Here is a 71,844-nt window from a genome sequence, read left to right on the forward strand (position 1 = left end):
AAGTGCTCCCTTGCCTTTTTGTAGTATCCTTTCTTGAAGCAGTACCCCTGTTTATCAAAGAAACGTACGTGCCCCCATAGGCGGCGGAAGCGGGGGGGACGTGTCCCCCCCTAAATTTGAGGAGGGGGGGACGGTCCCCCCCTAAATTTGTAGTTGATGACCTTTTTTTTTTTTTTTTTTGCTTGTCAATTTATTTACCTACGCGTCTCCCCTAAAATTTTTAGGTTGAGAACCTTTTTTTTTTTTTTTTGCTTGTCAAATTTTTTTCTTGGGTTGTCCCCTCCTAAAATTTTTGGCTTCCGCCGCCAATGCGTGCCCCTCACAAACATGTAAAGTGCCCCCGCGAACGTGTTATAGAATTGTGCACCTTTCACCTGTGAAGGAACTGTTTTATGTGTTAACGAGTGCCCCTTTGCCTTTATAGTGAATGTCTGTTCTTCATATCAGATAAGTTGTCCTGATGCTCGATGAGCGCCCGGTTTATTTATTTAGCGCTGTTCTGCTTCCTTCTGCAAGTGAATAATGAATAAAAAGACTTGTAAAAATACTTATACCTGCCTCAAAGGTCAAGTTGACCCCAGAAAAAATGTTGATTTTAATCAATAGAGAAAATCAAACAAGCACATTGCTGAAAATTTCATCAAAATCGGATGTAAAAGAAGAAAGTTATGACATTTTAAAGTTTCGCTTATTTTTCACAAAACAGTTATATGCACAACTCAGTGACATGAAAATGAGAGAGTCGATGATATCCATTACTCACTATTTCTTTTGTTATTTATTGTTTGAATTATACAATATTTCAATTTTTAAGGACCAATTTAACTGAACCATAGGATGTTATCAATTTGAATATACCACATGTTAAACTTTGTCTCACAGGATAATGAGAAAATTAGAATAATTCATATTTCATATAATAAAGTACAAAAGAAATAGTGAGTAAGTGATGTCATCAGTCCCTCATTTACATACCGACCAGGATGTGCATATAACTGTTTTGTAAAATTATGCGAAACTTTGAAATGTCATTCTTATTTTACATTCTATTTTGATGAAATTTTCGGTGTTATTCTTCTAGGATTTTTCTCTTATTAATCAAATCAACTTTTTGCTGGGGTGGACTTGTCCTTTAAGTTTCATGATTCATGTGAGTGGTGGGGTACCGGTAGATAAGTTTTTTTTTTTTTTAATTTGTTTTAAGATCACGGCCGAACCCATGGGAGGGGGGGGGGGGCGGCGGTCCAAAGTGGCGGCCCCTCCGAAATTTCGCGAGCTCGTCAGTGTTAAGGCCCTCTACGTTCGTCAGCGGGAAATCAACATGGCTCCTTACAGGTGTTAAAGTCGAATCAAGAACGATTTGTATGATCAATCCTTGCTAATCTTGTCGATTATAGAGGTAGATATAAACAATCTTCTGAAAATATTTAGATACAATGTCGATGAATATGAAAAATAAATTTTTGTTTCAATATTGTGGATGATAAAGTGTTTTGAACGATGTTTTGAAAGGCGAATGTAGCGCAAACGTCTATGTTTTGTATTGATGGCGTGCATATGTTGTAGGCTTTTCATTTTGGAGCTACCCCCGGCCGGGCCGAGCGGCGGTGGAGTTCGGGTACGGTGCGCTGCTTGGACAATGATACTTAACGGTACATTACCATATAGATCTGGTCTATACTGACCTGTCATGCCTGTAGTCTGTACTAAGCTTGTAACCAATTTTGCAATCGGCAACCGATTCCATTTCGATTTCAACAATCGGCGATCACTTGCCGATCTTCGATCATGCCCCTTGAAGGAAAAAATCGAAAATAAAAAATCGGCGTAGATCTAGTTACACTTACAGTGCGCGATCGTTCAGAACATATTTCAAGATTGTTTTTGAGGTGCTAGCTATCAGTAGAGGCGCTGGTCAGAAAATTGGAATCGCCCCAGTTTACAGGGACTGTCTCAGTTTATAAGGATTTCTTCACACAAGAAATCTAGGAATGTTCATTCACCTGTCAAGTGCCGACACCAATCAAGTGTGCTAGTCAATGTAAACATATCAGGTTTCATAACAAGATTATTGGAAGATGGTAAGTCATGAAAAGTAGACGGTGAACTGGGGGGTATTGAGGTCACTGAATCTATTTTTAGCACTCTCAGTTTCCGTAATTGCTGCTTTGTCCCATAGGGGGAAGTGTAAAAAAAACGTCCCAAGGCAATAAACAAGGACAGTCTCCATTTATCAAGACATGATTTGTCTTGGTTTATGAGGATAACTTGTTTTCTGGGACAATCCCAATTTTTGGACCAGCGCCTCTACTGGCTATTTAGAGGTCACATTTAATATTCAGGGAGAAAGACGCGGTATTATCTCTGACGATAGCGGACTCCGCCGTGAACTTTTAAAAGTCGTACTATTTACAGCACAACGAACAATTGTGTACAACGGATAGCGGAGCGTGAACGTAGCGGTCGTGTACAGTTTTGCTTATTACATGACGTCATCCAGCCCCTGCCGAGAACCAATTTATGAATGAAAATATAGTAAGCATGCGCAGTGCAAGCCTTTTATTTCCCCACACAGAATTCCACCAAAACAAGTGTGCAATTCTCTATCACCTCGTACCAAAATCGACCTAGAATTTCACTTTCCCGTATTTTATATGAATTATGAAAGGTATTCTCGGAGGATCTATTTTCTCACCGATACTGCACAGGTAAGCAAATTTCGATTACTTCTTGCTTTTCCGTCAAAATCTTACGAATTAGCGTCTATATGCCATCGTGTTCGTTGGAATTTGTAGAGTCTATCGCAACGTGCACAAAGTCAATTGGCTTCCGGGTTTCGGAGCGTCGCCTGAATATGCATGAAATTGCAGAGTTTCGATAATTTTCGATCGATACCGGAGCGATCCGATCACGAACCAAAACTATTTACGGCGTACACAACGTGACCGGATATCGTTATCGCTATCGATACTTCCGCACGCAGTCCGAAGGAATTATTTTTGTGACCACGTGGTCGTGGTCATGACGTGATCTGCGCGATTGACCAATCAGCGGTCTTCGAATCGCTGTGCGGAGACGATCTATCCGTTGAACACAGTCTATGGACAATTGTTCGTTGTGTACAGAGCTCATTGCGTTACTCTCTTACATCGTTTAGGATGATATAAATCTTCTCATCAACCTCGTGGTGATAGCGGACCCCTCCGTGAACTTTGAAAGGTCGTATTACCGAAGGAGCTCACTGCGCTACTCTCTTACCCTCTTTATGATGCTAGACATCTTCTCTTCAACCTCGTGGTGATAGCGGACCCCGCCGTGAACTTTTAAAGATCGTGATAATGACGGAGCTCATTGCGCTACTCTCTTAACATTGTTTATGATCATATAAATCTTCTCTTTAACCTTGTGATAGCGGACCCCGCCGTGAACTTTTAAAAGTCGTACTATCGACGGAGCTCATTGCGTTACTCTCTTACATCGTTTAGGATGATATACATTCTATTTTCAACCTCGTGGTGATAGCGGACCCCGCTGTGAACTTTTAAAGATCGTAATGACGGAGCTCATTGAGCTACTCTCTTACATTGTGTATGATCATATAAATCTTCTCTTTAACCTCGTGATAGCGGACCCCGCCGTGAACTTTTAAAAGTCGTACTATCGACGGAGCTCATTGCGTTACTCTCTTACATCGTTTAGGATGATATACATTCTATTTTCAACCTCGTGGTGATAGCGGACCCTGCCGTGAACTTTTAAAGATCGTGATAATGACGGAGCTCATTGCGTTACTCTCTTACATCGTTTAGGATGATATACATTCTATTTTCAACCTCGTGGTGATAGCGGACGCCGCCGTGAACTTTGAAAAGTCGTATTACCGACGGAGCTCACTGCGCTACTCTCTTACCCTCTTTATGATGCTAGACATCTTCTCTTCAACCTCGTGGTGATAGCGGACCCCGCCGTGAACTTTTAAAAGTCGTACTATCGACGCCATCGACGGAGCTCATTGCGTTACTCTCTTACATCGTTTATGACGATATACATCTTCTCAACCTCAATGATATATTTGTCTTTGCAACTTTTCTTTTATATTTCTTCTTAGATATCAAAACATTTTAATAACATATTTCAAATCATCGTGCGTGCTTGCGTCTTCTACTACATTTTAATTGCACTTGCGACTTTAAGATGATGCGTCGTACGAGATCAAGAGATCATTCAAATAATTCTAAATCGCTATCACCTAAAAATACTTAAAAAAGATGTCCCGCCGATCGTTCATTAACCTGTGATCTATGAGAAATATTTTCATTTATTTTCCTTTGCGCCTTTGCTCGGAAGATGCGTCTTTCGTTTATCTTTCTAATAACAATCACTCTGTTTATTTTAATAACACCTCAAAACCCCTTTAAAACATGTTCCAAACGATCGCGCATGTTGGCGACTTCCATTCCAATGCATTCGTCTTTTTGACTTTGTCAGGAAGATGCGCGCGACCGCGAACAAAATTTTGATGTATTCCTTTGTTTTTAAACATCGCCGATTCGATTTTCGATTCGATTTCGATTTTAGAAGCTTAACTGCCGATCCGATTTTCGATCTTATTTTTGATCCGATTTACAACATTAGTCTGTACTAGACTGATCTTGAGGTTGAGCTGTAAGTAACGCAAAAAAGTAGGTGGCTGGCAGCCGTCTGCTTCAACGATCTTGTTTCCTATTATTGTTCTTCGCCAACGGCAACGTTACACTTACAGGACGCATAGCCTGGGGTGTTTTGGGGACTGAAAGTCATATACTGTACGTATGAAGTCACTCCCCACTATCCCCACTAACGCCTGGTACTCTTACCTATATTTCCCCACGACATACGGGTACAAAACCAGAAACTTTCGCCCCCGAGAATTCTACTTTCCCTCTAAAAGATCTAGCCCTAAAACATGTACATGGGGTCCAACTTCATTTCCAACATTTCTGCGACATTGATTTCATTTTTAAAGAAGAATTCATTAAAAAAACAAGAGATTTGTTATGAAAAGATGGGAAGAACTTACGGCCGTGTTTACGTCGCCATCTTGATTTCTTTGTCTTTCGCTTGGCGACAGCACGCTAATCGCTCGATTCGCGTGCTGTCGCCAAGCGGAAGACGAAGAAATGACAGCCTCAGAATGCAGCCTTTGTCATAAAAATTCCTGAATCGTGTGCAGAGTGATCGAGTGCGAAGACATGGGGTACCATTTTTTTTTATCAATATGAAAATGACTGGCCAAGGTTTTTTCCAAGAAAATCATATATTTCTTTCAAAATTTTTAATGAGATATTTGGCACACTAACTCATGATGTTAGGAACATTATCAACTGAAAGGTTTTGTGAAATAAGAAGAAATTCATATCTTAACTCAAATTGTTATGTGCGCAGACTTGGGAACCACCATCATACATGATTTAGGGCTAGATCTTTTAGAAGGAAAGTAGAAATCTCGGGGGCGAAAGTTTCAGGTTTTGGCAGCCTACACGCATGTAAATATATAGGAATACTTGGCTTCATTCAGAGTAACCTTACGTCAGTAAATGATTTTTACTCTCTAGAAGCCGCCTGGCTAGGTGAGTGGAGCCAACGGAGACCAGAGTTCAGCAAAACAACTAATGAAACACAGTTCGCAGCTTTTGGTCTGGGTTTATCGCTACTTAAAATTGCAATGCATTATGGGATCGAAAAGGGGGCAAGCTAGCTGAGCTCACACTGCTGTCAAGTCTCTGCCCCCTTTTCAACCCCATCATGTCTTGCAGTTGATATTTGCTGATTCGCGAGAAACCCTGTGTGTAAGCCGAAAAGTCTAGACTCTACATGTAGCTCTAACAAAGCTAGTTATAGTTTTCTGTCACTAGTGGGGGGGATATGTTCTGCTGAGCCCGAGTCTGAGATGAGTCTGTGAGACTTCGTCTGGCTCTGCCATGGTTCAGGCCTTAATCAGGGTGACCAGATTTCACAAAATGAAATTGAGTAATTGCGTCTGTGGCTCTGCGCGGTAGGGGTTTGTATGCTGCCATTCAGACTCAGCAATATTCCTCTGAAATCATCAACACAATCTAGACATGCACACTACACATTCACTAACTCACTCCCACACTACATCATCCAGAGTGTTGGGTAGTAATTTTGACACTCTGATGGTATGTTTTTTTTTTTTTAATCTGATCACATCACATTGTATAGTTGTGACAAAGTGAAACAAATTGTGCCATGCAGAAATTGAATTTTCCCCTAGTAAAGCCATGGGGAAATGGCAATCTCAACACACAAAAATAAGGGTTTGCAATGTATCTCTTAATCTTTATTTCTAATGATCCTCTAAACTTGTCCTTAGCATCAAAGAGTTTTCCTTTTTCCAAACTGTACATCTTAAATGAGTTGAAAATCAATTCAGATCACATTTTAAAAATTTGCCCTCAACATTGTGCCATTCTTTCCACAAAATCAGCCCGTTTTATGCCAACGCTTTTCAGTGTGGCTTTCAGACACCCAAAATTTGTGTCTGTGATGCAGTATGGCAGGATGGAATAATCCTAGAGCCAATTCCTCATCTGTGATTGTAGATCTATTTCTGTGTGGTCAGTAGGAGCGCATGGCCAAAGTGGGAGACAATCTCCCATATTGAAGACTTGCTTTGCAAAAGTACATAAGAAACAACACCAACAAGAACATAAACTTTCCACACAAAATTCAGTTGGTCTGAACCCAGTTCATAAAATTTATGAGAATCAAAGCTTGACCAGGAAGGGTCAGTTAACCTGGAGCAGCTAAAACTGATAATTATGGACAGGCAAAAATTCAATGTTTGACGTATTTCTGTTTTTTAAAGAGTGTTCTCATTTATGGAAATATCTTAGCAATTTGTTCGCATTTTTTGCAGTTAAAGTTGACTGCTATGTAGCTGTCATGAATCTGTTTCCTGCTTTCAGTTAGAGTTGTATATAGTTATGAAGACTTGCTCAGAGAGTGAGTGACTTTTAATCAATCCATCTAATTCCCAGCAGATATACATCTCCTTTGTGGGCTGAGGACAGACCTGAACCATGTTTCTCTATGCACTAACTCTTCAGCGAGCCACAGGCATCGTCCAGTGCATACATGGAAACTTTGCTGGCACCAAGCAACAAGAGTTGGTGGTCGGACGGGGTAAACTCCTGGAGTTGATCAAGATAGATCCCAACACTGGCAAGCTCTACACTGTACTAAGTCATGAGATATTTGGGATCATCAGGACATTAATGCCTTTCAGGCTAACAGGAGGAAGTAAAGGTCAGTCTAGCTGTGGTTCAATCAGCAATGTTTGCAAGGACGGCCATACCACTGGTTGCTAATATATGCCATGTGAAGCACCTTTTTTTGTAAATATATCATCAATCTAAATTTCAGAAACTATTCTAGGCCATAAATGATATTTTAAGGCAACGCCACTTTTTGAAAGGGTACAATTTTATATTTCATCATATATTGAGAAAATTGTAAAAGGTACAAAATATCCAAGGCCTTGGATTAATTTAATCCTGGTTATTCAGTCACGTAAATTTCATTTATAAATGATTGAATATTCTATGAATTATTTTAGAATCAAATTAAATCTGTTAATATATTATGAACTGTGCTTCTTATGTAATCTCATGATAATTTTCTATGTGAGTTGTGGTTCTTGCAACAAATGTGGCAGGGAATAATTTTGCTTTACAAATTTGAATAGCATTTTTGGTTTACAAGAAAAGCTCTCAACCAAGTAATGTACAGTCCTATGTAAAAATATGCTATACAAAAGACTTAATCATAGCTCAGTCTTTCAAAAATGTGGAGTAAATCGCGTGCGATACCAGGAATATCATTCCCTGTGTAGTGTGTAACAGTACCAAATTTTCAGCCAAGGTCCATTGATAACTTTTGTTTCCTTACATACAAATTATGTTATCGATGGCATGACAGTAAGGTCAATCCCAAAACTAGATTTGTTAAAGTTTGATGTCATGAATGGTATCTGTTTAGGCCCACTTGTGTCAATAATGCAAGCGTGTAATCAGGCCTCTACAAAATTTTTTTTCGTCACTTGCCCTGTTGGGCAAGTGATGAAAAAATTTGCTTGCCCGATAGAAAAAACTGCTTGCCCAATTTTTTAAATAATACCTGTTCACTTATTAATGAATTATTAGTAACATTGTTTAATATTGTATGATTTTTAAGTATTTTTTTTCACTATGCTTAGAATCTTGGGTGTGTGTGTGTGTGCGCGTGTGTTTGTGTGGGTGTGACTGTGAGTTGAACTTTGATATAAATGAATTCAATATCTAATTTCTACTTCGCCTATTCCAGTACAATAACCTGTACTCGGCCATGTAATAAAGGCCCACATACCCTAACTTTTCCTGAAGTTCTTTGAAAACGCAGACTTCTACGAAAATTGCATTTCTCTATGGGGGAGTCTAAATTTGGTGAGAATGTATTCATTAATAACTTAAATATACATGACAATGAAGAAATCATCAAACTTTATTGGAAGTTTTGAATAATATACCCGAAATGTAAACTCTGTCTGAAACAGAAAATCACCATCATTGTGGCCTTTACTGAGCGAATTGTCCCCCAGAGCTCTGGCAGAGAGACAGAGCTCAGACTGGCTAGCTAGTATGCGCACGTGTGTGAGCCTCCCGCCGGCCTTGTAAAATAGATGGAGCTTTGTTTGATGATTTATTGTCTGATATTTACCTCATCCCCTCAAAAAGGGAAACAAATTAATTTTAAGTTATAATTAACAAATACGGCAAGTTATTTTGGATGTTAATAGGCCGTTTTGAAAAGCAAAGCCGAATGACATGACAACTCACCAATGCGAAGTTACTAGACTCTGTGATTTATTTCCTGTGTAGTTCTAATTATTTTATCACAGAATTGTGATATCGGAAGGTGGAAAATGTGCATTAGAAATTGCACATGGTGGTAGTCATAATGGACCCCTATACTACATTCAACTGTTTCCCGGCCATTGCGTTGATTTTTTTCATACCTGGTACCACACCGTACCATGTATGGAAATACGTGGTACAGAAAAAATAACGCAATTTCGGAATTTGAAACGGCGCTACTCCTATTTTTTAAGGCTTATTCATGATTTTGAGTGTGGATTTTGGATGATTTGTGGAAAAACGAGGTACGGTACAGAATAAAAAGACGCAACAACCACTTGCCCGATCGGGCAATTGACTTTGAGAGGTGCTTGCCCGCACGTCATTTTCACTTGCCCCGGGCAATCGGGCAAGCGGGTTTGTCGCGCCCTGCTTTAATGTTATCCTATAGTTCATTATTATATATTTAACTGTTAATGTTGAACCTTTTTTTTTTTTTTTTTAGAAAATAACACAGTATGTGTAACGATTTTGGAGATGTTTAGTCAATATTTGTCCTCTGCAACTTTGGTTTTAATTGATTAAGAAGCACTGGCTGTCATTTCAAGAAGTTTGCCAGCCCAGACAATTTGTTATTCTTTGACAGTTATCGTAGTCAGGGTCAGAAGCTACTGATTTTCAGTACCAAGGATTTCACTTCCTTAGAGCTGAAAATTTAGTCAGTGCTGACAACTTTCATTTAGGCCTGTAAGTGTCTGTCTGTTACTATGCAAACTGTCAGAAAAGGATAACTATTCAGTGTTGTCAACTTTCATTTAAACGTGAATAGAATTCAATGGAATGCCGATTATCTCAAACTTCAGTAAGTTGGTATCCATACTGCTGATTGATGCACCTTTCTACTTTGTCTCATTTTAACATTCTTCCATTTGTATGTTCTTATTTGACCAGATTTCATAGTTGTTGGATCAGACTCTGGACGTATCATCATCCTTGAATACAATGCTGCTAAAAACTGCCTTGAACGGGTATGGTATAGGTTACATACTGTAGGATACTTTCAGATGGGGAGATCAAAGGGATATGTATTGCAGGCCTCTACAAAAAATTTTTTCGTCACTTGCCCTGTTGGGCAAGTGATGAAAAAATTTGCTTGCCCAATAGAAAAAACTGCTTGCCCAATTTTTCAAATAATTTTTTCATTATGACGGCACTACTCTTATTTTTATTAAGGTATACAAAATAACAATTGAGAATCATGTCCAGTATAAAAGAACACACATTGAAAAGGATATTTTCAGCAACGTAGGCCTGAGTCTTTACGTTTATTTTGGAGGAAAAAAAAATCGATATTTGGGTATTTAAGGTTTTAAAAAACCCTTCAACAAAAGTTGCTAAAGTTTCATATTTTGCATCTTTAAATCCATGAAATGGCTACCTGCGTAACATATTTCCTTAGAATTGCTTTCATTTACCGTAGTTGGAAACTATAAAGAAAGCCAGTGAAAAATGTTCAGCTCTTTATTGACTCGGAAAAAATTATTTTATCATCAAAAGTGGAGTGGCTAAAATTTCACATTTTGCATCTTTAAATCCATGAAATGGTCATTTATTTTCCATATTTCCTTGATTAAAAAAAAAAAATTAGTTGGAAACCATCAAGTCTTTTCTTCATCATTTTATGATGTTCCATTCGGTCAATAATTTTTATCTACATGTTTTCACATGCTTCTTTTTTTTCTATTTTGAGGAATACCTGTTCACTTATTAATGAATTATTTAGTAACATTGTTTAATATTGTATGATTTTTAAGTAATTTTTTTCACTATGCTTAGAATCTTGGGTGTGTGTGTGTGTGAGGGTGTGTTTGTGCGGGTGTGAGTTGAACTTTGATATAAATGAATTCAATATCTAATTTCTACTTCGCCTATTCCAGTACAATAACCTGTACTCGGCCATGTAATAAAGGCCCACATACCCTAACTTTTCCTGAAGTTCTTTGAAAACGCAGACTTCTACGAAAATTGCATTTCTCTATGGGGGAGTCTAAATTTGGTGAGAATGTATTCATTAATAACTTAAATATACATGACAGTGAAGAAATCATCAAACTTTATTGGAAGTTTTGAATAATATACCCGAAATGTAAACTCTGTCTGAAACAGAAAATCACCATCATTGAGGCCTTTACTGAGCGAATTGTCCCCCAGAGCTCTGGCAGAGAGACAGAGCTCAGACTGGCTAGCTAGTATGCGCACGTGTGTGAGCCTCCCGCCGGCCTTGTAAAATAGATGGAGCTTTGTTTGATGATTTATTGTCTGATATTTACCTCATCCCCTCAAAAAGGGAAACAAATGAATTTTAAGTCATAATCAACAAATACGGCAAGTTATTTTGGATGTTAATAGGCCGTTTTGAAAAGCAAAGCCGAATGACATGACAACTCACCAATGCGAGACTCTGATTTATTTCCTGTGTAATTCTAATTATTTTATCACAGAATTGTGATATCGGAAGGGGGAAAATGTGCATTAGAAATTGCACATGGTGGTAGTCATAATGGACCCCTATACTACATTCAACTGTTTCCCGGCCATTGCGTTGATTTTTTTCATACCTGGTACCATGTATGGAAATACGTGGTACAGAAAAAATAACGCAATTTCGGAATTTGAAACTGCGCTACTCGCTATTTTTTAAGGTTTATTAATGATTTTGAGTGTGGATTTTGGATGATTTATGGGAAAAACAAGGTACGGTACAGAAAAAAAGACGCAACAACAACCACTTGCCCGATCGGGCAATTGACTTTGAGAGGTGCTTGCCCGCACGTCATTTTCACTTGCCCCGGGCAAGCGGGTTTGTCGCGCCCTGTGTATTGATGAAATTTGTATTTGAAATTATCAATAATGTGATATTTATCCAATGAGTTGAATCCAGGCCCACATAAGGTGGGTTTAACTGGTGTGAAATTATTTGATATCACCTTTGTCACATTCACAGATGCTTGCTGTGAATGTGACAAAAGTGATATCAAATAATTTCACACCAGTTGAATTATTTGATACCACTTTTGTCATATTCAGAGATGCTTGCTGAATTTTATTTTGATAAAAAGTAGATACATGTAGGTATGGTATCTAATATAGTTCAAGAAAGACTGATTTCATCAACTTTATTTGCTGACTTATTTATTTTGCTCATTTGATATAAATTCAATGGCTCAAAAGTTTGCATACACTGACACCGATCATATTTGGTAATGCTACTTGTAGTTTTTATGTACCAAATACATTAAAAGTGAGAAAGTAATATTCCATTGTTTTTTGTGCAGATGCTCATTTTGACCATGTGGTGGCTATTATTTGAGATTAAGAAATAGCCCTCACTAGTTAACAGCCACTTTGTAATCCTTTCAATTGTCATCTTTCCTTCAAGGTCCATCAAGAGACATTTGGTAAAAGTGGGTGTCGGCGTATTGTACCCGGTCAGTTCCTGGCTGTAGACCCGAAGGGGCGTGCCGTCATGGTGGGTGCGTTGGAGAAGCAGAAGCTAGTATACATCCTGAACAGAGATGCACAGGCTAGGCTGACTATCTCATCCCCTTTGGAAGCCCACAAATCGAATACCTTCTCATTCCACATTGTTGGGGTTGATGTTGGCTTTGAGAACCCCATGTTTGCCTGCTTGGAGATTGACTATGAAGTGAGTAGTAGCTGGGGCGTGTTTCACTAAGAGCTAATTATGACTTAGAGTCACACTTAAATGTCCAGTTGCGTGCCATATTAAAGACATCACCGCACTGGTCAAATCATGACTTTAGGTCACGTTTTACTCTTTGTGAAACACCCCGGGTTTGTTTACATGTGAATAAATGGGCTTAATATTTACAGTAGATTTTTACTTTTTTTTATATGGTTTGCCATAGACTCAAGTTACGCTTCGTTGTGCAATTTATTGTATCTATTATGTTACAGGCCGCTGTAATGACGTTGGGTTATTTTAAAGTTGATCTTAAAAAAACCGGTGTTGGTGTTACATTGTACAGCAATAATGACACTAGCCAAGATACTGAATCTAAAGTGCCTCGTAGATTTATGTGACTTAGGTGTGGGAATATTTATTTCATGATTGATGAGATGCTTTTGTGATCCTATAATGAATGCTGGGGGGGGGATTTTGGGAGCCTGATTCATGATCGCTAACACTGGCACTGATGTACTAGAAATGACATATTTCCATTCTTTTATGATCCTCACCTTCAGTAAAAAATAAGATGAAATACTTGTTTTCAAATCCTGCTAATGAAATTCGTGAATAGTGCAATCAGTGAATAAGTCTTAAGGTTTCGAACCTCAAGGTTCTGGATTCTAATCTTACCGATATCTAAATCAGAATAATCAGCTAATTGCAGTTGGTAACTGAATGTCTTTGTTTTCATTGGAGTGCAGAAATGATGTGCTTATGCTTCCGTGTTTCACCTGATCATTGAATTGATTATACAACTTAGCATACTGATCTGCACTCTTTGTTCGAACAAAAGTCTCTTTTTGGAGAATTTTTGACTGTGCATGAAGTCATGTGCATGATGATTCATCTGTAAACCAATTTGGCATATGACATTATAATTTGTATTTCCTTTCTTTTTTTTCCATCCCCCTCTGTTATTTGTTTTTATATACACTGGCTGTACATAATTGTAATTTCTTTAAATGATTTTTGGCTGCACTAATATCTGGTGATAATGTGAATAAATATATTTATATTTTGTAACAGGATGCTGATAGTGATCCTACAGGGGAAGCGGCCCTGGCAACCCAACAACTACTTACCTATTATGAACTGGACCTGGGGCTCAACCATGTGGTTAGAAAATACAGTGAACCATTAGAGGAATATGGAAACTTACTTATTGCAGGTAAATGTGTGATATAAAGAGGAGGGGGTGGACTTTAAGAGACTCATGTGCAGTAGGTATAAAATAACACTGTAGCTGTAAAACAATCTTGGATTGAATAAATATGACACGATAAAGTAGGTAACATAGTCTATGTCATAAACACTGGTTCATGTTGAATTAAGGAGTATAGAGTGCAGAAATGATGTGCTTATGCTTCCGTGTTTCACCTGATCATTGAATTGATTATACAACTTAGCATACTGATCTGCACGTCCATTAGTTGCCTTGTCTTGAAGAGTATATCTATTTGATGAAGTAATTTCCATGTTGATTTCATTACTGTTATTTGTATTTGTTTTTGGATTCAGATCTTACATTTTATTGGGAAGACCTTTGTATGGGGGATGAAAAGCCTATCCCTCCCCCATTACATTTTTCATACAGTCAAAGAAAATTAGGTTTTCCTTTTATTAGAATCAAACTAAATGTTAACAAACAGTTCCTGTCTGATCAAATTTTTTATGCTTTTGGGTTAGTTGTCCATCCATCTCACTTTTCTTGCAATGACTTAAAACCAATTGAGGGATCAATTTCCAATTTGGCATATATGTGAGTGAAGATGGTCTGATTTGATTTAGGGATCGCAAATTCAAGGTAAGTTTAACTAAAAGGTAAAAAAAAATCTCAACATTCACCAAAATATCATATGATAACCAAATAACCATAAGAGGTATAATCCAATCAACTTTGTTCATGTATGCATATGGGAGTGATAATTATCTGATTAGGCTTTGGGGTCACAAGTTCAAAGGTTGCAGAGGTCATCATTTGAAAAGTTCAAAGTTCTTGGTATATAATATATTTCTGATCTTGCAATTGGTGAGGCACAAATTTCAACTGCATGCAATGAAAATTCCATTGAGATCATAAGTGAAGTTTCCCGAAGTTCAAATGAGATTTATTATGGTCTGTCAACTTTTTTTTCTACAGTACCCGGAGGGAGTGATGGTCCTAGTGGTGTATTGATCTGTTCTGAGAACTACATCACTTACAAGAACTTGGGAGATCAACCAGATATCAGGATGCCGATTCCACGCAGAAGGGTAAGAAAGATGAACAAGCATTTGAAACTGTTGTGATACGTGCAATCTTGCAATCTTTCTTTGAAGTTTTTTTTTGGGGGGGGCATAGGTAAGTTCTCAGAATTTCATAATGATGATAAAAAGGGAAAAATGAATACCATTTGCTCAATGATAAGCAAATACACATTTTCCTTATAATGAAATAAATACAGCTACCGTAATCTTTATTTCTTTATGCCTCTGTCAACAGTGGTCACCAAAAACGTAAGGTTTAGGGGACCATTCTTTTAATAATTTGAAAATTGTTCGAACAATTAACTTTAAATTCTTTCTATGATCAAAGGTCATGTAGATCATTGTATGTATGATAAGGCTTTGCAGTGAAATTTTATCAGCAAGGGATACAAGATTCTTTATATTTCTGTGATTTGATCACGATGGTGGGATCCTCACAATTTATCACAGGAATAATTGCTCTCAATATCATTTTTGCTTTGGAGAATATCATAATCCTTTCGATGAATTTCAAATCGACAAGTTTACAAAAACCCAATGATTTCTTGCCTCAATTCTTACTCGGAAAGTTGCTTCAATTTTCATATATCCGGGCCATACTTTTGTACACACTCGGCTTATAATATTTATTCTCCCTTGGCCTTGGTGACTGCCTGCATTCAGAGGCAGTCATTACTGTAGACAGGCATACATTTTGGAACTTGTTCTTAGTTCATTATGTTTATGCAGAAATGATGTGCTTATGCTTCCGTGTTTCACCTGATCATTGAATTGATTATACAACCTAGCATACTGATCTGTACCTTCTGTAACTTATTTGTGGTACTTATTCCTTGTTATTCATTCCTAATAGTTTTCACCTTTATTTCCATTTACTCTTGATGTAGAATGACTTGGATGATCCTGAAAGGGGTATGATATTTGTTTGCAGTGCGACCCACAAAACAAAGGTAAGAACTGTTAATGTTAAGAACCAGGCCAATACTGCATTTACTACAGTAGGGCTAATTACATATTCATGTGGCCATACATTGGGCCATGTTGAACTGATTCCTTCTAAATTTGGGTTGTAGGTGTTTTTCATCATGCTATCATTTAGGGGGGGGGGGCACTGGGACTGTTTAACTTTTGTTTAACTCTTTAGTCGTTATAGGTGAGTTTTATGTGACATATACAATATATTCTAGATTTTAGTGAATGGTTTTCTTCTCTTTCTTACAGTCCATGTTTTTCTTCTTGGCCCAAACTGAGCAAGGTGACATCTTCAAGATCACGTTAGAGACAGATGACGACATGGTGACAGAGATACGCATGAAGTACTTTGACACTGTTCCAGTTGCAACTTCCATGAATGTCCTAAAGACAGGCTTCCTCTTCATTGCATCAGAATATGGCAATCAGTGAGTATGATATTAGTACAATGTCTTGAATTGTCATTGCATTGATCAATCCTAGAATAATGTAGACCACGCTTTAAGTGCCTGTTGTGAAATCATTCACCAAGTACAGGGAAACTTACATGAAAAAAAAATGCTTTTCACTGAAGTTGCGATTTTGATTTTGGTAGTTCAAAATAATGTACACTGAGTATCACTGACTGTTTCATGAAATTATTATATTTACTTCAGGGTATAGTTAGTTACAAACCTAGACCTCACAGGCCTGCTACTTTCGGCAGAAAATGTATAATTTTGTTATTTCACCAGTGTGAAATTATTTTCAACACTCAAATTTTACCAAACCAGTATTAAGCTTATGCGTATTTGTTTTGTATTTTATCAAAATGTATGTAAATTCAATTTGTTAATCCAGCGCTTTCCAGCCTCTTTGCTACATGGGATTTAAATTAAAGTTTCTTCTCCTTTTCTTGTTTAGCTACCTGTATCAGATTGCCCATCTTGGAGATGACGATGATGAGCCTGAATTCAGCAGTGCTACACCCCTTGAGGAAGGGGATACCTTCTTCTTTGCACCTCGTACCCTCAGAAACCTTGAAGAGGTGGACCAGTTGGAAAGCCTTTCTCCTATTCTTGCTTGTCAGGTGCGTTTAATAGATCATGGTGGTTTTTCTCTTGTAATGTTATGCACAACTTGATGCATGACTGGAACATGTTCTTAGGTACTTGTAATCGGCTAAGACGGATATATAATTTAGCATGAGAGAGTCACCAGTCTCGTGCTTAGTCCTGCATTAGGTCTTGCACAATTATGGACACCCCCCCCTCCCATAAAAAAAAAATAAAAATCAAGCAGAAGCCTTTGATAACATGCTTTGGTTGGTTGTAATCAAAGTTGCATTTGATTGCAAAGTTTTCTGCAAATGGGCTCTGGGCAGTGTATCTCAAAGTCTACCAATCCCATCTAAAAGTTGATTTGTATGATTGATTGCTCATAATTATCAATGCAATCTGTTATAGAAATCAGTCTTACAATCCATTGTCATCTTTGAGTAACAAAGCCATGGGGTCCGGTGTATCTCATGATGCAATTTGTGAATTATCTGCATTGATTATTGTCAGAGGCAACTGAAATCCTCATGGCTGTTAGGCTGAGAACAACTTTAGCAATGATAATCATGGATTAGATGATTCGTAGTACACTCTGGAAACCTTATTGAAATGACTTAAAAAGCTGAATCACGTGTCATAGTGCCGGGCTTGGTTTTGTAATATTTACAGTTTTGGCAAAGATAACATAACTCGTATTTTAGGGCACCAAGGCCCAAATATACTGTATGCCTATGCCCCTATAGGTAGTTGCAAAAGAATTGTGATTGAATTATTTGTATCAATCATTGGTGGGGTCAACAAAGATGGTTAACATTAATTTTCATAGTATAAGTGCAGATGAAAGGGGACTCACTTTATGCTTTTTGGATTGTTTTTCATTTTAATTTAAAATTTGTTTTAAAGGACAAGTCCACCCCAACAAAAAGTTGATTTGAATAAAAAGAGAAAAATTCAACAAGCATAACACTGAAAATTTCATTAAAATCGGATGTAAAATAAGAAAGTTATGGCATTTTCAAATTTCGCTTATTTTCACCAAAATAGTTGTATGAACGAGCCAGTTACATCCAAATGAGAGAGTTGATGACATCACTCACTATTTCTTTTGTATTTTATTATATGAAATATGAAATATTGGTATTTTCTCGTCATTGTCATGTGAAATGAAGTTTCATTCCTCCCTGAACACGTGGGATTCCATTATTTTAACATTTTGTGCTTCAGGCAAGGAGGTCCTAATCGTCAAATTCGTAAAAATTGAAATATTGTATAATTCAAACAATAAAAAACAAAAGAAATAGTGAGTGAGTGACATCATCGAATCTCTCATTTGGATGTAACTGGCTCGTTCATATAACTATTTTGTTGAAAATAAGTAAAACTTTGAAATGTCATAACTTTCTTATTTTACATCCGATTTTGATGAAATTTTCAGCATTGTGCTTGTCTGATTTTCTCTATTGATTCAAATCAACATTTTTCTGAGGTGGACTTGACCTTTAATGAATTGGATTTAACCATAGCTGAACGTTTTCATTTTTCACCCTCAAGTGTGCATTCAATATTGAATTTTGTTGAGAATGCATGCTAAATCGAGCATACTTAACCGCAATCTCAACATAAACCATGGGTTAAGGTTAATCCACCTTTTTTAAATTTAGGTCATAATCAAGAAATATGTTTGATTTTCATATTTTCGATTGATATATTTGTATCCTGTAGATTGCAGACTTAGCCAGTGAAGACACTCCTCAGCTCTATGTAGCGTGTGGTAGAGGACCAAGGTCATCCATGAGAGTTCTAAGGCATGGATTAGAGGTTAGTGAAGTTCCTGTGCTGAAAGAACATCCCATTCTGTATGATTATTGTTAACACATCTTGATGTGATTGATTTTTAGTGCTTCATATAGTTTGATAGTAATAATAATGTTTTATTGAAATGATATGAAACTGGGAACATAATTTATTTGTTTATGATAGGTATAAAATGTTTTCAGGTGGGCAAGTCACTTTGAGGAGTTGTAATTTTCTAAGTGGTATGAATAATTGTGTTTATCATTTACTAGCTAATCCTCTGTGCACAACTCATTGGTGAAGAAAAAATCGCAGTGTAGTTTGAGGGACATTTGTATGGATTCACTATGATATCTCAAGTTACATTCTTTGTACTTTGATATTCCTTTTACTCATTGCAATTTTTAAAATAGTATGGGAAGAACAGGGACAAAGCGTTAGAGACAATATTCTCCATTAACTTCTAGAAAAGTTGCATACTTCTACAGGTTCAAATAAGAGGGAAAACTTAGTGGTTTGTCTTGCTATTTTATCATCTCTAGGTATCTGAAATGGCTGTATCAGAACTTCCTGGTAACCCCAATGCTGTATGGACTGTCAAGAAGAAATCAGATGGTAAGTGTTGTGAAACCTTAGGTGATCATTTCATGAAACAAATAGTCAGTGATTTACACTAACTATTGTTATAAGCTACTGTAAATTCATGTATCTGATTGGCTGAGTGCAAATTAATAGGTGAAAATCACTGACAAAACACTTCATGGAATATTCCCTGGGATCTTAGACAAATATTTTGGGATCAATATCAAGTGCAATACACATCCCATTTGGTTGATTGAAGATTGATAGACACACGTTTGTGGTACAGAGTCCTTGGCCTTGCATGCCAAGGTTAAATTCTAATTGTAGGGATGTATTTTATGATGAATCACATTAATCATTTTGTGCAAGCATTTTTTTCCAATCATGCACACAGTCCTTTGCCCAGATTTATGTTGCAGGGATGGTTTGGTTAGCAGTGTGTGAATCTAGATTTTTGTTCTTGTTTATTAATAGTCAATTTTAACTACTGTCAAAGTATACTAACTGGTACTGGGCAAATGAAAGTAAGATCCCCATGTTTTCATCATACTTAAATGTAGAAAACACCTGTGTTTTTGTGTACAATAAACATTCCTATTTCAGTGACTTTCCTACATTTTAATCAAATCTAAGTAGCATCTTTGCATATGTGGTCTTGATAAGAGATTTGTTTCCAGATGAAATGAGTATGGTTTATGCTTTTTGAACTGTGTAGATGAGTATGATGCTTACATCATTGTGTCTTTCGTCAATGCCACCCTGGTTCTCTCCATCGGTGAGACGGTAGAAGAAGTGACAGATTCTGGTTTCTTGGGTACCACACCGACCCTCTCATCATCACTTATAGGAGATGATGCACTCTTACAGGTAAAGATGAACAAAAGAGATGATTTCAAGTTTGTGTCTGTGTAGTTAATATATAACAGACAATGGCTGCATCATTCCAACATGATCTGTTTACAACAATAATGATTAATTATACCATGGATACAATAATTTTTTTTGCCAAACTTTTTATCTTGTTTTTGTCTTTTGTCTCTTGTGAAGAGATAAATGAGACTGCTCGTTTTCACTCAAAACCAAGCAATTTTTTTTCATATATCATTCTTTACTAGTACTTGTACTAGGCAACTCAATCCTGAATAAAGTTTGGTAATAGATTCAAAAAATATGTTCCATGTCAAGTGTTCTGTGTTAAGATAAGTCTTAATATCTTCAGTTGCCATAGTGTACCATTGAATAGGCAACTAGATAATCAGCACCTCATAAATGCTTTATAATATTAATCAGGCAAACACTTTGATAAAATTAATTGAGATTATCATGACAATTATGATCATATTTGGTGTAACAAGTTATTTATAATTAGGGATTTTATTGTGCATGATCTTTTCTTAGAACCAAATAAAAAAAATGGTTATGTCTAAAAGGTCTTTTGGAGTACACAAGTATTTTGATTGGTTGTGGGTTTAGTTATTTGTAAATCATTTCCTTTGAAACAACAAAAAACAATTATAACTTTTTTTTCTCCTTTAGATCTACCCAGATGGTATACGTCACATCCGTGCAGACAAGCGTGTTAATGAATGGAAGACCCCTGGTAAGAAGTCCATTGTTAAGTGTGCTGTTAACCAGAGACAAGTAGTCATTGCACTGACAGGTGGAGAACTAGTCTACTTTGAAATGGATCCAGTAAGTTGAATCAATAACAATAATAATTGGTTTTATACAGTGCGTCCCAGAAAAAACGAAACCGAGATTTAGCGATCATTTATCATTACTTAATCATAAATAAAATAGACAAATGACCTACCAATTTAAAGCTTAGAATCTCCTCTTTCATCTAATATTACTTAGATTATTTCTTATTCACGCATGAGTGAGCAAATGCAATTTGAAGAAAGGATATCAAAAACTCATTTGGCGGGGGGTATCTGGGTTTCAAATAGAAAACCACATTTTTGAAAAGTTCAATATCTCCTCTTTAATTTGATACCTAAATTACAGAAAATGGTCACGAAATAACAAAGTTCTGCTCATTTGAAATAAGGCTTGAATTTCAATAATTTCATAAAATGAAGAAGTTCTCCAGGATGGCTTTCAAACTCTCTCGACACTCTGTTTTGTTGACGATCAGCCATGCATTAAATCTTTTGTTCACTATGCGAAAGCTTCTGTGGGAAACCGGTGAAAACACGTTTATCTCATGAAATTATCGAAATACAAGCCTTATTTCAAATGAACAGAACTTTTTTATTTCTTGACCATTTTTTGTAATTTTGGTACCAAATTAAAGAGCAGATATTGAACTTTTCAGAAATGTTGTTTTCTTTTTGAAACCCAGATAACCCCCGCCAAATGAGTTTTTGGTATCCTTTCTTCAAATTGTTTTTGCTCGCTCATGCGTGAATAAGAAATAATCTAAGTAATATCAGATGAAAGAGGAGACTCTAAGCTTTAAATTGGTAGGTCATTTGTCTATTCTATTTATGATTAAGTTATGATAAATGATCGCTAAATCTCGGTTTCGTTTATTCTGGGACGCACTGTATAGTGCTTAATACATTTGAACAGCATCTTCGAGTATTTCTCAGATATTTTCTCCATTTCATAAAGGCTTACACCCATGGTAACTTTGCCATTATTGTAACATCCATGAAAACCCTGATTAGGATTTTCTGCCAATCCTTGTTTCTATGGTAACAATGTAGGCAAATTTTCAAGAAACAAGCCCCTGATCATCAAATTCTGGCTACTTTCTCCCCTCCCTGAGGAACATTCCAGCTAGAGTTTTTATACTCAAATGCTTGGCATAATACACAAAGTTTTGTGTTCCAAAATTGTTTATGATACTTATATAAAATAACACTATAATTGCTGCACCCTGGATAAGGAATTCTATGAGAAAGTCAAGCTGATGCTGTTCAAAGTGAATGTGGTATACTAACCTTGATATGTGTGCAGCAATGATGTTCAATTTATCTGTCAATCCACTGAATTCAGGGTGATGACATTTAATGAGTTTCTGAGCTGTACTTAACCTCTGGTTGGCCAGAGGAAAATTTAGGCTAATTTGAAAGCAAAAATACCTCTAAAAAATACCCTAACTGAAACGTTCAGTTTAACTCAGTGGTATACATTTTATGATTAATGTTGCTATAGATCAGTACTGACCACACATAAAATTTGTTTGCACCAACAATGTGCTAGCAGATGCCCTGTTACAACCGGTTATGTGGGAGCTAGGCCTAATGTTACAATAATGCATTACTTGCACATTGAAATAAATGTTTTGACTTTACAATTCGTAATATGTGACTGGGCTTACTGTTAGCATTTTGTTAGGCTAACAACATTTCTCTGCGGCCAGCACAGACTGTTTGCTGTTGATTAAATGTAAATTCCAGTTAAAGAAACAGTATCAAAATGATCTAGAACAGAATAAAATAATAAAAATGAGATGTTTGGGTGTAGAGATGACAATAGAATGCCATATTATCCTCAAAGAAAGTATGTAATTATTCATAAATGAGCAGAATAAGATGGCACTCCTGCCAGGCAATTGATCTTTCCAAGCAATTATAACACATTGTCCCGTTTGTGCCTATCTGTGTTTGCAATCTTCAGTGTGCTGACTTTAACATTCTCAAAGATTTAGTTTAAGTAAACTTTAATACACAGTCTATTTTTACAATGACTTGCGAACAGTTAGCATTGATTTATAGACTCTCATATTATTGCTTACTATGACTACTTCAGTTTAGCTGTTAAAATTTGAACCAATTAGTCCTGTATATATGTGAATTAAGGGGGAAAAACATAAATCATGGAGGAATGTTTAATGAAATGAATAGTCGGTGATTTTCTCTATTAGTTACAAGCTCCTGAAACCCTTGCATCTCGTTGGCTTAAAGTCAAATTATCAGTGAAAATCAGTGACTTATTCCTTTCATGAAATACTCCCCATGATTCACCATCTCTGGCATCATTCAAAGATTCACGAAATCCAATTCATAAAGTGTAAAATGAATTTGTTTTTGTATCATCTGAACATTTAGACAGGTCAGCTGAATGAATACACTGAGAGGAAGGAGATGAATGTTGATGTGAAATGCATGAGCCTTGCCACTGTGCCCTCGGGTGAACAACGAGCAAGGTTCTTAGCTGTAGGTCTTGATGACAACACCGTACGCATCATCTCTCTAGACCAATCAGTAAGTCTTAATTTTCGATTTGGATTGGATATTTCATGTATTTATCATTGTGCATCATTATAGCCTTAACCCTAATTCTCCCGGGGGGGGGGCCATAATGGCCCCCCCCTCAACAATTTTCGCGATATATCTGCTGCGCGAAATTTTTTTACCTCGGAGCTCACTGACTTTTTTACATTCAAGTCTTGCGCAAATTTTGGGACCAAATTTGTGACGCCTGGGTACGCGGTTACGACATTACGCAACATTATGCAAGTGCATGTCAGACCCAAAATTGCTCATAAACGTGATTTCATGTACAAATCCAATGCAAATTGCGTATTTAGCCAAAATTCATAAATGTATCATTATTTCTACTTTTACTGATTAAACTTAATTAATTTTGCCTTGTTTATGATCAGAATTATGTCTGGAACAATTTCCATTGAAAAAACAAAAAACAAAAAGTAAAAAAACAAAGAAATTCATAAAACAATAAAATACATAAGAAATTTATTTCCAAACCAAAGTTTTTTTGAATTACGATTGTTAAGAATGCTACAAAGAAAATTTTTACCAAAAATTAGCATTCTAGGAGCTTTATTTAGTGAATTAGAGCAAAAAGTATGATTTATGCATAAATTAGCATAATTAATTCATATAAAATAAAATCTCATTATTTTGGAAAATTTTACCATACAGCCTTGTAGATTACATCGCACACTACCAGCGTGCAAATTTTTGCGTCGCTCGCGCGATCGGCGGCCGAGATCTTAAGGGGGGGCCATAATGCCCCCCCCCCCCCGGGAATGACAAGAATCAAAATACCCCGGGATATTTAGGGGATAATAATGCTGTAGTAAAAAGCTTTCAAATGTAAATTATGTTGTATCATCTAATATCTCAATTTTACCAAAGTGTAGTGACTGTTTAATCTTCTTCATCCTTATTATTCTTGAAAAAGAATATTTTGTTTTCCAGGTTTATTGATTGCATATCACAATGTTACAAACACAGAATTTGTCCTGATATTTTCAACCTGTTCCATTCTTGATTAATGAGTTTATCTAAAAAAAATACTGTTACTCTTAATTTGATTAGCTGCCTGATCAATATAAATCAATATGTGTAAAATCCCAAAATATATCCACTGAAAATTAAGTTTTTATTTCATAGCATCCACACTATAAATAGTTTTTTGACAGATGCAATTGTACAATGTAGTAATAAACTGGTATTGTGAGCAATACCTCTGGGAAAGATAGCCAACTTAGGATAGGCTTCAAGTTTCTTAAAGGATTACCACATATTCAAATTTACCACATGTGATTATCACTGCAGGTCTTTTATTTTAAATCGATTGATGTGCCAAATTGTGAATGTTTCTGATATACAGTGGAAGGGATCACCATGAGCAGCATGATATGTAAAACCAACAAACGTGACTCCAACCCAATTAATTGTATGTCACTGAAAAAAAACGTAATATATGTGGTCAGTATGGAGTCCGGTTTGCTAATATGACTGGTATAAAGCATATCTTCTATATTAAAACACTGGTGTAGAAAAACAATACATATTTTCATATGTATTGCTCTATTGTTATAAGCTACTTAAAATCCTTAGATCCAATTGGCTGAGAGTAAATTAGTCGGTGAAAATCACTGACAAAATTATACGTGAAACACTCGGCTAATCCTTAAAATAACTGTATTTGACAGGACTGTCTTCAACCTCTGAGTATGCAAGCTCTACCAGCCCCTGCAGAAGCTCTATGTATCATTGAGATGGGAGGTACTGAAGCCAGGGAAGATACTGGTGAGAGGGGTAGCTCAGGGGGACTCTTCCTCAACATTGGTCTCCAGGTAAGAAGCTTCAAATCCAGCATTGTCATATAAAAAAAAAAAATTAGAATTTGTCTAATAATATTTGAACCATTTTGAAATAATTTTTAATCATTTATGAGCAAATGTGATTAAAAATTTCAAAACTTTCTGTCTTCTTTGTGTCTATAAATTGTTTGAAATGATTTAAAAATGTTTTTGATATTTATTTTAAACAAAATCATTTTGCTGTGCCAACTGTGATGGAAATGTAATTTTCATTCAAATGCTGTTCTTTTCATTGATTTTATTTTATTGATAGAATTTTGAATGATGTGGACCCAATGTCCCCTTTCTGAATATCTCAGTAACTATAAGTTATGTATATTATGTTTGTATTTGTATTCAGAATGGTGTATTACTAAGGATGGTATTAGACTCGGTGACTGGAGATCTTTCAGATACAAGAACAAGATACCTTGGTTCAAGACCAGTTAAACTCTTCAGGATTAACATGCAAGGATCAGAAGCTGTAAGTACATAACTTCAATATTATTTTAGTATGCTTCGTTATTTTGCTTGAACGAAAGCACAGGAATTGTGAATATGATATCTAAATTGCAATAGCAGGTCTAGTGAAGTGGAAAGTTGTTGGTAATGTTAGCCTATTGAGAGAAAACCCTAACCACATGTAATATCAGATTATGCTTTCAAAAGTTCCTTGCCCTGTCCTGAAAATTTGTATTGAATTCACCATGATAATCACTTCTCACATTTAATCCACAGCAATGATGTTATTTGTATATATCTGTCAATCCACTGAAAACTGTTTGATGACAATATTACTCTGAGCTGTGGCTAACATTAGATTAGAATGTTAATGAATAGTTTCTACTTGCCAGTGTTATTGCTTATAATGTATTGTGACAAAATAATGCCTCTTTGCCTCTGCAACATTTATTTTGATGCCTCCTATCCCATTGAATTTGTACACTAAAATTGATGAGCTTTATCACGAATGTGGTCCTGATATTAATGTCTTCATTAATCTTTAAAAAATATTGAGCTCAGAAACAACGCGAAAAATGACAAACTCCTACAAAGCACAAACCAAAACATCTTATTTATTAGTAACTATAAGAAACTAATTTAGGGTTCATGAGGTTAAATTTCACAGTGGTCATATGGGAAAATCTCTTGTGATAAAGAACATTTTTTTGAAGTACCAATTTCAAACTTACTTCAGTCATATTAGAGTGAGGATGATCTGATTACATTTGGGGTCACAAGTTCAAAGGTCAGAGCCCATGGAGGTCATCACTTGAAAATTTTGGAGGATAAATGTGTAGTATATTTTTGGTCTGGCAATAATGGAGGCATGCATTTTGACTACATGTAGCTGAAAATCCATCTAGCCTCGAGGATGTAAAATGTTATTGTCATTACTAATTTTACAGAAATTGTGCAAGAATGTGAAGCAACAGCAACCAGCCAAAATAGGATTGAGACAAGAATTTTTTTATTGTTAGAATGACCTGACAGTAATTTTCATGTAATACATTAAAAAACAGAGAGAAGTCTGAAAAACGAGCGCCTTGATAATTAATCCTTTGTAAGTGCTGAGTTGTGTAAATGATGAATATATTTTTTTCCTCATCCAGGTTCTTGCTATGTCAAGTAGATCTTGGTTGAGTTATTGGTATCAGTCTCGGTTTCATCTCACACCACTGTCGTATGAAACCTTGGAGTTTGCTTCTGGATTCGCCTCAGAGCAGTGTCCTGAAGGAATTGTTGCCATCTCCACAAACACGCTTAGGTATGTGTAACATAGAGACCCGGGTTATCCGTTTTCTAAAATGCCAATTTTATGTTCTTCTGTGTTATAAGCATTGAACTCGGTGTTATTCGGTGATATTTAGTGAATACATGTAGTCAAAATCTTAGAAAAAGTTTTCATGCAGATATGGAGATTGGCAAACACATGCTAGGTAATGAAAGTACACGGTAATGATACCTATGTTTTGATTTTTACTGGGTTTTTTTTTTTGTAATTGAAATATTTTTGCCAGAAATTTTTAGTTTTCTGTGTAATTCTGTAAATTCTATGCTCTTCCTGGTATCATGGAAAACTCTTGTGTAGCAAATACAGGGACAACTTCTTGAGGTTTCTATGAACTGAGATTTATACCAACACTTATTTATGGTAGGGCTGGGATTTGAGCAAGATATTTTCCAACAGGTGCCTTCTCCCATTCACCATGTAGTCATATTTCCTTCTTTGGTGAATGAAATAGTTATTACCATGTCTTTGAAGAATGTTATGAATAAAAAAACTGTGATCATCACTTTACCCATTGTATCCACAGCAATGATGTTATATACATATCTGTCAATCCACTGATAACTGTTTGATGACAATATTACTCTGAGCTGTGTCTGCCATAAGATGGGAGTTGTTCATTCTGTTATTAGCTCTCTTTTATATATGCAACAAAAAAGTTAAAATGCCATAACTTTGTAGAATATTGGCCTTGATAATATTGATGGTGAATTGAATAATGTCCAGCATAGGATATACATCAGGGCAACAGGAAATTCAGCCTTTTTTCAAGCCAAAATCACCTCTTTATTTTTCAAAGTGGAATGGTTTGGGGTAACCATCTTTTCTAAAATTGCCTCAAAGTCTGCCTCAAACAATACTCAATATAAGTAAGTTTATAAGATCAATTTCCTACTTACAAAATGTTTTTACAGCATAATTTCTAGTTGCACAAAAAATAGCCCCTAAAACTTGGCAATCCCTCATTGTGGCAAAAAATAGTTATTTCTTACTCTAATAATGACAGCTTGACCTAATTCACCATTCATTTTTCCAACCTAGGATCTTGGCCTTGGAGAAGCTAGGAGCTGTGTTTAACCAGGTATCAACGCAACTGAAATTCACGCCTAGAAAGTTTGCCACTCACCTTGAGAATAACAACATTGTTGTGATAGAATCAGATCATAATACATACACAGATGCTACCAAAGCACAGAGAAAACAACAGATGGCTGAGGTAAGTCTTCATCAGTACATGTGTATTGTATTTACAGTTAGTGGTTGTATTCTACAGTCAGATTAATCTTAGCCCATGGTCTAAATCTTCTTAACGATGGGATGTTGAAAATCTCAAAATTTTGTTGATATTGTATGTTTCTTATGTTCGGTGTGCTCTTTCATCGTGCTACAATGGAGGAAAAAACTGATTCAGCTATTGTTCCTTGAGTAAAGAGATGAGCTATATGTTACCATGAAAACATGCAGAGAAGACTGGGTGGAAAGTGGGCAATGTTTTGAATCACAGAAAAGGAACTGCATCTACATATAAACCCGTAAAAAAAATACAGTCAATTTTACTTCAGCGGCCACCTGTATAAAAGAGCCATATTGCTATATGACCGCAAGTGTTTGTTTGCCTTGAATAGTATCTCCCATTGAAACATGTTTGCAGAAACCTCTTCATGAAACCGACCTGGTCAAAAAGACTGCATTTCTTGTCTACCTTGGATAGTCTTTACGTATCAGTTTCACTCTAGTGTTATCTGAAGATTTGACAATTAAATACTACCTAGAATTCAACTCTTGCATGTAATGCTTGAGAAGTAAAGACAGAAATACACAAAAGCTAGGTGACCACGTAAAAGGCTTGAATGAAAGACCTAGGAAATATTTTGAAATGTTACTTTATTAGCTCCCATAATAATAGCCCTAAGCATGCCCTACAATTTCTGACTATATTTCTAAAACAAATGCCCAGCCCTTTTCTTAAAAAGGGCATTGAATTCATAATGATCCCCCCCCCCCATGGTATCCACAGCAATGATGTTATATACATATCTGTCAATCCACTGATAACTGTTTGAAGACAATATTACTCTGAGCTGTGGCTAGCATATTTAGAAAAGATTTTAATGAATGTCAATGATGTTAATATGTCTGATTTTCAAGCATAATAGATAGCATTGTACATAATTTGTTAGAAATAATCATAGGAAAATATTCTTATCCAGATAGAGATGTTCACTTTATAATTGTATTTATTATTATTCCTTAGGAAATGGTTGAAGCAGCAGGAGAGGAAGAGAAGGAGCTAGCAGCTGAGATGGCTGAAGCTTTTCTCCAGGAGGAGTTGCCAGAGTCCACCTTCAGCTCCCCTAAGGCTGGATCAGGGATGTGGGCATCTACGATCAGGCTTCTTAACCCGGTACAAGGACAGACTCTAGATATGGTGGAGCTAGAACAGAATGAAGCAGCATTCAGGTAGACAATCATTCTGTATTGTTATTGAGACAATGTTTAGCTTAACTCCAAGTCTAGTTTGTTTATAATGTTCATTATGACTTTGAATATTTGTAAATTAAAGGATATTTTCTATAAAACATCAAAATAAGTCTTTTTTTTAATACCTCCAAAACAAATGAAGTTATTTTTTTCAGCTGATGAGTAGGTGATAAAAAGTCAGAACCAAAATGATATGAAAGTTTTTTTGTTAATAAAATAAGGAATAGTCATATTGTCAGGAATTAGTTTGTTTCATAATACTTTTTCTCAAGTTTCATCCTTATGTGGTCACCCATATACATAATACTGAGATTGGTCAACTCTTGACAACAATGTACTCTAAGACCATGCATAAATACAGTGTCTGTCTTTCAAAGTGATAAACCTCATTTAAACAAGTTTTCCTGGGACCTCATTGCTCGTTCTACTGATAAATCATTATCTTTTCCCTTTCACCCTTTACTGAGTGTTACTCTGATCATTGGAAGAAAGTTGATTGGCGTTTTCACTACACTACATATATCATTGCACTTTCAAAAATTGGACATTAGCCATAGATTGCTCCTATTCAAAATGCTGAATTCCAAGATTCCAACTACTGAAAGAATACAATACACCAAAATAGTAATAGATTTGTTTGAAAATGGTGGTAAAATAGGAGTATAACATTGTTTATTGTTCTTTGCTCCTCTACTATATCCAGCCTTGCAGTAGTGAAGTTTGCCAATCGTGAGGATGAGACACATGTCTTAGTAGGTACAGCTAAAGATGTGACATTGAGTCCCAGGACCTGCTCTGGAGGTGCTATACATACATACCTACTCACAGAAGAAGGAAAGAAACTGGAATTCCTACACAAGGTAATGCTCATTCTTGACTTCTTATCATTAGCCTGGTAGGATGGCAATCTCTGTTATGTTGAAAGGAAGTGATTGGTATTTGATTATTTATCAAGTGATCTAAACAGATAGTTTTGGCTCATGATTCTTGTTTAATCATATGCATCACTATCTGAATTGAAGCAGGCATTATATAGCACATTTTAATGAGAGTTATGCAGATACATGGATTTAAAAAAGCGGTATCAAAGTGTTTTCTAAGTATGTTATGTTTTTGAAGATTCCCATGTATTTCTTTGTTTTTTCAATCATATTTAACTTGAAATTAGATGATTTTAATCGTTTCATATTACAGATATATTCCACAGTATGCTGGATTATTAGGGTTAAAACCTAGGTGGTTGATACAACAGGCCCTTGCTGGTGTTTGAGGTTTGATTTACATTAGAGTGATAATTGCATGGTATATACCAGGCAAAAAATTATTATTTTTGAGGCTCCTTTTTCACAACGTACTGCCTAAATCTGCAATGGGGATAAGCTATTAACATTGCAATGAATAGGAATTTTCTGGGGCTCTTCTTAGCATTTCCCAGGGCTCTTCTGAGCATTTTGAGGGCGCAAGCCTCCATGTCACTTTTTTTCCATAGTAGAGTTGTTCATTTCATTTCATATTAATTTCAGACACTTGTGGACGATGTACCATCAGCCATCGCTTCATTCCAAGGAAGGGTCCTCATCGGAATAGGAAGACTTCTCAGGATATATGATCTGGGCAAGAAGAAATTACTCAGAAAATGTGAAAATAAGGTAATCTTCAAAACCAGATTAAATGATGTTACTACTGACTTTGAAAATAGATGCAAGTATTCCATTTCATGGTGCTGTCAGTATCCGATTTCAAAATACTTCTCCATTTCTTTTTGTATGAGAGGTCAATTATGACGGCACTCAGATGACCATGATTCAAAATGAACATTTTTTTTTCCTATGAGGAGCCATGGAAATTTGAATCTGTTTTAAATTCCATTAGTTAGAATATGGCCCATGGAAATATGAATTTGTGAGGATGTGAGAGTAGAAGTCTCAAGTTTTGTTGGTCAATTCAGCAGTTATATATATATATATTTCATGTAAAAGTGTAATTTTCTTGTACATTTACAGCACATTCCAAACTTCATCACAAACATCATGACGACCGGTAACCGTATCATTGTAAGCGATGTTCAGGAGAGTCTCCACTTTCTCAAGTATAAGAGGCAAGAGAATCAGATGGTTATCTTTGCTGATGATAGTAACCCTCGATGGATAACAGCCACGTGCCTCCTCGACCATGACACAGTCATGTGTGCTGATAAGTTTGGAAACGTCACTGTGGTGAGTGATTTGAAAGTTTGGGTAATTTCAATGTGCAAATTTTTAATTTTTGATACTCGTTCAGTCCACTGAAATGTAGTAGTTAGCCATCATGAAGCATATCATTTGACTAGGGTAAGGTGGAGTGGGGGGGGCATCTCGGCCGTCGCCCAGTTACGTTGAAAATCAGTACGCATGTTGCTCGAGGCATGATTTATGCAATTTCAATTTTCTTTTTAATTCTATAACTACTGACTGAAGCCTAGGTGGAAAGTGGAATAACATGTTTGTTCCCAAGCAGACGTTTCTTGTAAGCATCGTAAAGACACTTGTATGTTGTGGTTTTCCAAATATGGCCTATGTGTAATATTGATATCATGTTTGTTTTCATTTATTCCTCCGTAGCTGAGGTTACCTGCAAGCATCAATGACAATGTAGATGAAGACCCTACAGGGGTGAAGGCACTCTGGGATCGTGGTTTGTTAAACGGAGCATCCCAGAAGACTGACGTCATCTCAAGTTTCTTCATTGGTGAGACAGTCCTGTCGTTACAGAAGGCTACTCTCATTCCTGGAGGATCAGAATCTGTTGTCTATACCACTCTATCTGGAGCCATTGGTGTTCTGGTACCATTCACCTCACATGAGGTAAGGCTGTATGCTGCCCCTTCCCCCTCTAAACAGTCCCATCCATTCACTCTACCGTATGTTTGGTCATATGATTTTGTGTTTCAGTCTCATCCTGAGTTATTTGGAACAGGTTTTGGGATCTTGTCTTGTCTTGTCTTGTGAATACTGCACTTAAACGCCTCAAGGAGGCTATAGACGTGCAGGCCATTCATGCAATCGCTGCCGCTATATACTTCTGCCGCTATATACTTCTTTTAGTTAGCTGTTTCTTAAATGCACTTAGGGCATTTCACTTTATATTGCATTGAAATAAGGAAATGTTACATTAATGTCATATCTGTGTTTTGTGACAATATTTCTTGAGAAAATATGAAACTAGAAATGTGCATTTCTGCATATCAATAACCTGACACTGTCATCCTCCTCCCTATTACGTTGGTTACTTGAATTCTGCCGTGTGCCATTCATTGACATTCAGATTTGTTCTTATACTGGTGCAAATTTAGATTATCACCAAATACTTCTGTATTTTCCTGAATAGTCTAATGTATGTTTACAGTATTGATCATAGTTATGTTAATTTATGTTATAAACGTTTTTGTACATTTGGTTTCAGATGGTTTCTTTTTTAATGCAATTATTTTGTAATTGTTATTTTTCTTCAGGACCATGATTTCTTTCAGCATCTTGAAATGCACATGAGATCAGAGTATGCCCCACTTTGTGGAAGAGACCATCTCTCCTACAGATCATACTACTATCCTGTCAAGGTAAGTTAAAAAAAAATTTCATCCCTCAAGAAACCCAAATACCAGTGTTTGGTGTCTGGTATTGAGACAGTGATTGTGTGTTTTGTCTTGATGGTAAATGTCTCATGTCTGGGAGGCTGAAAAGAGCTCAAAAATCACTTTATTGGTACAATCTGAGCATGTGCAGATAAGTTTCATTTGAACTCCAAAACCGACTGTCATATAACTTTGATACGATTGCCTGGCATAGCAACAATTTATGAGAACCTCATTGATTGCAAAAAGTAAATCAAAAACGAAATTGCTTCTGTCGCAGTCTCTGTCTGTAGTTTCACTGTCTCATTCATTATTTCTTATATGCCTGTGACAGTCTTGAACCAAACACTGCCAAATGACCACACTAATATGTGCTAATCAGAAAGTACAGCAGGAGGGAGGGGGTGTTTACAAAGATTCAAGTATAGAGTTAAACTTAAATGCCGACGCGTACATTATATGCAATTCGCAGTCTTATTGATCAATATGCAGAAGTGCATGTTCTCTTGGCATGATCTGACCACTGTGGTCATGCTTTTTTTAAAGGCACGCACCTAGACATAAGTGTGATTCTGAGTCATACTGAAATTTTTGTGAAACACCTCCCCTGGTTGATCAGTTGTTCACCTGTTCTACCCAGTATTGCATTAAAACTCATCCATGTTTTTAGCAATAAGATTGAATCAGGCTACTTTTACTACCCACATGTTGTTCTACTTAACATAAAAAAATTGTTTTTGAAAGTCTCCATGAACAAATAGTGATATGATCAAGAGTTCCAAGTGTATAAATTAGCCATTATGACACCTACATGGCTCAGCATCCAATCATTAATAAAGGTATCCATGGAACAATAGTTTTGTAAGTCTTCATGAAAACTGGTCCCAGATACTAATCCAGACAATCTGTTATTTTGTTTGTTTTGATTAGAACGTGATTGATGGTGATCTGTGTGAACAGTACAATTCTATGGATCTATCCAAGCAGAGGACTGTTGCTGAAGAACTAGATAGGAATCCCAGTGAAGTGAGTATTATCCCTTTGTAATCATCAAAGATAAATATATGTCAAATCAGGATAGACATGAAAGAAATAGCACACAGTTTGAGGGAGATAACTTTCTAATTCTACCTATGATATTTAGGAACATTATAGGGGAACAATTGTCAACTGCAAAGGATTGCTTCCTTAATGCCCAGACATTCAGAATATGTCCAAGTGTTGTAATGGTTGGGTCAACCATTGTGTGTAGAACCACACATGCATTTCTGTGTGAAGTTCATATAACTCTCGGCAGAATATTATTTTGGTAATTCCAATACCTACCATTGAATGTCAATTTCAATTGCATTATAAACAACCGTGTTCAATCACTGATTTTCGTTCAGTTTTAACAGAAATAGGGAGGGCGAAATAAACCTGGGCTGTAGATTTGATCTTTTCTTTTATATGCTACTCTATTTGATGATTATTGTATACTAGTACCTGACTTGTGAAATCGTTAAACACACTTCTCTTAAATATTTTCCTTCTTTTTTGCAGGTTTCGAAAAAGCTGGAAGACATCAGAACGAGATTTGCCTTCTAAGTATTGGACCTTACTAAATCTACAGACTCTGAGCAATTGAATCATTGCAAACTTTTAAGTGAACATTAGATCTGCCTGTCTGGGATTCATATCTCCATTATGTAAAAGCCATACAACTCTATCTCCAGTTAGTTCAGCTTTAGCAGTTGTATGACAGTGAAGGTGATCCATAAAGAAGGATTGATTTCGAGGTCTGACACCTGCTGACAACATTTGAAGCCAATCATGATCAGACAGGCCTACGCTATGTGTCATCAGTGATCAAAAGCATACCTGCCAACTTTTGTTGAGGAAACTTTGGAATCCACATCATGTTACATGTCCCTGACAATGATTTCTTCGCTGTTCTGCCTGAAACACGAGTCATTGAAGTACTAGGCTGGGTTTGAAGTCTTTGGAGATGATGGCCATGTAACATTACCCGGCATAACAGGCTTTGTAGACTTTGAAAGGTCACCAGTCTTTTTTTATAGAATTGCCCATTTACAATTTTTATTGTCTTAATTCATCATTGGACTGAGCTCAAGTGATGATAAAGCCCTGCATTTAATGAGTGAATCAATTATAGCTATGATTTGAGTTCTTCCTGATGAACATTTATTTGCCATTAGCCAAGATCTTGGTATTCAATATATTTATTAGATGATAACAGAGTTGGAGAGGGTAGAAAGTCATGGCCTTTTGTTTTACTGATGGTATAAAAGGTTAAACACAAAGATTTGTTTGCGGTATTAAACCAAAATGACCCTAGTGAATAACCAGCGAAAGCATGGTTACATATAAAAATCAAGATCGACACAATTATTAATGACTCGGAGGTTGAAAGGTCAACTTCATTCCTCATTCTGTACAAAATGTGAAAATTAAATTTGTATGATCATGTAAAATTGTAAATATTGGTTTTCAAAGAAATTTGAAATAAATTTTTCCTACAAAACTGCATAAAAGGTTGTGTAATGATTTAATGAGGTTGTGTGGTAATGTGAGGAGAAATAAGTTTTGGTATGGGGAATGTGTGATAGAAAATTATTTGGTATACTTTTCAACCACTTGGGTGGCTATAATTAGAATGTGGATGGCACGAGAGGACGTAAGGAAATTGCCAAAAATGTGTGACCTTACTGTTCATTTGTCTTACATGTACAAATTTCACATTTGCACATCCCCAGCTGCATGCTGTAAACTAGTGTTCCCAATTGCATGTAGTATTATAGACAGGGGCAACCCTACAGGAAGGGGGTGGCTGACCACCTATGAAATTTCAAGTAATAGAAAAATGATAAGGAAAAATAGAGAAGAGTTTAAAAAAAAGAGGTCCTAAGTTTATTATGACATCATCTAAAGGTTGTCTTGCCCCTTTATAAACTGGTGTTGGGCCTCATTTGATTACAGTGTGTTCGGAATTTGTTACTAGTCTGTGTTTGGGTGGATCTTAAAGGGCAAGTCCACCTCAACAGCAAGTGGATTTTGAAGAAAAAGAGAAAATCAAACAAGCATAATGCTGAAAATTTAAGTGATATGCAAATTAAGAGTTGTTTCACTATTTCTTTTGTATTGTATTATATGAAATATAGAATATTTAATTATTTTGCAGATCCAGCATTATGGAAGCATCTTGATGAATCACAATAAGTTACCACACGGCAATCCCATATATTCAGGGGGAAAATCAAACATTCTTTTACATTATGAGGGGGGAAAAGGACATTTTAAATTTCATATACTTAGATAAAACAGGAATAGCGTTTCGTGGAACTTATTTTTGCAATAAAGAGCAACAATGAATGGCATGCTTTCTAATGGTTGTGTTTTCTCCAAATAAACCAGCACATGGTATTAGTCAACATGACAAATAACACAATCAAGGGGTACACCAGACTGAAAATTATAATAGCTAAAAAAAGAAGAGAAAATTTAATTAGCAAAACACTGATAATTCCATCAATATCTGATAAAGAACAAGTTTGGCAATATTTTGTTCATGCATGCTATCAAGAATATGCAATACATGAAAGATGGCTGATGTCATGTCCCCACTTTCCTCTTTCTCATAACATGAAATCATTAATTTTTTCACAAATGACTTTGTGTGATATTGTAAAAAATAAGATTCAGAAATGAATATCTTTCACGGTAAAATCAGCAGTCATTCCTACTTGTCACTTTCGAAGAAAATATTTGAAAAAGAAACATGTTATAAAATACAAAAGAATAAGTGAGTGGATGACATCAGCTTGCTCGTTGCATAAGCACAAGGACAGGCATAGAACTGCTCTAATGAAATAATGGAAAACTGACATACTTTGATGTAATTTTCAGTGTTAATTATCTTTGTTCAAATCACAAAATAATTTTAACCTGGTGTACCCCTTAATATAATTTCTCTTCGCAAAAGCAATATTCGTGTATTTGTCTGTGACATTAGGTTTGTTTGAAGTTTAGGGCAAAATCAGCAGTTTAAACCATGGAAGAATATAAATACCTATGATTGCTTCTTTCATCACTTTTGAGTTTGTGATTTTTTTTTTTGGGGGGGGAAGGGGGTAAACATGTAAACAAATTCAGAGACAACATAATGATAAGTTCATAAATTTTATTATGAAAACTGCATTATTCCATGCAGGTACATATGAATACTGCTTACATGCATGTTAAATTACCTATTCCTAAGAAGGAACTCACCATAATTTACACTACTACACAATTACATACAGGGATGTCTATTTGCATGGATCAATAAATTGAGAAAATCAACTAGAGTTGGCATTTTCCTACACACCCAATAAAACAGATTTCTTTGGAATAAAAAAAAAATGAACGTTGGAAAGGGAAAACCTAGTTTTTATCTGAGAAATTGCATCTATGAAGGATAAAACAAAACATGTATATGCCATGTATGTACTTCATCAATTCACTGCAATATTACCCAAATTGCTTCCATCTATCAAAGACCTAAAAAATGCATGCACAGGGTGTTGGGAGCGCCCATACCAACAAATTTTCTTTTCAACACCAATGTCTTGAAAGTTTGGACAAATTGCCTTTCTACCCAAGAAGAAAATAAATATTAGCATTTAACTCACTAAAACCAAAAAAGGGAGCTGTTTTTGCCAAACATTTTTCGGCCTTATTTAAATGGGGACATAAGACTACATGTACGTACTTGAGTTTGTCATACAAAGAATGTGCATTTCCTGTGCCTCATCTATTCATACTACATTATTGTTGAATTGTATTGTATTTGAATTAAAAATGAATAGTTGGATTTTTTTCATCAGGAGAATATAACTACAAAAGCTGCAAACAGTTGCAGGTTCTCTCTGCATTTTGCAATCTATCACAACATGTATGGAAATTTTTGATATTCATGAACACTGTGAAATTGGATATTTCACTGATTTTCACATTCTGTTACAGAGTGACTATATGTTTTTGTTCCATAAGGGATTACCTGACTTGAGGGAAACAAAATATATCTTCTTACATGATCTTGTTGATATTCTCACTGCAGTTAATAAAAAAAATTATAATGAAGTCATATAAAAGCGTAGTTGTCACTTCCATATTGATCTTTTTTAAATATTTGAAATCAATGTTCATACAATAAGATAGACAAGAGGCAAACCAATATCCTTTACAAATGAAGTCTCAAATTTAAAGCTGACAGACAATAGACATACATGTAGCTGCTACTTCTTCTGAGAATTGAGAGATTTCAGGTTAAAATCTACAAAAACAAAAATATGTGTACCTAGAAATAATTTCATTCAGCTAAAATCAGGAGTCAATTACAATCAGAAATGAACTCAATTTTATTCCTTGGGGGTGATTGCCCCCCCCCCCCATTAGTACACCATTCAACATGTGACTCACACACACATACTTGACCAGTGTTAATTCAGCATATCATATAGTTTTACTTTCATGAAACAAAAAGTCCAACATCTGCTTTTTAAATAATCATGAAAGTGATAACTAATCAAACATACATACGTACATTGAACACCCAGGAAGAGGCAACACAATTACCTTTTCATAAAAATATATCAGAATTAGCATTTCATGACATCCAAGATAAGACTGAATCAGCCGTCCCAGGTGATACTGTTCCATAAAGCTGTTCATAAAGTTATGAACGACTTTACGCATTCATATGTAAGGTTTGCTACATTGGGATGCAGCATTTAGTAGAAAGGGTCAACGATCATGCATTAAGCCATTTGAAACTTACATGTACATGTACAAACGGCTTTATTAAACAAGCACAATAGCGAAGTTCATGCTGAGGGACCAAGTATCTTTTGAAAACTTTCTGGCAAAGATTTGCTTGATGAGCTTCATAGTTACCAGTAATATGGCCTACTCAAAGCATCATTTCGTAGACAAGAGACGTGAAAAATTTCTGGCATGACTTGGCCCTAACCCAAGAAAATACACAAATACAATATAATAGCTGTTGGTGGAGGTGATCAGACATACTTATGATTTCAGAGGCAGTCTGGATGTACATGTAGCTGCCTTTCTGAAAAGAAGCCTTGGAAAGATAAGAAATGGATGGCAGATAAGAAAGGGTTTTGCTCATGCTTCATGTTCATATAGTCTCAGTGTTTCATTTTCTGAGCATGTGGCGATCCATTCAGGCAGCTATACATGTAAGGTAACCAGTGACCTAAAAATTAAACTTACTTCTAAATCTGCATTCAAGAGATGTCTTAGGATTACATATTTGTAACATATGGACTCCAGTATCTCACTCCTACATCTCATCCCAGTGATCCCAATCATCCCACTATACAAGTTCAGTGAGACAAAACTGAATTCAAATTTTCACTGAATTAAATATAATCTGTCTAGTTCAAGTTATCTCCAAAACAAAACAATTATTGGTTGCTCAATGCTACCGTCTGTCCATGGAAAACGGTTTTGCAAGTTGTTGCCTGAATTTCTCATCCTGGTCAAGTTGATATTGATCGGGATGCCAAAGACTACACAGAACCCTTTCTATTGCTAATGAAGAAACTGTATGAGAGGCCAGCAGTCTACCATTGACCATCATGGCATCCAGTAAATCTTCTAATGTTAGCGTCTTGTTCATGGGGGCCATGCCACCGGTAGCGAGTCTATAAACGGCCTTCTGCTCGACTTCATCCACTCCGAGCTTACTTACGATATTAGAGCTTGGCGAGTCCGTAGAAGACTGGACATCAGCCTTGTTTTCTCTTTCTCTTGCTTGCGGCGTTGTTTCAGTGAAATATTGACCATTGGCATGCTTGAAGCACCCATCCCGGATCTCGTAGGCAGACTGTCTTGAAAGCATTGCACTGATAATACTTTTGAGGGTGTGTTGGATAGCATGGAGGATAAGAGGAACAGTGGAATCTGTGACACCCTCCAGGCCCCATTCCCAGGTCGTCACAAACACTCTTCCATGAAGCATTTCAGCATCTGGTAGGCAAGCTGCCTTGGTACAGAAATCAACTTTATCGTTGGCTACAGGCTTCGACACTTCGATTGGTAGATACTGCATAGGATCACTGGGCATGAAGCGATTCTCAAAAGTGGCTCTCACAACAGCTTTCTTCTTCTTGGTGCTCTTTGTCTTCTTCGCCACTTTGCTTGGTGCTGGAGTTGGTGGCGTAACAGCGGAAGTTGCTCCTTTACCTGCATTGGAGTCTAGGATGAAGTTGGCAGTTTGGCACTTTGTAAAGATAGCAACCATAAACTCATTGTGCAGGTGGACATTCCTCTCTGTCAGCAATCGTATGGCTTCATTGTCAAATTCATCTTTGTCTACTTTCTGACGATACCACTGTTTCATCACCATCCAGTAAGCAGGAAGGTTATCACCAAGCGCCTCCTCTAATTTTTTCCTGGCTTGCTTCAGCTCTGCATTCACTGCATTCATTGCCATGGTGTTTTCTTGGCATATCCAATCCCCCTGTATACAGAAAATAAAGAGAGGACTTAACTTGAATTTTTTGGTAAGGCCACTTGTGTTGTTAAGAATTTCTTGTGAAATTTGTGACTTCATGCAACATCGCAGAGCACTTTGTGAGGGTTTATTTTAAATTGGTCTAATGTCAATTCATCCAATCCCCAACTCGTCTACTATTATTTGGTCTATCGTCAGTTCTTCCTTATCCACATAGTCACACTGCCATTTCGTCCGCTCACCATTTTGTCTAATAATCAGTTGGTCCAAAAGTCATTCAGTCCTTATAACATTTGGTCCCATTGGACTCTGTATTAATTGGGCAAAATTAATTAAAGGGGTATAAGACCAACTGGTTATGAGACGAAAAGGTCATATAGGCTGCAGTAAATCTCTAAATGCAGAGAAAACCCACAGCTCTTTGGAATTCTGGGGTAATACTAGCTTTAATTTCGTATTATCCTGTAATAATATGAGCATACTTTAAAAATTATGGCACAGGAAATACTATTTTGATTTGCATGATAAATTGAGTGCGTAGCTTTAGCCTTGACCCCTTCTTCATCGCGCATAGAAATCAAGGTGTTCGAAAAACACGGCCGGATTTTCATTATAGTGAGGTTCGTAATATTTTCTTTTTGGAATAAGGATCTTTAGAATATTTACCAAAAATTAGTAAAAGATGATGTGCTCAAATATTAAAATTGGCATCTAGTTTTTATCATTTGTAAACAAAGTGCATGCCATAGCTTTAGGTCCCCCCATCATATCATTTCCGACATTCCTACAAAATAATATTAATTTCATTTTTAAACAAGAAATCAATAAAAAAAGAAAAAAAATATAAGGACGGGGGAAAATTACTGGCTAGATCTACAGAGCTACCAAGTATTTTGGACTCTTGTTCATCCCCTCAAATCTCTGTCTCACGCTCACGCAACTATCACAGCCTATCCCCATATACATTGTACACAATGTCTGTGATCTCACTCAGATTCACAGAAAATCTCACGCATAGCTGGTCTTTGAACTTGGCATCTCTGGATCTACTGCATCTTGTTTTCTTTGTTTTTCACCGAAGCGACAATACGAATATCCATCAATGTCCATCGTAAATTAAAATAAATAAAAAAGTGATTTGAATGTCATTTTTCTTTAATTAAATTTAATATAATTTGTGACGTGATTCGGCCGGTGTGAAACTGCATTAGCGCCCGACGCTCCAGTCCAAGCTACACTAGGCAAGGCGGCCAGGCCTAGTAGTACAGACTATATATAGGCTACAGTACCGGTAGGTCACTATGTAAACGGCGCCGTACGGATACGGCAGGCCACCGGTACGGTACGCGTACGTACGGTACCGATAACTTCTAGTTCTAATAATACCATCTAGGCTATGCGCCTATTCTAAATCTTCTAAGCTCAGCGCAGCGGCATTTCAGCTCAGTCATGTCAGTAGAGTATTTAAAAGCCCGGTTCTATCTTTCAAGAAAATAATGTCCCACGAAAATAATACAGAGGACCTGCTTTTACTTCTTAGTCAGGAAATCAATGGCAAAAATAATCATTCTAACAGAAATACGGTAAATATAGAATACTTTACCAGAGAAACTGACAGTCAGTCAATGCAGTTTACGTACCATCATACCTGGTATAGTGTATGTAATATTGCCAATCGAAAATGGAAATAAAGTAACTTCCACTGCCACACTTTTTTGTGGGTTAATGCCCAGGGTACCGTAGGCCTAGATAGGAACCCACACCGGCCCACACCCATCCAAAAAAAAAACAACGAAGATTAATTAAGAAAGAAAGAAAGAAAGAACTCGGAGAAAGAAAGAAATGAATAGATTAGATAGATAGATAGATAGATATATAGATAGATAGATAGGGATAGATAGATAGATAGATAGACGGACGGACGGACGGATCGACGGACGGATCGACGGACGGACATGCAGACAGACAGACAGACAGACAGATCGATAGATAGATAGATTGATTGATGAATAAATAGATAAACAAGCACATTAAAAAATAATAACAATAATGAACTAAATGTATAAAGAAAGAGACACAATTAACATAACAAAATTATAAAACATATTAAATAATAATAATACCAACATGCTTATATCACTGCCAAAAGCGTCCTTATGCGCTTCATTGGATATTATTACCCTGGCTTTTTTATTGCCGAAGGTAATGACGCCATGGCTGGGATAGTGGGATTCGAACCCACGACCCTCTGTTTCAAAGTTCGAAGACTAATCCCCTGGCCACAACGCTCCACATTATATGATGACTAAATTTTGCATGACCACATTACATGATGACTAGCTATATTTTGCTTGGTATTTGCAAATATACCCGCAAATATAAAAGGATCAAAACCAAATTAATATAGTAAACCAATCTTTTGTCAGAATTATTTATTTCTTATCAACTTGCTCTTGAATTTCTTCGAAAAGCATATCTTCATGATTAAAAGCGTAAAAGCGTATCATTCAGGACAGGAGAGGTGGTGACTCATCTTTCCTGTGAACTTTTTTTTTTACCTTTTTCCAAACTGAAAGATAATGACTCACTGTTTCAATAATCAAATTACGTACCCCGCAGCCCCCCCCCCCAAAAAAAAAAGAAAGCAAATTAATAAGGCAGCAACTGCATGAAAATATAAGCCCCCACTGCATGGCCAATTTGTCTTTATGTGCGCCAGTTTAATTGGATTAGAATTAGAGAGTGACAGTACGGTGACGGAAAGTTGTTTTGCCAAGTTCCCACCGCGCGGGAGATGATCAACAAAACAATTAACAGAATCAGATACATTTAGTCCATAACGAAAGTCTGCAGGGTCGGGCAAAAGAAGGGGCAAAGTGCATTTTTCATCCCCCATGCACCCGGCCACCCCCCCCCCCAAAAAAAAAAAGAGGGGAGCTAGAAAAAAGAAAAAAAAACCCGATAATCTTATAATGTTCACCTAGTTCGAAACAGCTTGGCATATATTGCACATGCAGCACAGGGCGGGGTGGCGATCCTCGTGGGGGCGGCAGGGCAATGCCCCCATTTTTTTAATCTAAAAAAAGTGCCCCTGTTTACCCAATTAAGAAAAAAATCCCCTTAAATGTGTTCATCAAGCATGCTAAGAAAACTAAGCGTAAAAGCTAATTGTATCTTGCAAAGATCCCCTCTTTCATTTTTTTTTTGTTATTTCCCTTTCCCCTGTTTTTGTTTGATCTCCTGTATCCCTTTCCCTTATTCTCCCTTTTCCTGATTTGCAGGGCCGGGGCATTCATCCCGCCCACTAGATCCGCCACGTATGAAATAAATTTGCCGACAGACTACTCGTGGTGCCCTAAATTTGGTTTCACCCATTATGGAATTATTTCCCCCGATCAGCCGCTCAAAATTGATTTTTGTTTGTTTCTTTGAAGGGGTAGACCTAAAGCAGTACCAGCCCTAGCTATGTGAGATATTTTTTTTTTTAGATTTCATGTATTTTGTCCTGAAAATGGAACATTCAATCTGGGCAATGTTTGTGATCCTGCACGAGATGCAACCGCGAGGCGCGCGGTATAGCCAGATCGAAAAGGGACCTGCAGTTACAGCCCTGAAGACAAAAGTGGAAAGTGGGGTTGACTGATTACCTAACTTTGGCTCGTCATATCGCTGTCATATAAAAAGTTTCAAAGTTTGGGGCAACGCGCAGGGTAGGATTGGGTAAAACGTACAAAGGCCCTTTTTCATTTTCTTCTGATCCCAATTAATAGTTTTCTTGAAAATGGAGCTCAGAGAATTTTTGTGTGAAAGTCCGTTTTACCTCATTGGCTTGGTAATTGGGACCCAGGTATATATATGGACAAAACAGACCACTTTGCATGATCCGTATCACCGTCCTGCATGGATTTCAAAAGTTCCTCGTTGATCTCAGTGAATAATCTCTAGGCATTGTACAAAAAGGTCATTCACTCAAATTGCTATGCACTGCATTGTGCAATTAATATTTTCAGTGGCGTACCGTTGGTCACAGCATGGGGGGGGGGGCAGCAGCAAAAACTTGAGTCACTAATGCCATGGTCACATTTGTTCTACGGCGGTCTTACGGCGAGTCGAAAACAGCCGTTTTAACATTTTTTGTCCAACTACATATAGGTAGTTTGAATCAAAATTGATAAAACGGCTGTTTTCGACTCGCCGTACGGCCGCCGTAGAACAAATGTGACCGTGGCATTAGTGAGCGCGCGAATCGCGCTCACACTATGAGATCCCCGGCCAAAATCTCTCCATACTCTCTCGTTATTAACTCATCAATGTCACGAATGGCCTCCAATTCGACTAATTTTCTACTTGGCCAAAATCACTCGTTTTTATCTCGTCAGGGTGAAAGGGGGTAGTTGTAAAAAAGTTGGAAAAAGGATATATTTGAGATTTTTCATACATCGTTGAGCCAATGGCGAAGGTCAGAGAACTTCAATTCCTCTCAAATTTTGACAACGGTCGTAAACCATTGCTGAATCACTAGAAACCGTCCCGATTTAATGTCCCTTTTTACGAGCGGCCGAAGGGCGCTCACTCCCCAGATAGGTCATCAAATAGTCTGTATATTCATACATTGGATTGGATATGATAATGGCATCGACCAACATGGCCAGCATTTTCTATTCTGCAAGTAATATAGTTAATGAATTAACAATGAAATGAATCAATGTATCATATACTTTAATTCATTTTTCCACCAACACCATTGTTTATTGTTTTTTATCTGACATTCCCACCAATTTGGTCTGGACAAACAACTGTACGTAGACTATGAAGTCTGGCCCCGATATAAACAGAAGGTCATTGGTCTGGGTGAAGTATAGAAATTAGCTAATCATGATTATTTCCCTATCTCATTTACATGATATCGACTAAACATGTAAAAAAATGAATAGAGTATGAAATTTCATGTTAAAACAAACTTTAAACGAAGGAAATTGATGCACGAGAAGTCGACTTTCTGCACATGGAACATAGCCTCATGTCAAGACTTTTGGTATCGGTTTATTATTTTGTTCTTTTGGTGGCAGCCCCATAATAAGGCTATTTCTGCTGCCTTCTGAGCTGTCTCCTCATTTCACAAATCATTTCGATTTCTTGTGTATCTCTCGCATGAAGAAATATTAAGCTTACCAACTAAAACTTTTAAAGCAATTTCCGCCAACATCTAAATAATTCTGGCACTATGGTGGTTGTAGCAGGGTTTTTTTTTTCAATAAACCTCGCCTGAATTGAATTAAATCAGTGGCGTAATGACCCCCCCCCCAAAAAAAAATAATAATAATAATAAATGAGGGAGCTGTATAGCTTTTCGGGTATATTTATGAAAAAGATTTCAACATTTCAAAATAAATTTACGATATTGTGATAAATGTTGGCATAATACTCAAATAATAAATTTGACACTTCTCTATTTTTTCATTCTTAATCGTGATTTTAATTTCTTTTGGGGTGGGGGGTAAAGCGCCCCAAGTAGGGGGGGGGGGCATCTGTGCGCCACTGAAATGATAAAGCTTTAAGTTGAGCTCCCCCACCAAACTTCGAGGAAAAGGGGCCCAACTGCATAAGGCTCTAAAATACCATAAACACGATTCCACCTATTATAATGATCATGGTACTGCATCCGTATTCATTGAAAATATTACGCAAGCTTTGTTTTCAAGAAAAAAAAATAATAAAAATGATTTTTAAATCATTAAATAATTGATTTACTTATTTATTCAATCATTTATCTATTTTCATGTACAATGAAAATGTTCAGGACAGGCCTAACGGAAGAGCTGTTTTGATTAAATGCAGAGACGCAGTCATGTGAAAATTACATTTATTTCTTGACGTTTGTTTAGAGAACCTCTATTCGTATGCTTATAGTATGCAAATATATTTGTTTCAGGAAGGATTTCCCTTAAATTAATACAATATTAGGTCTATAGGATATATATATATAGGTATATTCTCAAGCATCAATGCGCTCCGCTGGTCATGCATTCTATATTTGTACAGGTCTAGAATTCACTGTTAGAAAAAATAGAAGAAGTTCCTGCAGCAGAGTCTCGAGAACATCTTACCGAATTGCGTAATCTTACAGGAAATTGGTATTTGATGTATGGAATCTTACAAATTTCCTTGAATAAAACACCCTTTTCCCCCTTTTTAAACAGACCTGTTCTGTTAAATTGCAGAAAAATACTTGTTTTATGAATTTACAGAATGATTATTACGCAATTCGGTAAGATTACAGGTGTTCTCGAGACTCTGCTGCAGGAACTTCTTTTATTTTTTCTAACAGTGTTCGTATACATTAAATTGTCATCGCCATGAGAGTCATGTACAGACGCTGGCGCAAAAGCATATTGAAATTCCTCAGTTTATTTTTTCATTGGGTAACTCCCGCCACCACTTATGGCAGTTACACTATAAGGGCGAAATTTTGAGTTATTGTATATCCTTGGTTTCGCCATGGACACATCCGTTGAGAATACACGCATGTATGTGAAAGAGGATAGAGAAAGTGAGAGATGCGTGATTGATTCAATCCATATGTTGGCATTTCATTGTAAGTTTGTGCTCCAACTCTTGGAGCTTGGAGTGTGGTAATATCTGTTAATAGCTCTATGGTAATATTGATAGAGAAAGTCATTAAACTTCTGTTTATTCTAGTGTAGATCTAAACACTTCGTTTTGTCCAATATAAAACAGATAGACAAACAATCAAAGTATAGACACACTGGCGTGAATGTAAGCGGTGGTGTCATACCCTGTCATCTTTGTGGAGGCGGATGATATTTTTTACAAAAAAAAGTCCTATCCCATACTGCAAGGCAATCAAGAGTGTATGATGAGATTACATTGATCAAATCAACCCGTTAATGACACATTACGTTTGGACAATATTTCCCATATAATTATCTTTGCAAAGTATCCAATATATAATGGTGACTGCATCATTTTTTAATATAAGTTTAAAATCTGTCCTATAAATTTTTATTTTTATTTTAATCATCCTGCTATTTCCACGTATTTATATAAGCCTGTTGTGGCCTGTGGTGGATTATAATTATTTCATAAGGCATCCTAGATAATGACAACAACCAATTTGACCAGCAATAACTATTCTGAAATTAAATATGCAGTTTTTAAATTAGCAATTAAATGAAGCAAAGTGTAATAAATATAACACCAACGCCATTGTTTTTGTTTTGTTTAACTGACATTCCCTCCCGACTGGTCTGGACAAACAAGAGCAACTGAAATCTGGTCCAAATAGAAGGTCATTGGACTAGGTGAAGTACAGATGGCTAATCTATTTCCATTGCTCATTTACACGATTTCGAAAAAAAATATGCAAAAATGAATAAAATATGAAATTTTATGTTTAGATAAACTTTGAACAAGAAAATTGACAAGTAAGCTTTTCTCCACATTGAGCATAGCCTCATGCCAATACATTTGATATAGATTCATTATTTTGTTCTTTTGGTGGCAGCACCAATAAGGCTTCTCTGTATTCTATGCCTTCTCCTCGTTTATAGTATTAAGCAAACATATTCGTTTTTATTCATTTTTATCTATATTTTCAATTGCACACATTTTATCTCTCTTCTTGATCATTTACTATTGTGAATATAAATCATTTTTAATTCTCAATTCATTTTTCAATGGGTACTCCAATCTGAACAATATTTACATCTAAATGAATAGAGTATAATTCACAGAGCAAAATGCTGAAAATTTAATCAAAATCGGATTAGGAATAACGAAGCGATTGAATTTCAAGTTTTATCAATATTTTGTGAAAATAGTTATCTGCACGTTTAATATTCATTAGGTGGGCTGATGATGTCACATCCCCATTGTCTTTTTTTAAACGTTATTACATTAAATCAATACGTGTAAATGATGTGTTTCCCTTTTAATGAAATCAGTTGAAGCAATGAATATCTGATGCACTTAATATGTTGTCAATGCATTTTTTTTCAGTTCTTGCTTGAAAAAGAATGTAAAAAGCTAATTTCATATAATTAAATACAAAAGAACAAGTGGAGATATGACTTCACCTTGCTCACTGAATATTCATAAAGACATGCCTAGAACTGTTTCACCAAAATAATTCAAATCTTTAAAATGCCGAAACTATTCCTTATCCCATTCGGATCCAATGTATTGTTTGCCTGATTTTTATTTATCTCTTTAAATTATATTATTTTCAGCCCGGCTGGAGTACCCCTTTAATTGAATTGAATAAGTGGCATAATGAGCCATTTTTTTGTAAGGGCTGGATATTATACTATAGTAAAGTATTTATTTTCCGTATATTAAAAAAATGCAAAACGGATGGATAGCCCATTTTCAGTTTAGTCTACATGACTATACTGTTCTTTCATGGGTCCATATATACAAATAAAAAAGTAAACACATATAGAACAGTGTACAATAGGTACAATGATTCAAAATGAATATGTAATTATTGGAAACTGTCATCATAACACACAATTCTGGTGCACGCATACAATTTTAAGAGGACAAACAATATAAGAGTGTAAAAATATTGAAAGGAATTCAGCATAAAACTACAGATTGCATTGAGACAACATATATATATATATATATAAAAACATGTATATACACTAATTGGAATCATATGAGGGGTAAAATATAAAAAGTGAAAAGGATCATGGCTTATTAGACAACATTTATGAAAAGTTGTCAGCGTGCAAGCAAAAATTCTGACATAAGTATTATGATAAATTTTGACATATTCAGAAAATGTATTTCACCTTTCTCTCTTTTCAATTTCTTTTTTTCTTGGTCGTGATTTTTTTAGTCAGGAGCAAGCGCCCCAAGGCTAAGTTCTCCATATGCACGCCACTGAGTTGAATAAAGTTTATGTTGACTCCCCGCCCCCCCCCCCCCCCCGCCTTCATGGAAAAGGGACCAACGCTCAAAAACATCAAAATGATGAATCCTCCTGATATCATACTGCTCGCGCATATTCATTCATTCATTCATTCAATTGTATTTACTCTTATTTACAATGGCAATTTACAGGATTTATTAGGCAACAGGCCTAATAAACGAGCTGCTTTAATTTATGAGACGCCAATCATGTGAAAATTAAATTATTATGTTGACGTATGTTTCGAAAACACATGCATGTATATATTGTATGTGGTTATAATATTAAAATTTACTTTTCCTTCGGGACGAATACAATTTATAGGGAAAAGGTATACTCACAAACATCCACGTGTTCTGCTGGTCATTCATGCTACTGGTGGACAATTCGTCGCCATGATATATATCACAATATTAATGTACAGAAGCCTGCGCGAAAGCATATTCCCTCAGAGTTTCCCAGTGAGATAGTTCCCGCCACCACTGACAGTCACGTTACGCGCGAAAGTTATATCCGCGCATCCCGGGGTTATATCCCTGGGTGAACCCAGCTGGGTTCACCGTATAAAATACACACATACATGTGTTTAGAGGATGGAGAGCCAGAGAGAGAGAAAGCATGATGGATTGTTCAATGAAAATATTAATCCATATATTGTTCACATTATTGTAAGTTTGTGCCAGATGATCCAACCATCTTGGAGGATGGCAATATCCATATAGAGGAAAGTCATTCGTCTATAGATCTGGACGTCTTTATTTTGTCCAATATATGGTCCACGGTATGACCATAGACCAATAAATCATAATACAAATGTTCATTTCATCTACTTCAGACCTTGTAGTTTGAGCTAGGGGTTAAACCCTTGACCCATGGAGCTATTAGCCCCATTCTCAACCACTGCCAGGAGGACTGGACATGACTTGTGTCATGCAGAACATGGATATATAACTTCCACATCCAAGTAGGCAATATATGCAAGCATTGCCCGCCAGTAATAGTATTTTCATTAGAGATAATCAATACGCACCTTGTGAAGAGAAATGTACTTAAAAGAAAAAATATTAATTGATTAATGTTCAAATAATAACGCGTGAATTCATAATTTAATGCACTCAAAATGTTTTATTTTGCCTATTATTTTGCATTCTAAAAACGAAAAGTTCCTCTGCGGTCTTTCCGCTTTTGCAGTCAATCATGATATAATATTTTTTTTTGTTTCTAATTCATTTTATCTCGATTTTTAAGTATACATATTTTTTTTTTATTTATTGTGAATATCAATCATTTCAGATTCTCATTATTCATATGTTACTGTGTACATAATATTGTGCACAATTAAGTCTATGACCGCAATGTTTCTTATTATCATTAACGGCTCCGTATATGAACTGTATGATTTCATTAACTTTAATAATATAACTTTGATCATGAACCGAACCATCCTGACATTCACTGGCGTGGATGTTAGCGGTGTGTGTGGAAGCGAGTGACATATTCTTTTCATCTTTTTTTTAATACTTCAAAACAGTTAAGTGTATATATATGATCAATGTCATTAATGAAACACTTATACGATAGGACAACAACATTTCCGACATATCTCTACAATTTTATTCATTTTATAGGGTAATTACATCATCTCTGCATAGTTTTAAAGATTGTTCAAACTCTGTCCTTTTCGCAATATTTTCCTTTTCATTTTAATCATCGTGATATTTCCAAGTTTTTTGTTTGAAGTTGTGGCCTGTAATGGCATAATCATTTCATAAGACATCCCTATACCCGATAACCATCGTCTAAATATCTCACCTCTAAAAAGTTAGGAAACTAGTTTTCATTTCAATTTTAGTTTTATTTTATTGTTCACATGGAAATTTGTTCTGCTCATTATATTAACATTTGTAATAATTACCTAATACTTAAATGATTCGACTTCAAAGAGCAATTTGTTTTTGTTTTTTATCCTTATTTGCCAACTGTGATGTGACAACTAATTTATATTTCGTTTTCCTATTCTTATTAGAGTTCAAGTCCACCTCAGAGCAATGTTGATTTGAATCAATAGAGAAAGATCAGACAAGCACAATGCTGAAAATGTTATCAAAATCGGATGTAAAATAAGAAAGTAATGACATTTCAAAGTTTCGCTTATTTTTAACAAAATAGTTATATGAACGAGCCAGTTACATCCAAACATGCCAAATGAGAGAGTCGATGATGTCACTCACCCACTATTTATTTATTTTATTTTATTGTTTGAATTATACAATATTTCACTTTTTAAGAATTTGACGATTAGGACCTCCTTACCTGACGCACACAATGTTAAAATAATGGAACTCCACGTGTTCAGGTAGGAATAAAACTTCATTCACATGACAATGATGAGAAAATAAAAAATATTTCATATTTCATATAACAAAATACAAAAGAAATAGTGAGTGAGTGATGTCATCAGTTCTTTATTTGCTTACCGACCGAGATGTGCATATAGGCCTAACTGATTTGTAAAATGAAGCGAAACTTTAAAATGTCATAACTTTCTTATTACATCCGATTTTGATCAAATATTCAGTGTTATGTTTGTTGAATTTTTTCTCTTTTTATTCAAATCAAGTTTTTGTTGGGGTGGACTTGTCCTTTAAGTTTTCGTTCTTCTTGCACTTACTTTCTTCTGTAATAATATGCACATTACTTTCTAAGCAATCTTCAAGGCTCACTCACTACGCTCGCTTACATACCCCTTGAACGACGTTTTAGATACTATTCTGCCTTTAGCTGCTAAAGATCTAATTTCCATAGCAATAGCCATCTGGAAAAAAAAATCGAGAGAGGCCTTATCTGTTAACACGATATTAAATTCAGAAATGGTAGTATTATTGTTCACGGAGCCCCATATGCGTGTGATAAATACTGTAAACTACACTTGAAATATGGTTTGGACATCATAATTCTGTCCTTTGATGTAGTAATAATTGAAAACTGTTTCACTCGCCTAGTTCCCACATTGATTTATATCATTTACGCCATCAAATAAATAAAGGCACAATCTATCTGGGTCGAGGGGGGGGAGGAAACTTTCCATCTCCTGCGATCAAACGAAGTCGGGAAACTCTTTCATGAAATTTGTAGACGTGTTTCGTAAACAATAAAATCTTGCTAGAAGTCAGTGCTAACAATAATGGAACCCCGCCTTGACCCCCTGACCCATGGTCTGCACGCTTTATGGTAGGTCTAGTATTAATAGCTCTATGGTCTGAGGCATTTATACTTTCTGGCAGGAGACGATTTTTTTACATGCTATACATGCATGGAGGGAAGGAGAGGGGGTGCAAATGGAGCTTCAAAGCTTACCACTTAATATTATACATCTCTTTCGGAACATAGCCCCTTGATTGTTATACCAGTGAGAAGAAAACAAAATAAAAAGAAAGTTGCATAACATACGAGAGAGGCAAAATAATTTTTCTATTAAAAAAATACTCCCTGCTAACATAAATAATTGTTTATAGCCTAAATGATTCGTAAAAAATATTTTTAGCCAACACGCCAAATTTAGACTCTAAAATAGTATATTTTGCTTTAGAATTCAAGGATGAGACCCCCCCCCCCCCACTTCGGATCGTCGGGTGTGCCAAAAATGTGGCAGCCAAAAGGCATATGCAGCGTGCAACGATCTTTGGTCGATATCATGGTGCGTGTGCTTATCTGATTTATTTTTACACGAGTCATGGCAGGCATGACTTTAAAGGTATTGTTTAACTTTGTGAGCAGCCGATTTAAAAAATTCTCAAACCAAGATGAAACATGTGTACAAGTGCATGTATTAGAACTAATAAACCCTGAAATCAACCATTATTGAGAATGAAAAGCTAATACTACAAGGCAAACCCCGATTTTGTAAATAGGCGTCTTATAGACGCCTAAATAGTACACATAAGTGTATGGGATGAAATTAAGATGGTGTTTCCGGTCACTTTATATTTCAATTTTTGAAGCACTAAATAATTATTTTCAAACGCAATTTTTTCTGGGCTTCATTTTTGTAACATATCACAGACACAGGTGACAAGTGTGACCTTCTAGCTCAGATTTTTTAAAAGTCAAACCAATGTTAACCAATCACTTTAACATAGGGGCAATGATTTTCTTTTCTTCAGCTGATTTTGTTTTCTGTTATCTTGTCAATTACAGCTGAGATTCCGAAAAAAATATACGGTAATCAAATGTAGACCGTGAGTGTAACCCCGGGGAGTGTAACCCATCAGTATGTCAGTGATCTTATAAATTTGCAAGGAATCCTGTCCTCCTAGCGCCGAACAGTATTGGATTAAACGAAATAATTAGAAGTACAGCAATCACACCACATTGGTTTGCATAGCTTAATACAGTTAGCATTTAAAAACAATCAACAGGAACCATGATCGTAATATTAAGGCTGTGTGAAACATTTTAAGCCAGAATACTATATTTCCTACGTTTTTCAGTTTCATTTTTCATCAAAGCTATAAACGTTGCATCGATATTTTTTGTTGCTTCCCAAACTTTCTGTTGGCCAAGAATTATTCATTATCGTCACAGTTATTATCATTGTGTTGTTGAATAACTATCATTGTTTTCTCGTACAAGATATATTATTCCAGAGGTCTTTTTTTAATTTACTTAATCTACTGATGGGTTACTTTTCTGTACATTGTTAATCCATAGATCTGTAATTAAACTTTTATAAAGGTGCACCCCCGCACGGACCTCAACATTTCTTAACTACAAAATATGAAGACTGGATTCCCCTTAAGCCCGCGGTGCAAAACGATTCGTAGCGATCCGAAAAGCAAATAAATTGTAATAACATTTGATGCAAATTTTATTAACATTACATCTAATAAAATCTTAGCGTTCATAGTAGTGGTAATGAAATCGAAATTCAATCTTGTTCGAGCCTTTGTGTACGAGAACAAATTTATTTTGATAATGAAATTCATCCCTATAACCTCTAAATTATTGATTGTCCTACATAGTAAAAAAAATATATACAATGCTGTTTACTATACGAACCTTACAGTAATTGTGTAAAATGATTAAACAAGGGTTAGTGTTTTACTCTTAAGCAACAAAGTTTAATTTTCAATATCTTATCTTCAATAAATTAAACAGGATTGTTTAAATGGTTAAACAAATACTGCAAGGTTCATATAGTAAACAGCGTTGCATAAAGTCTTAAAACATACCCTTGTTTACTTTTGATAAATTTTCAATTTGATAATGTTCTAATAGCGTCCCTTTTCCTTTTGCACAAGTTTTCCTACTACATGTATAAAGATTCTGGAAACACACATTTTAAATTACTAAATATTATATCGAGCCTCGAGGAAAACGAGGCTGTTGCTAAAATCAAATGATAAGCTATGTACATTAGTTTCATGTCAAAGTTTTGTGAGTGCAGTGAGTGCCATTTCGGGAAAAAAATGTGCCCTTAACCCTCCCCCTTTTCAACTTCGCTCCACCACCCCTGGAATTCTGTGAGCTCTTATTAAGCCATACGGGCCAAATATGACTTTCCTTGTCTGATGACAGTTCACCGTTGATTTCCTTCAATTTAAAGGTACACATATGCAAAATGTTAGGAAAAATACTGTCCACACAAAAATTGATTTGAAATTTTTATCCAACTCTGGGTAGTTTTCAAACAAAGCACACATTATTGGTTTAAAACTACCCAGAATTTGATAAAGTTTTAACCAATTGTTGTGTGGACTGTATGTTGCCAAACAGTTTTGAGAGTGGGTTTTACAACACTTCTCAAACGCATGGTTTGACCGATGTAGATTACTGAAATTAAATTGTTAAATGCTGTAATTTGAATTAAATCATCTTGATCCATATCCCGTTATTGTATACCAATGCAGATTTTCTCTTGAATATGATCGACTGTATTTTGTTTAAATAATAATAATAACACATTGATATAAAGTCATTTTATATATACTATTTAATTTGTATTCAACTTTGATCCTGCCTCATTTAAACTATGGTATAACAGCATGGGGGAATTGTGCTGACTGCCTCCTGAACAGAATTTTACTTTTGCAGAAAAAGGCTATTCGTATTATTTGTCATGCTGATTTTCGTTCACACACTGACGAACTTTTCTATAAATATAATATTTTAAAGATTGGTGACTTGTATACAATCTCGGAAAACTCATGTATAGTTTAGATAAAAATGAACTTCCAAATATTTTTTATTCCATGTTTACTAAAAATGTCGATATTCATCATTATCCTACTAGGTCTGCCGGGCTCTTTCATCCACCAAGAGCTAGAACAATCCTCTTGAATAAAACATTTATTTTTACAGGTATCAAACTATGGAACTCCCTTATAGAATCATTACGTAACAAACCAACACATTTAAGTTTCGGTCGAGGGTTGAAGAAAATTTTTATCCTTCAGTATAAACCCCAGAACTCAAACATTTCTGTGTAAGCAGCTACCACCTCTTTTGTTCTTCTTCCCTTCTTATTTTCTTCCTTCTTATCTCTCTCCCTCTCCTCTCACATTTCTTTTTTCTCTCTCTCTTCCTGTCATCTTTATGTCTAGTTCTATTGCTTTTATAATCTTTCTGTCCGTCTATGTTTTGTAGTGTGTTTTGTTATGTTTCTTTTCCTTTTTTCTGCTGTCTTGTCCTGTTTTGTTTTTGTTTGTGTGTGTGTGTGCCATTTTGTTTCTTTTCCTTTTTTTTGCTGTCTTGTCCTGTTCTGTTTTGTTTTTTGTTTGTGTGTGTGCCGTTTTTGTTTTTGTCTTTGTTTTGTTTTTAGTATTCGTCCTCTCTTGTCCAAGTGATTGTCTGTTCAAACACTCCTGAACTTAGGTTTTTTTATTTATACAGCAGGGGCACGATATAACATTTTTTCTGTTAATTGTAACTTATTTAGTAAACATAAAAAGCTTGACCCCACTGGTATTCTTTTTCATTGTACAAACCTTTTTAATTTACGAATTGAATTTCATCGATCAAATATATACTTTAACTATTTATTGCAGGGAACCCATACTAACAAGCTTTGCTTTCCAGTGGGTTCCCTTTTTTCATTTCTGTATATGATATTTTTGTGTTATGCTTTACATTGTAACTTTTGTTAAATTTGGAATGAAAAAGAATAAATGCAATCAATCAATCATTTTTCGGTGCTCTTCCCACCAATTATTACCACTGCAACTTGGCTGTTATAGAGCTGTGGGATAACTTTGTATTCTTGATATTAAACAGATCATACTGGTGGAATTTTTTTAAAAATATATCTTACCAACCACCAACAAATACAAATTTCACAAATACAAATTCAATTTAAAAGGCTTCGGTTCATAAATAACTCCATCTGTATGGTGATGTGTTGTTCTAATAGGGAATACACGACTATGTTTGTGTTCTCTTTAATCCGTTTCAATTATGCAAATTAACTTTTAATGGATGTCATGTAAATTGTATAATATCCAGTTATCTCTATAATTCATATAAACAATCTTCACTTGATTTTTCTGTAAAATGTGCAAAGAATTCTAAATCATGTCAAGCCTGGCAATTCCAGCCTGCTGCTTCTACGGCTACGCCTGACACATCCCGCCTTGAGTTCCGGGGGAATTACAGTCCGGGTCGGGCATCATTCCTGCTGGATATTTTGAAAGATTTTATGCCATACGTAATATTTATGTTTTCTCCTTGTTTTCGATAAGATCCGTATGATTGTCCCGTTTAACAATATAATCAAATGTCATTTCAACAGAGTTTTCGTTAAATTTGCTCCTCTGAAATTACATGCAACATGTTTGGGCCTATAAAATGAGGTCATTTTGAAAGCTGTAAAGAAAATCAACCTTTCTCCAGCTTCTTAATCAAAGCACTCGCTATTCGATAAAAAGAAATTTTACAAGGCTGATTTTTTTCATGCTGACTGATTAGACATATCAATAATTTATTTCATTATTTGCATGATTTTATTTGCATTTGATGATTTTTAAACAAATATTTCTGTTTTGAAATTTTACGCCCTCTATGGTTGAACATTGATTCAGTATGAATATTATAGAATTATTGTAACAGTTTTCTTTCTTAAAATAGTTTAAAAGTAACATGATTTTATACCATAATACAATGATATTATAGTGCATTCCTTTCCCATCTTTTTAAGACTGGATTCAATGTATAAAAACTTCTGAAATATGGTCATTTTGTGATGTTTGAAGTCAAAAGGCCGACTTTTTTCAATTACATTATGCATGTACTGGTAAAAGGGCGAATGGGATGTTTTTCCTTGTCTGATTATACTTCACTGTTGCTTTCTTTAAATTTACAGGTTCACACATGTACTGTAGTATAAACTTCTCAAACACACCCATGCATCAAACCAAAGTTTGACAGACTTCCCAAATGAAATTGTAAAATGCTATCATTATTTTGAATAAAAGTTAATAATCTTGATCCATATCCCCGTTATGGCATCGACCAGATCTTCTTTTGAATAGGACTGTATTTTTTATAATAATAACTAAAAATACACTCTTAAACTGTTGGGTAACAAACTGTCCACACAACAATTATTAAAAAAACCAAATTCTGGGTAATTTTCAACCAGTACTGTAGTTTCACCCAAAGCACACATTATTGGTTTAAAACTACACAAAATTGAATTTTTTTTTAAACCAATTATCGTTGTGTGGACAGCATGTTGCCAAACATTCTAGGAGTGTGGGAAACATTCTAAATATCATATATTGCCAACCACCAAGAATGTTTGACAACTGTTCGCTATTCAGGAACACCTTTCACAAATACAAATTTAATTTAAAAGACTTTGGTTCATTTAAAATAACTCCATCTGTATGACTGAATCTCTGATATATCGAGATCTTACATCAATACATTTATATATCATATACATTATATAGACATCTGTTTTATTTCTTAGATAGCCCTTAGCCTACACTTTGAGAACCACCTAAATGGAAGGGTCACGGTGATGTGTTGTTCTGATAGGGAATTACACGACTATGTTTGTGTTCTCTTGAATCTGTTTCAATGAATATGCAAATTAACTTTTAATGGATGACATGTAAATTGTATAATATTCAGTTATCTCTATAATTCATATAAACAATCTTCACTTGATTTTTCTGTAAAATGTGCAAAGAATTCTAAATCATGTCAAGCCTGGCAATTCCAGCCTGCTGCTTCTACGGCTACGCCTGACACATCCCGCCTTGAGTTCCGGGGGAATTACAGTCCGGGTCGGGCATCATTCCTGCTGGATATTTTGAAAGATTTTATGCCATACGTAATATTTATGTTTTCTCCTTGTTTTCGATAAGATCCGTATGATTGTCCCGTTTAACAATATAATCAAATGTCATTTCAGCAGGGTTTTCGTTAAATTTACTCCTCTGAAATTACATGCAACATATCCAGGCCTGTATGAAAATGAGGTTATTTGAAAGCTGTAAGAAAATTAACCTTTCTCCAGCTTCTTATAACAAAGTATTCGCTATTCGATAAAAACAAATCGTGCAAGGTTGATTTGTTATTCTTATTGATTAGACAAATCAATAAATTATTTCATAATTTGTATGATTTTATTTGCATTTACTGATTTTTAAACAAATATGTCTGTTTTGAAATTTTACACATTCTATGGTTAAACATTGATTCAGTATGAATAAAATTGAAAGTAATATGCCTTTATACCATAATGCAATGATATTATAGTGTATTCCTTTTCCATCTTTTTAAGACCGAATACAATATATAAGAACTTCTGAAATATGGTCATTTTGTGATGTTTGAAGTCAAAGGCCTATACATTTTTCATTATAATTATGCATGTACTGGTAAAAGAGCGAATATGATGTTTTTCCTTGTCTAATTATACTTCACTAGTGCCTTCGTTCAATTTACAAGTTCACACATGTATATACACTTCTCAAACACGTAAAATGCATGCATTCAATCCAAAGTTTGACAGACTTCCCAAATGAAATTGTAAATTGCTATAATTTGAATAAAAGTTAATAATCTTGATCCATATCCCCATTATACAGCAGTATCAACCATATCTTCTTTTGAATAAGACTGTATTTTTTGTAATAACAACTAAAAATACGCTCGTAAAATGTTGGGTAACAAACTGTCCACACAATTGGCCAACAATAGTTTTCAACCGGTACTGTAGTTTTCACCCCAAAACTACACAATATTTAATACAGTTTTAACCAATTGTTGTGTTGCCAAACATTTTAGGAGTGTGGGAAACATTCTAGAATAACATGTCTTGCCAACCACCAACAATGTTTGCCGACTGTTTGCTATTCAGGCCCACCTTTCGAAAAATTGAATTCATTTAAAAGGCTTTCCGTTCAATTGAAATAACACCATCTGTATGACTGAATCTCTGAATTTATCGAGATCTACACATCCATCTCCTGTCTGTTTTGAAGTTTTTTAACCAAGTTATATAGAGGTTATTTCCAAGCCTCGCCTACACTCTAAATTACAGGGATTTAAAATAAGTCCACATGGACTGTAGTTAGGGACCAATCGAATTCCGGATTTAGTTTGAATCCTTAAGATTCATTTCTAAATCTCGAAAGATTTAAATTTAAATCATTTGAGATTTAAATTTAAGTCTTTGTGATTAAAACTAAGTCCAAAAATCGATTGGTCCCTAACTACAGTCCATCTGGACTTAATATTTTAAATCCCTGTAATTTAGAGTGTACATGGAAAAGTAAAAGTCCCGCATCTAGCTTGCAGCATGTATATGCCTTTCATAATCATGTTGAGCTCTTTTTTCTTCGTACTCGAGTTATGTACTCGAGTTATATAAAGAATATCAAAACTAGAGCAGGTTAAAGTTTCAGAAAAAGTTTTAAAATTCAGAGCTTCAACGCCATTCGCGGGAAGGAGTATTTGCTCCCTTTGCACATTTTACAGACAGATCAAGTGAATATTATTTATATGAATCACTGAGATATAAACTGGATAGTATACAATTTGCATAACATCCATTAAAAGTTAATTTGCGTATTTGAAACGGATTAAAGAAAAAAGTGAACACAGTCGTTCACCCAAAGCACACATTATTGGTTTAAAACTACACAAAATTGAAAAAAAAGTTTTAACCAGTTATTGTTGTGTGGACAGCATGTTGCCAAACATTTTAGGATTGTGGGAAACATTCTATATATCATATCTTGCCAACAACCAACAATGTTTGACAACTGTTTGCTATTCAGGCCCACCTTTCACAAATGTGAATTCATTTAAAAGGCTTTCGGTTCAATAATTAAAATAACTCCATCTGCATGATCTGTATATCACTGAATCTCTGAATTTATCGAGATCTTACATTTGAGAAACCCTATACGTTTGGAAGTGTGTCACGGTGATGTGTTGTTCTGATAGGGAATTACACGACTTTGATTGTTTCCTATTTTAATCTGTTTCAAATATGCAAATTAACTTTTAATGGATGTCATGCAAATTGCATAATATCCAGTTATCTCTGTAATTCATGTAGATAATCTTCACTTGATCTGTCTGTAAAATGTGCAATGGGAGCAAATACTCCTTCCCGCGAATGGCGTTGAAGCTCTGAATTTTAGAACTTTCTCTGAAACTCTAACCTGCTCTATAGTTTTGATATTTTTATAAATTTATAACTCGATTACGAAGAAAAAAAAGATCTCAACATAATAATGAACGGCATGATGCAAGCTAGATGCTGGACTTTTACTTTTCCATGCAGGCGAGGCATGGAAACCTCTGTAACTATAATTAAAACACTATTCAAAACAGACAGGAGATGGATGTGCAGCGATATAAAAAGTTTCATCACATATACATTTTCATGTAGCATGACACGAATTAAATGCCTCCGCCCATGTGAGCAGATACTTTGCTCAAAAATTGCTTGCTGAAAAGCGGAAGAAATAGTATTTTGGAACTCGGGGAGTGACGGAAGTGTTAATCCGCTCCGAACAGAAGAGCCGAAATTTTGTGTATTTATGTGCAATGAAAAAAATACTTTTCATACCCTTACATCGTGTATACTTTACAATTTCTGGCAAGATAGGGGAAAACTGAGTAGAAAAAAGGTGTGGGAACTAATGGAAACCAAAATTTATATGGAGAGAGAGAAGAACGTCTGGAATATAGGTTTTATTCTTTGGACAGAAAGAAAAAAAACACAAAGCCATATAGAGGACTGTGTATTAAACGTTTGTTCTATCATGTGCAAAGGGACCGTGTTCATTATTAGCTGCCATGGCATTTGAAGCTTCATATCCCAGAGCAACAAATAGACAAGGTTCTTATTCCCCGGTCTTATTCGCGTTTCACTGTTCATTTGAAATCATGATCATGTTCACAACCTTTACTATACATGGTGATCGGTCCAAACACACCCATCTTTCGAGACGGTGGCACCTTAGTCTACATGCAGACCCACATCTGCACCTCAGCTGATTCAACGAGTCTGCACAGCAGACTAGGTCTACTGAGGCTGCAGAAGATGGATGAGGCTGCAGAAGATGGATGAAATGGCTCGCTTCGCTCGCCCTTTCAGGCTGGTTTGCTTCGCAAACCAGTAGCAGATCCCACCTCACGAGCCATTCAGAGTCTGCATAGCAGACTAGTGGCACCTTTGTTTTCCCTCTGAAGTACCCATAAAAAGGCTAAGGGTTAAGGTCGAGAATAGTTTACCTACATCATGGACCCTACCACGTAATAGGTCCATGATGTGACCATAGAGCAATACACTGGGAACAACTTAAAGGTCTAGTCCACCTAAAAAATAGTGTAATTTGAATCAAAGAAAAATCAGACAAGAATAATGCTGACAATTACATCAAAATCGGATGTAGAATGAGAAAGTGGGGACATTTTAAAGTTTCGTTTATTTTTCACAAAATATAGTTATAGGGCCTATGCACAATTTAGTCACATGCAAATGACAAAATCGATGATGTCCCTCACCCTCACTCACCACTTCTATTGTGTTTTATTGTTTGAAATCTACAATATTTCAATCTTTACAGATTTGACAATAGCTCTATGCTGTGACTAACAATTATTTACCATGTCATCAGTGGCGGCACCAAGGGGGGGCATGGGGGGGCATTTGCCCCCCCACTCAGAAGCTTTGCCCCCCCAGTTGCCCCCCCAGAAATTTTGAGGACTTAAAAGAAAATTATACAGTAATTTGTAAATAAGTAGATGCTGTCGTACTACATATTCAAGCTCAGCTGTGAAGTGCTCTAAAATACCATTTTCTGCTCTTCAAAACTTGAAAATTTTCTCACTTAGTCGCTGTTGGCTTCCTCGCACACTATTAGTTTGTAATAAGTTTATATCGCTTGTTATATCTTGCATTAAGGCAGACATTTCAATGTGTGATACACAAGCTAATGTAAGTGTTAAACTACAGTACATGGCGTGTATTCTGTCGTCAGCAATGTTTATTCTTTGGGGGGGGGGGGCGTGGAGGACAAATACTCAAAGTCTGCCCCCTTCCTTGAAATAAATATGCATCTACTCATGTAAAATTTGGATTAAACTCATCGATTTGCTTCATTAACAAATAAGAATGCTTGAACTCTTCGTTCATAATTTGTCACCGTCATGGTTTTTAGTGAAAAAGTAAATAGGCTATGTAAAGATGTGCAATCTGCGATGGGTGTTCTGTCCCCTCCCTCTTAAATTTTCGACCTTTCCACGAGGGGAATGTCTGTATCTATTAGGCTATATTCTCATAACAAGACACCCAACTATAGTATATTTGAAAATAAACTTTACCCTGTGTATTAAAAACTTTCGGAAGAAAATTATTAGGCCTATGTATGAAAAAAATAAGATATGAAAAAGAGAACAGAAATTAAATATTGAAGTCTTTTACAATGCGATCATGCATTTTTTCTGATGTGATACAAAAATGTAAAAGTAGAATAGGTCTACGCCTTAAGATTACATATATGTAAATGTTCAGTTCATGATCTAGTTTTGATCAATAACTTTGCTCCATTAAGCATTACCTGATTTTACAAAAATTTCTGTTTATATCAAGTGTAACAAAAAAATGTTTATTGGGGCCACTAAAACTCGCGCTTCGCGCTCGATTTTTCCACACATGCAAAAAAAATTTTTGACTGCCCTTGCCCCCCCAATATTTTCTTTTGCCCCCCATTTGCCCCCCCACTTTGAAAATCCTGGTGCCGCCACTGCATGTCATTACCGAGTCATAAAAGGTTTATTGTTTGAACATGTTTCTTAATAAGAATAAACAAATCAATCACTCATTTCATCATTTGGATAATTTTATTTCCATTTATTGAAAGACGTTCAAGTGCTAATTGATGCCTCTCCATAGCCATAAGACACAATATGAACAGGCGCGATTCTAGACGAAAGTGTTTTTTTTATTTGGTGAGGGGGGGGGGGGGGGGGGCGCTTAGTTGGGAAAATTTTGACGTTGGTTTACTCATTACACTGAAAATGACCTATTGCTGCTAGCCTTATACTGACCAAGAAGCTGTACACCCCCTCCATTAAAATATTTGTAATATGCGAGGGAGCGTAGCGACCGACAGACGAAAAAAAAATCAAACTTTCAAAATGCTTGAGAACACCCTAATGGGTGTTAGGGCATTTAACGATAGGGGGGGGGGGCTGGGATTCATGGGACTGGTACGTTCAGGATTTTTTTTAAGAGCGATATTCTCATATTTTAGAGCCCTTAAATGCAAAAAAATGTATTATACAGAATAAAGCAAGATATTGGGTTTTAATGTCAATGACACCCTTTTATTACGAGGGAATGTGGTGACCAGGTAGAAACATTTTGAAGTGAAACCTTAATTGCATTTGGAGCACTTTATGAACATCCGAATACATCTGTAACATCGTTAAGTTACTTAATTGGATACTCAGCATGTATACAGGCTGCAAATGAATGCACCCCAATAATCACTGCCTTGTATACATAAGTCAACACGATCGAGTATTGTAGAAAATAGAATCAAATCATTCTACATGTTATGATGTTGCTTCTATCAGGAGGCCGCGCGATCTCATGAGACCGCGACGTTTGTAGAACGAGCTGACAAAGGTGTGAACATATAGGTATATTACAGGCAAAAATAAGTATGTCCCACTGTTTTTTCGCATGTTCTTACAATAACAAACCATGGTTTTTCATTTGCTTTCCTCGGATGAATAAAAGTTTTGGCATTGAAGATTATAGCTCTTTATTTTCAATTAGTCTCAAGCCAATTGCCAACTCGTCTATCATAATTATGATTTACCATCAGCCTTTCCACTATCCACATGGTCTAATTGCCAATGTATCCACTCACCATATTAACCAGTTGGTTAAAAAGCCTGTAGTATTTTCAAAATCTTATCGCTTTCCATTTCTCAAATTTGCCCATCATCTTCGAGAGGACATCACCCTTGGATACAGGTTACCTCCACTCCTTAGCAATAAACATGCCAACAAGTGGTGACTCTCAAACACCGCACACTCACCTGTGACTCATAAATTCTCTGAATTGGTACCCCTCTCTCTCTCTCTCTCTCTCTCTCTTTGTTTACATTCTCCATCTCATTTGGGATGAAAAGTATTCCATGTACATGTACTTTCTTTTCTGGCACACTTCTCAAGGTTTCCTACTTTCGTAAACACGTGTTTTGAGAACGTCGTCAAATTACTTTATACCCCAGGCTTTATATTATGTGGACTTCCATCATCTCACTTGGAGCAAACTTCATCCACTTCATCTCACATACCAGTTATCGTACTACCCTTTTTCTCCGTCATTTCACTCAGAGAAAAATCCCAAATACCGCTTGTGCTAGTCAAGTTATTTTTTGGTAATCTGTGTGATCTTGTGTATATTTTATACACGTATAAATACAAATACTGGGATCGTGCAATAATAATTCGACACATTGAAGAATTGTCTGTCGGATTTCTCTACACGACGCATAAAGTCGGTAAGTGGAGATTGCCTTCCATTTCCGCTTCAAGCCAATTACTCCATATAGAACTTGGACTAAATAGTTATCGGCTTGGCCTTTAAAAGTCAAGGACACTTTCCCCTCAGTACACCGTTATTCAAAAGCAGAACTGAACCAAAGAAATATCAAGATTGCTTTCGTGACTCCGACCATGTTCCAACCACATACATTAAAAATTGTGCCACGCCCATCCACACCCTTTCGATCGGTCACTCTGCCAGCAGCCACTGCCCTGCAAATATGGTCAGTCCAGCATTCAGTGACTAAAGTACTGAAGCTAATGAAATATGGAGAATAATACCAACCACGTTCCGCCAAAAGAGGCAAAAACAGTGCAATGCCCTGCCAAAGGAAAACTTATCCGGCACGGTAAGTGGATCAGTTATCATATTTTATGTTTGGGTGTGCGTATGGGTGTATGTGCGCGGGTGGTATGCCTTTAAAAGAAAACTTGCAAATTAACTACAAATAACAAAGCAGGAACTAGGGACATGTACATAATGGTGTCAAAAGACATAAAATATTGGAGAAGTGGATGATTGTAACAGAGTAGTTCTCCCGGAGACGCTACACATAAATTGTTATATTCCTTTACTGGCATACCTTGGGTTGCGGCATTGAAGGGGGGGGGGGGGGACCGGCAAAAATTCCAGGTATTTACTTTGACTGACCTATTAGGGACAGTGCCATTGAACGGATATGTATCTCACTCATCAAATAATGCGAGCGTGATGCGCAATCTCAAGTTTTGATATTCAGACCTAAAAAGGGACATTACAGCAATTTTTGTAATCACGATACGTACCTGTTTAGCTAAACAAATAATGCAAGCGCGAAGCGCGACCTGACATTTTCGTGTATGACCCCAAACAGAGACATTTGAGGAATACAGTTTAGGAATCCATTAAGAATATATAGGCCTACTGTATATCTAACCATAGCCATCTTATGCAAGTGCCAAGACCAAAAAAGGAAAGAGATAAGGGTGAAATATGATATTTTATTTTCTGAATATTATGTCAAAATCTATCACAAAATTTGATCTTTTTTGTTTGCTCGCTTTGCTCCATCGCAACTTTTTTTTAAAGATAATTTCTTTCCGATACGCCATATCTGACCCCCTCAAAAATTTTGCCTCATTAAAGGGGAAGTTCACCCTGAAGAAAACTTTGTTGTAAAAATAGTGAAAAATATTGGTGAAGGTTTGAGGAAAATCCGTTAAAGAGTATAAGAAAGTTATTAGATTTCACAATTTTGGATTTGTGACGTCATAAACGAGCAGCTGCCCCATGTGTTATATAATATAAAATGTATGAATTTCAAATTTTGTATGGTTCATGATGACTTAATTTTGTTTTCTTTTCATGATCGGGTGTGAAATGATTTGTCTATTGATATACAAAAGTTACAGTGAAAACCATTTTCAATTTTCTGAGAAAATGGCATTTCATTGATTTTTTACCATTCGCTATGTAGGAATGCTGCTTGCATATGACGTCACAAATCAAATAATTGAAATTCTAATAACTTTAATTATTTGATGATTTTTTCTCAAACCTTCGGCAATATTTTTTATCATTTTTTCTGCTATTTTTACAATAAACTTTTTGTCAGGGTGAACTTCCCCTTTAAACCACTGCCCGTTCATACCATGATATGACTGGTAAATTTTTGCCCCACCCCTCCACCAACGACGCCTGTTACGCCCCTGCACACAATGACCTAAATATTTGCAGGCACAGACCCTGATTGAAACTGATCAACAGGTGTGTCTCCACGCAAAGACTAGCAAATACAAAACTTTCTGTTTCACACAAGGCATATAGGCTGCAAGTCAGACCCTTTACTCGAGTAAGGGTTTGCACAGCAGACTATGTCGTAAAGGGCTTACACGTGATGAGATTTATCTTTACCTGGTTTTTTTTTGTAGAATCTGATCTAAAGTGGGCATGTTGAAGGTCGCACGCGCCCGATGATGTCGCTAATCACGGACCCTACTAGTATTTCAGGGGAATCCAACCAAAATACAAACGGTTTTGACTTAAAGAAAAATCAGACAAGTTGAAAGGGGAAAGTTGAATAGCGGACAAAGTGCTTCTCTAACTCCTTTACACCATTCTGTTTTATTTATTTTGCCCTTTCTACCACGACATTTTATGATCAACGCTGGATTCCCCTGTCCCTATTCAGGGGGGGGGGGACATAGTCCCTCCATACTTACAAATGTTGGTGTATATGTAATAAACACACTCACACAAATCACACACTCAAATGGACCCCGCCCCCACATACAAATTATTTGACCCTGGGATTTGACCTATATTCATCGTCAGTTCTGCTCAAATCTCATCGCGTAATATTCGTAATATTAGTGCAACATAATGTTGAATTATTAATTTTTACCATGGATCCTATAGAACCATGATTTTACAAAAAGAAACCTCTGCAGATTATAAGTATGTTTAATTTTAGACATTCTCTAGACGGTCTCTTTTATTCAAACATCCTTTATCGATCGAATCTTGCCATATATACTCGGGTATAACCACCAAGAATTACCCTACTTAAAGGAATGGTCCGGGCTGAAAATATTTATATCTAACTAAATAAAGTGAAATTTTCAGTGCAATATGCTGAATATTTCATCAAAATCGGATAACAAATAACGAAGTTATTGAATTTTGAAGTTTATCAATATTTTGTGATAACAGTTATATGCACATCGTCATGGGGTGGCCGATGATGTCACATCCCCACTTTCCCTTTTCCTTGTGTTATTACATGAGATCATAAGTGTTTCATTTTTCCATGCATGTGTAAATGATGCATGTCTCTCATTTATGATAAAATAAGTTGCGGCAGTAAATAACTACATGTAATAAATTTAATCGGTTGTCCATCCAATTGTTTTAGTTCATGTTAGAAAATTTTTGAATAAACCTGATTTCATATAATAAAATTCAAAAGAAGAAGTGGGGATATGACATCATCAGCTTACCGAATGTTATAAAGACATGCCTAGAACTGTTTCACTGGAATAATGCAAATCTTTAAAATTCAATAACTTCGTTATTGTTATCCGATTTTGATGAAATTTTCAGCATTTTGCTTTGTGAATTTTACTTTATTTTTCAAGATATAAATATCTCCAGTCTGGATCATCCCTTTAACAATTTATTTTGAGAAAAAGTGTCGCCTGCCTGCAAAGAACTCTTACAACATTTACGTAGGACCCGTTTATACTCACTACGCCCCAATGCTTCCTGTCAATAGAACTAGCTTGTAGCTTGATCGTGCCCCCTTGATTAGATGCCTCCATTATTGTTGTTTCCTTCTTCTGTTGTATCATTTTCTCTCTTTTATTGAAGCCCCACCCCATTTATCCATGGCCATCTGCTAAAAAATTTCGTCCGTTTTATATTTGCGTTCATTTTGAGTGTTATAAGCCTCTCGCTCCTTTGCTGTTGATCTCATTTTAAACGCATTCATTCAATATGTCATATATGCCTAATTTCAGAATTGTTTAGTTTATCTTATGAAAATGTCGATATGAGATTATTGTATTGAGTTTGCTTTGCTATAACACGATGATTTGCATCTGTACGCTCATTAACTTTGTTGACTTTGTTTAAAATTGAAAATAAAACGAATAGGTGAAAACTGGGAGTAATAATTCTTTAGGGTGTTGTCTGAGCTATAAATGTTTCCTTTATTTTTTTATTCGCTGCGAATAATGATTGTTCAGCCACAGATGCGATGAACGCATGCAGTATGTACTTTACAAAGCAAAAATATACTTGGGTATACTTTGTATTTTTTTTTTGCATCTATTTTTTCAATTTACAAGAACTGAAGAAAAATCAACTGTAACTTTTAACCCTTTTTTGCCATTACGCTTTCTACAGGGATCTGTGGAAAATAGCACAGAACAGTAATTGATTTAAAATGTGATAAAGTTATAATAACATTTACAAATTCATGAAATATTATTGAAGTCATGCTGTGATATGATACTATTCGAAGACAATTATGATGAAGAGTTTTCCTAGTAAATTTCAGATATGAGAACAGCCACTATCTAACAGCACAATTTTCTTTCCTGTTCGACGGTGCCACAAAATTCTGGGCCTTTCAGATCCGTAGAAGTATAAAACAACACAAACGTGATACTGCCAAAGGATGCTGCAGAACACCGTCTATCAAAAGCTCTTTTCAATTTCAAACTTATTCTAATAATTTTTTTATATCGGTTTTTATGTACAGTTCACTGCATAAGCCTGCACTTTTTTTTTAATTTCATGAAAGCCTGGGACTGAGATTAAGCGCACTAGTGGCCACGATCGAGAGGGAACGGATACTCCCTGTAGGATCGTAAATCCCATCAGCGAAGTGATTCGCTTGGGCCATTCAGGGCCAAACGGCCATTAAATTCTAGGTGTGGCCTTCGAGAGGATCATAAAAACTAACTTTTCTCTCGAAAATTTTGAGATGAAAATCCGTTAAAAATGGTTCAAAATGAGACACTTTTTCGGGAGAAGTGGCTCTCGTTTTGTTGAGAGTAAAACGAGAGCAATTCCTGCTCGTGTTCATAGTGTCAGTTGCCAGGTATACCTAATAGAGGCATGTACATTGCCATTAAACGGATATTTTATCTCACTTATTATCAAATAATGCGATCGCGAAGTGCGAGCTGAAATTTCTAAACACATAAAACACTTTTTGAAGTCATTGATATCATGATTTTCATGCGCATCTTACAATATGATATTGCGAGGAACTGAAAATTCAGAACTGAAGAGGGGCATTCTAAGGCATGTTTGAATGAATTCACTAAGACCATCCGTGTTTCACTATAACCAAATGATACGAGCGCAAAGCGCCAGCTGAAAATTTCTGATATTCAGATCAGAAAAGGGAGCATTTTAAGGACTGCTTTTAGGAATTCATGAAGAGCAGACATATCTCACTAATCCACTATAATGCGAACTTAAGCACGGACAGGAAATGTTTTATATTAAGACCTTAAAATGTGGCAATCTCTATAAGTAGTCATGAAAAAGAAGCATATGTCACTACATAAAACAAGTAACTCGAAGTGTGAGAAATTACTCGAAAACGGGAGGTTACAACAGGATTATAATTATGTATCGTTAAACAAACAATGCGAGCACCAGGAACAAAGACCGTGATAGGCCCTGAGAAAGTTATATTTTTCATAATGTTATGAAAAAAATGTTTCTTAATAGTAATAGAACATTATAATATAATATATTTTAACATTATGAACAATAATTCTTCTTTCGCACTAAACTTTCTCTTCCTAGCTTTCTCCTTTTCTCCGTTTTTTTGCCAGCCGATGGGGGGGGGGGCGTGCCCCGCCGTAGTTTCGCCACTGAATATTTTCCCCTGCATAAGTGCTTTTCGTATCAACAATTTTCTAAAAAAATAACGAGGCCTAGTCATCGTCTTGATCAGGTTTCGTTGTCAGATTTCATCACGGGTTCTTTGCCCAATTTATGAATGCAACATAAATTTTAACTTTGTTATAGAATTATTATAACACAATCAAAATACGAGCGCGCAGCGCTATAGATGATACGTTTTGACAACTGAGAAGGGATAGGCCAAACTTTTAGAACTTTTATACGAAAAGGATAGGTCCCGGGGATAGAAATCAAACTAATGCATGCGATCGAGCGCGCAGCGTGAGCTAAAAATGTTGATATTACCATAAAGCGGACGTTTTATACAAAGCACTTTTTAAAAATTAGTTTGTAAATCAAACAAATGGGGAAACAAGACAATGTCAAAATCTAGCACTGAATTAGTTCTTAAAATTAATTTTGTGCTAGATTTTGACAAGGTCAAATTTTTTGCTCTCTCTTTCGCTCCCAATTAAGTGTCCCATTCATAAATTTAAGACTTAACAAATACACAGTTTTTGTAGCAAGTTTACTATCAGCCAATCAAAATAGTTGAAGGATTTCAGTCAGTGGCTTTTAAATGTTATTGCAAATTTGTATACGAGTTTTATGAAACGGACCTCTGGTGAGAAAATGCTTGCCCGATCTATCGGTTTAGGACTCCTTTAGGCCACT

The 71,844-nt window shown here is 35.9% G+C and overlaps 2 protein-coding genes across 3 annotated transcripts; one reads left to right on the plus strand and one right to left on the minus strand.

Annotated features, from left to right (window-relative positions):
* The first annotated feature begins 1,297 nt into the window (after positions 1–1,297).
* On the plus strand, positions 1,298–35,270 carry LOC121407161 (splicing factor 3B subunit 3-like). Of its 2 annotated transcripts, none has more exons than XM_041598105.1 (26): positions 1,298–1,399; positions 7,041–7,308; positions 9,846–9,922; positions 12,334–12,600; positions 13,672–13,813; positions 14,786–14,898; positions 15,780–15,842; positions 16,114–16,292; positions 16,768–16,933; positions 18,624–18,719; positions 19,238–19,310; positions 19,993–20,144; positions 20,814–20,969; positions 23,336–23,491; positions 25,192–25,335; positions 25,703–25,825; positions 26,955–27,109; positions 28,175–28,349; positions 29,388–29,593; positions 30,318–30,474; positions 31,138–31,263; positions 31,618–31,830; positions 32,215–32,457; positions 33,105–33,209; positions 34,155–34,250; positions 34,767–35,270. In XM_041598105.1, exons 2-26 carry the CDS (start codon positions 7,083–7,085, stop codon positions 34,809–34,811), a joined length of 3,654 nt encoding a protein of 1,217 aa, XP_041454039.1. In that variant the 5' UTR covers positions 1,298–1,399; positions 7,041–7,082; the 3' UTR covers positions 34,812–35,270. The 2 variants fall into 2 exon arrangements, with proteins under 2 accessions (XP_041454039.1, XP_041454040.1); XM_041598106.1 differs by having other exon boundaries at positions 7,044–7,308.
* Positions 35,271–37,390: 2,120 nt separating this feature from the next.
* On the minus strand, positions 37,391–42,420 carry LOC121407162 (transcriptional adapter 1-like). The gene is made up of 2 exons (XM_041598107.1): positions 42,347–42,420; positions 37,391–40,749 (listed from the first exon to the last, which is right to left on the minus strand). The coding sequence occupies exon 2, from the start codon at positions 40,720–40,722 to the stop codon at positions 39,709–39,711; it is 1,014 nt and encodes a 337-aa protein (XP_041454041.1). The 5' UTR covers positions 40,723–40,749; positions 42,347–42,420; the 3' UTR covers positions 37,391–39,708.
* Between the last annotated feature and the right edge of the window lie 29,424 nt (positions 42,421–71,844).

The sequence above is a fragment of the Lytechinus variegatus genome, chromosome 2, assembly GCF_018143015.1.
Source record: "Lytechinus variegatus isolate NC3 chromosome 2, Lvar_3.0, whole genome shotgun sequence".
NCBI lineage: Eukaryota > Metazoa > Echinodermata > Echinoidea > Temnopleuroida > Toxopneustidae > Lytechinus > Lytechinus variegatus.

Bases quoted from the DNA above. Each gene is read 5' to 3' on its own strand.
- LOC121407161 (XM_041598105.1), top strand. From the start codon at position 7,083: ATGTTTCTCTATGCACTAACTCTTCAGCGAGCCACAGGCATCGTCCAG. The intron at 20,970-23,335 runs GTAAGTTGAATC...CTGAACATTTAG, and splicing joins TCTACTTTGAAATGGATCCA to ACAGGTCAGCTGAATGAATA. The intron at 30,475-31,137 runs GTAATGCTCATT...TATTAATTTCAG, and splicing joins AACTGGAATTCCTACACAAG to ACACTTGTGGACGATGTACC.
- LOC121407162 (XM_041598107.1), bottom strand. From the start codon at position 40,722: ATGGCAATGAATGCAGTGAATGCAGAGCTGAAGCAAGCCAGGAAAAAA.